Consider the following 72,089-nt stretch of genomic DNA (forward strand, 5'->3'; position numbering starts at 1 on the left):
TATTCTCTTTCTCTAAGGATACATCATATTTTTCTTTCCATAAGCTCTTTCTAATTTTCAAATCCATAAATCATATACTCACTTTTCAGCAAAAAGTCCATAACAGGATTCCAGTCACAAATAAATGTAGTTATTGTTTCTTCTCTAACCAAACAAGTTAATTTTGCCATCTCTACTGATTCTGTCATTTTCACCAACCTTGTACCTTGTCTATGCAGGTTTGGATAAATAACACTGCAAAAAACAGATAGAATTGTCCTCTCTATTTATTATATTGCTTGTCTTATACATTTTTTCATAGAAAAGGATCAGAAAAGGAAAAAGCATTACAAATAAATGATTAGCTTCCAAAATGGTATTAACAGGAGATATTTGTTTTGTAGGACCATGGCCTCAGTTAATTAGGTGATGTACTGTTGTCATAGCATTGTATCTCACAAGTACTAGTAAAAATGTGTTTGGCCAAACATGGTAAGTTGTCAGGAGGACATTAAACTTCAACTTGTGGTACTTGATAGTCAAATTCTTGAAATTATTATCTTAAAGACTTGCTATTATAGAATATATAAAAATATTGGAATAAAAGTCAGACAGAATTAATGGTTCATGGATTTCACAATCTTTGCCTATGTCTGCACTAAAGCTCAGAATATAAGAGCTTAAGTTCGTAATACAGGAAGGTAAATACGATTTATTAGGTATAATAAACAGGCTTGCTAATAATGGAGGTCTTGGTAGAATAACTCCCACAATTGGAATATAGCAATCAAATCTACAGTTTGAGCTACTCAACTGCATTTTGCTAAGAATCTATCTTCATATCCTGCTAGCTTTAACACAAAGATGCCCCACTAACTGTTTTTGGTAGCTTTGTCTATTTAAGTATTCCAGTTTTAAACTAGCATACAAAAGACTTGCTGTATGAATCATCTCTCAACTTGCTAATATTGGTGATAATGTGGACACATATTGCCCAGTGTTCAGAACTTTGGTCATTCTCACCATTTTTGACATCATTAACTATTGTAGGCTCACTTGTTCTCAACAATAATAGACGTAGTTCATGTTTAGTTACTACAACTGGGACCAGCAGCTCAGTTATTAAGAAAAGTGGTTGCTAAGCGAAACTGTGACAAAGAGTTATTTCCTTTCTTTACAGACCAGTGAAGGTCATAAATGTGAGGAAAATTTCTTTTTTATCACTGTCTGGATTTGGCAATATTATGTTTAGAAAGTAATGAGGGCTGGATGACATGAAAATGAAGAATAGATAAGGACTGTTTGACAATCACATTGAAGAAATGCTAATCAATGATATTGTATGAAACCAGAATGAAATATCAAGTGGGGTGCTAACAAAATCCAATCCAGAACCTCTACTTACATTATGTATTAATGATTTAGGGGAAGAGGTACAGGGCATTCTTATCATAAGTGCAAATGTTGCAAAACTGGATAAGATAGCTAATATTCTGGAAGAGCAAAGTGGAAATACCAAATGATCTTTATAAATCATTAGATCTATAGTAGAGTTTAATTACTCTAATGTCAATTAATTAACTGAAAACAGCAGCATGAAATTTAGAGGTCAGTGCAAATTTACACAGATATAAACTGGATTTTACTGGAAGGCCATTTGGGTCATCTGGTTGACTGCAATTGGATGAGTCATCAGTGAGATGCAAAAAAAGGAGGGGAAATGCCACACTAATAATTGCAAATGACATAAAACAAATGGCTTTAATACTTCATTTTTCTTTGGTTGGATCCCACTTCAGGTAATGTATCTATTTTTGAGCACTGCACTTCAGGAAGAATTTTAAAAACATTGAAACAGGGTTAGAAAAAGCAGTAAGGACCATCAGGCAATTAGAAATTAAGCTTCATGAAGAATGTCTATGTAGAGAGGTACATTTAAATTTGGCAATATTGAAGGATTTGTATCAGTTTTCGGATACCTAATAGAATATCAAACAGAAAAAAGTGTTCCCTTGTGTTCTAGAACACAGGAATTGCAATATTGGATTTAAGTTAGGCAGATTCTGAGTACTGTAATTCCTCATAGTAACAACAATTCGACAGTGGAACCAATTGCAGAGGCACCATTCAATGCATAATTTGCCCTTCCAAATTGAATTTGCTATGTTTGAGGAAACATCCTAACCTACCCACTCCTCCAGTTGGGCGACAGAAAGGATATTTAGGTTTATTTGCAGTATCCAAGCATGAGTCTCAATACACTAAATTTCCAATATACACTCACCCCCACCCCCCCACCCACAGTGGTGAAATCCAAATTTTTTTACTACCGGTTCTGTGGAAGTGGCTTGGTGGGCGTGGCTTGGTGGGCATGGCAGGGGAAGGATACTGCAAAATCTCCATTCCCATCCCACTCCGGGGAAGGATACTGCAAAATCTCCATTCCCATCCCACTCCAGGGGAAGGATACTGCAAAATCTCCATTCCCTCCCCAGTCCTGGGTGAAGGATATTGCAAAATCTCCATTCCCACCTTTAAAGGCCAAGAGTCAGAAGGGGGAAAAATGACGCGATGATTGGTGTTTCCTTAAAATTCTTGGGCCGAGCAGGAAAAACGATACTCATCTGTCCGCCCTATCCCTATCCCTATCCTGCGCCTGCGCCCCTTCCTTAGGGGTTTTCCAGGTAAAGAGTTCGACAAGTGCTCGTTGCCCAACCCCGTCCAAGCCTACGGGTCTTACTTTCAGGCTGCCTACCCACCCATCCATAGCCCTCGTTTAGCTTGCAGTACAGGCAATCATCACAAAATCAAGTCATTCTCCTCTCTAGTCTTTGAGGGTCAGGCAAAGAAACTCTCGCCGTCCTCATTCCCCTTCCTTGGCTGCCGCCTCCGCCTCCGCCTCCCTCTCCCTGGACAGAAGGGTCTTCAGAGGTGCGCGCAAGCGCGCTCCCGAGGCAGCCAGACTCCGTCAGTCAGTCAGACCGCCAAGCCACTCAGAAGGGATTCCTGGCTGAGTTCCAGGTCGGCGCACTAATACAAGCTGCTAGGCTCCCGCCTGACTGACGCCTCGCTCGCTCGCTCGATCCCTGGCTGGCTGGCTGGCTGGCTGCTTGCTGCTGCTCTCGCTCTGGCCTCTGCCGCCGCCGAGTTCCTGCAGCCGCGTCCCTTCGCACGTTAGAAGGAGGGGGAAGTGTGAGCCACTCGCTCCAAAGAAGTTGGCGCAGTCCCGGGAAGGCGACGGCTGGGCATCCGGCGGGAAGGGCAGGCGGCTGAGGCGTTCAACCTACGGGCAGGTACCAAGCTTTTGTTTGAACTCATTTATATGTTTATTTATTTTCCTCGGGCAAGAAATGTCAGTTCCACTCGGGAGACTTTTGCCGGGCTGCCCAGTTTGGGTTTTGTGTGCAGCTTGCCTCAGGGGTAGCCCTTCGCAAAGTTGTCTGCTTCTCTCGCTCCTCTCTCTTTCTCTCTCTGTTTACGTTGTCTGCACTGCAGGCGTCAATTTCCTCGACCAGCAGCTACGTGGTGCCCAGCCCTGCCCTTCGGCGGACAAGGCGCTCTTAAGCCTGAACTAGGCTCTCGAGGGGACTTTGGCAGCCGTCAGTTTCCTTTTGGCTGTTTTCATGTCCGGGCGTTTTCATTACTCTCCCCCCCCCCAAACAAGATCTTCGGTTATGATAGGTGTCTGTGAGTACGCGCGCGCGCGCACACGCACACAGTTTATTTTAGGAAATAGTCTTCACGCTGGTTAGCCTGTGACACTTGTGAGAAGTCTGTCTGTTTTATTCGAGAAGGAAACCTTTCCACAGAATGGCCTTTACTTTAGAGCGACCTGTGTGAAACTCCTGGGGTTAGGCGAGGCTGGCGGACTCCCAAAAACAAAAGAGTGGGGGTGGGGGTGGGGGCTCCTCCAAGCAATCGAGGTTATTCATTCATAAAAAGTAGAATGATAAAAGAGTTGACCGTGCAGTGACTTGCTCTTATTCTTAATGGTCGACATTGTTTTGGAAATATTTCCCCTCATAATCGAGGGCTTGTCCTCCTTTCGGTGTTCTTAGAAACGCGCCACATCCATGCAGAAAGGAAGGAATGGAGAGGGGGGGGTGGAAGGATTGATATAGGAGACAAACTGACGCCAGTATTGTGATCGGAAGGAGGGGCTCAACGCGAAACGTTTTTTATGGCTAGTTAACCGCTGTCAAGCGCTCTTCAGCCTCTATTTTGATTTCTTTCTCTGCTTTCTAAATTAAGAACGAAAGCGTAAGGGTTCGTGCCGGAAAATAATTCCTTAGGCTGCTCTTCAACTTCTAGAGGTTATCTGTCTATAAAATCAAGTCGTTAAGAGAGAAAAATTATATTTAGAAACAAACGTCAGGAGTCTTGAGTCACCATAAATGCTGATTTCTTTTATAATAGTATTAATAGGGCTAGAAGACCTTTTCCAGTTTGCTGTTAAAGACTTTGAATACTAAAGGTCCCAGAATTCGTCAATTCCATAAATAACGTCATCTGAACCAAAGTTTAACATCTTAGTTGTGATCATGGTTTCTAAGCCAAAGTCTGGGCATGGCCAGAAGGGAGATAAGGATCTGTCTGAAAAATAGAAAAAACAAATATTTTTAATTCTTAATAGAAACCACCAAACCTAAATTAAAATGCTGAAAATTAAGAAATGTGGGAGAAACTCAGACATGATTCTGGTTTAATGGAGCAACGGGCTTTGCATTGACAGTGAAAACTGTAGTGGGCTGAATGTATATTCAGAACCTCTCTTACAATTGGCTCCTCAAAGTTCTGGTTAAAAGACAAACTATATTCTGCAAAACTGAAATTATGGGAGTTTGTCATTGACACACGTGACTGGATGAAACCACAGAATTTCTTTGATTGTGGAAGACTTAGTAACAGATAAATTCTTAACCTCTGCAAAGTTTCAGGGTTTTTTCCCACACTCCTCATATGAAAGGAAGCAGGACATTTGGGCATTTCAGCATTTTGCGCTGATTCCCTTTACTGATATCTGAAACATTAGTCTTTATTTAAAAAAATTACTTGAACTGTTAAAGTTCTATGACTTTTGTGAGTAGAGAAGCAATGTATGAGTCTATCATCAGGTTGACATTTACATTCTGTAGACAAATTACATTGTCAGCTAAGAGAACAAATTACAAACCTGTAATTCTCTCTCTATGAATGAATTATCTTATGGCCCAGAGACATAGGAAATAATGTACAGGTTCTTGAAATGTAGCCAAGTTTGCAGTTGTCCAGGAAGGGCACTGCAGATAAGAAAATATTTGTTATTTTGTAACTAAGAATTATGAAAATAAGTGATTCAAAAGAGAGTTTTAGAGTTTAAAGGATATAGTAGAGCAATAATTTAGACATTAAGTTTTTAGTGAAGTGAAAAACAATGATTATAGTTCAAATAAATTGTAATTTAATCCATCCAGATTCATAAATTGCTGTGGCAACTCTTAAATACTAAACCGTTATTTATATTTGACTTTTAAAATGGAGTTGGTTTAAGTCAAATGACTGAGTGAATCAACTACAATAGTACCTATACGTAAATATTGCAAAAACCACCAAGTGAATGTATCTAAAAGCAATTTTAGATGCTAACTAATCTCATTCCTATTTAATCAAGACTTTGTATACAACCTACGTCTTGGTCATTTGGCATGATGATATTCCATATTACCACTACAACACAGACTATTTCATTATAATTAAAAACCATTTCAAAGCAGCAGCAATATATCTATTCTTTGTGGGATTAAATATATTGTACGATCATAAAACTGATACTAGTTTGAGTAACATGACATTGCAGTTTGCAGTGTTTCTCACAAACAAAGCATTACAAAGGATTCTCATCTTTATAGTTGAAATCTATCAATCTAGTGTAAAGAAAACTTCATTTCCCTATCGGAAGCAGGAGACCTTAATTCTAAAATGGATATATGGCGATAGGAATTTAAACTACTGTGACTGGGTTAACAAATAGAGTGAAGTGATTAATGTGATTTATTCGGCTTCACATGTTGTGTGAACTAGCCACTGTGGTTTATGCTTGCTCATGATATGAACCAGTTTTGTTCAATATTATTATTTTGTTCAATAAAACTATTACAATGATACTGGCTCTCAGCTATGTGTGATCATATCTTGCTTTTAGTCTAACCCATGGTGTCAAACTCATCATGTCATGCCGTCACGTGAAGTATTGTGACTTTTCCCCCCTTCACGGAGCTGAGGTGGGCGTGACCTGCGCTTGACGCATTTAGCCCATGGGTTGTCAGTTTGACATCCCTGGTCTAAACCAGGGGTGGGTTCTACTTACCTTTACTACCAGTTTGCAGCAGGGCTGCGCACGCTACCTTCGCTCACGTGTGCATGCTCTTCTGTGCATGCGCAGAAGCATTCTGATGATGTCAGGTTGGGTGGGAGGAGCCTCCCGCCGGTTTTACTTCTGGTTCTATAGAACCGGTCCAAACTGGGGGCAACCCACCACTTGTTCTAACCACTTTCTACTGGAAAACAGAGTTATGTAAATAAGACATAATGACTTGGAAATATTGTGAAATGTTACTATCTTACTACAGTGTGGTAAATTTTTAAAACTTTTACTGCACTGTAGGCTATTGGGAATAGAGTGCTATAACAAATGTGAAATAGTAATAATAAATAAATAATAATTGGACCAAAAAACAAGAAAACTGATGACTATTCATACGCATTACATCCCCATGATATTGATAGATCATACCTTCCCTTCAGAAATAGAAACAGATGTTTACTTCAGGTCAAACTGTTGAAGAAGAAAAATATGCATTGGCTATTATATAAAAGACAGTCAAGAGCAAGCATTGATGCAATTAAAAATTGGAACTTACTGAGTGTACAGGAAGCAAATTGTGAATATCAAAATTATATAATGAAAACAAAAAGAGAATACTGGCAAGGAAAACATTTCATGGTCATTTTTTTTACGAAAAAAGATTGAGGGGGAAGTGGATAAAGATAAAACCCTGAAATGATTTAGCACTGGAACATTAAAACATTAAAAAAAACCTGAAGACTGGGCACAAGGCCAAGTTATTCAAACTAATACAATCAAAGCCAGAATTGAAAAATCATCAGATGATGATGACAAAATTAGTAGACCAGAGAAATGGTGTGGATATAATACTTGGACTTAAATAAGGAATCTAATAAAATAGACCAGAACTTACTATGTGATAAGATAGAAAAATGTGGGCTAGACAGCATTCATAACTGGCTGACCAACCACGCTCAACACGTAATCTTCAATGCAATTACATCTACATGGAGGGAGGCATGCTGTGGGGTACCCCAAGGCTCTGTCTTGGGCCCAGTATTCTTCAATATTTTTATCAATGATTTAGAGAAGGGGATAGAAGGGAAACTCATCACATTTGCAGATGACAGCAAGCTGTCAGGATAGCCAATAGTCGAGAAGATAAGCTCAAGATAAAGAAGGATTTCTGCAGACTTGAACAACGAGGCTTATCTAACAAAATAAAATTCAATGTTTAGAAAAGTAAGGTTCTATATTTAGGCAAGAAAAACCAAATGCACAGATATAGAATAGGTGATATCTGGCTCGATAATAGTAACTGCAAGAGGGATCTTGGAGTCCTAGTGAACAATCACTTAAATATGAGCCAGCAGTGTGCTGCAGCTGCCAAAAAAGCCAATGCAGTCCTAGGCTGCATTGACAGAGAGATATAATCAAAATCACATAAAGTTTTAGTACCACTTTATAATGCCTTGGTAAGACCACACTTGCAATATTGTATCCAGTTTTGGTCAGCAAGAAATAAAAAAGACCTTCAGCCTCTAAAAAGAATGCCGAGAAGAGCAATAAAGATAATTAGGGAACTGGAGGCTAAACCATATTGAAGTCCCCTTGCAGTAATTGGGTATGTCTAGTTTAATAAAAACAAGGATAGGGGTAACATGATAGCAGTGTTCCAATATCTAAAGGGCTGTCACAAAGAAGTGGGGGTCAACCTATTCTCCAATGCACCTGAAGGGATGACAAGGAGCAATGGGTGGAAACTAATCAAGGAGAGAACCAATTTAGAACTAGGGAGAAATTTCCTGACAGTTAGAACAAATAATCAGTGGAACGGCTTGCCTCCAGAAGTTTTGGGTGCTCCAGCACTGGAGGTTTTTAAGAAGAGATTGGACAACCATTTGTCTGAAATATTTAGGGTTTCCTGCTTGAACAGGGGGTTGGATTAGAAGACCCTCCAAGGCCATTCCAACTCTTGTTATTCTATTATTATCATTATTCAAAGTTTAGATTGTGCAAAGAAATAGAAACAATAGAACATATACTCAGATCCTGCAAGAAAATCACAAAAACAGATTATAAATAATGACATAACACAATTGCTAAACTGATTCACTGGAACATCTGTCAAAATATTCCAGTAATGAAAAATTGGTGGGAACATATAGTTGAAGAAGTTGTTCAAAAGAGATATTGGTCTGTAGTTCTCTGGTTTTTTAGGACCAACTTGTTCCTTTGGTATCAAAGATATATAAGCAGTTGTCCAAGATGGGGGTATTCTACCCCCTTGTTGAATATTGCAAAATAAATCTCTAAGTTGTCCCACCATTTCAGCTTGTAAAGTTTTGTAATACACTGCAGTCAAACCATCCGTGCCAGGAGCTTTGGCTGTTTTTAGCTGCTTAATTGCTGCTATTATCTCCTCCTCTGTTATAGGATAATTCATTCTTTCCTTTTGTTGATCAGTAATTTTTGTAACTCTCTTATCCTTTAAATATTTTTCTATAAGTCCATTCTGCACCTCTTCTTTGGCATATAATTTAGTATAATAATCCACAAAAGCTTCTTTAATTAATTTTTGTTGAAAAATTTCTTTCCCTCCAATGTCAATACTATCAATAGTCCGTATACTTTGTTTTTTCCTCAGTGTGTAAGCCAACCATCTGCCCGGTTTGTTAGCGTTGCAAAATGTATTATGCTTCGCGTATTGTAAACTTGTTGCAACTTGTTCTGCCATAAGCATTTGAAATTGGTCTTTCAAAAGTTTTATAGCGCTTCGTATTCTTTCATCTGTTGGGTTTTTAATAAGTAACTGTTCTTTATTTTTTATTTCCATTTCCAACTCAGATCTTTTCTTTTGTCGGAACAGTCTATGTTTAGAATTCATGTAGATAAGTACCCCTCTCATATAAGCTTTACTTGCGTCCCAAACAATTTCAATTGGAGTACCTTTATTCAAATTTATTTCAAAAAATTCTTTCAAATGCTTTTTAAGTTCTATTGTATTTTTTTCATATCTAAACAAGTTCTCATTTAATCTCCAAGAACGTCTCTCAACCTTATCCATCTCGATTTCTATCCATACAGGGCTATGGTCCGTCAAAGTTCTTGGAAAAATCTTTGTTCTTTTTGTCTTAACAAGTAGATCATTTGACAACAGGATAAAATCAATCCTAGAAAAGGATCTATGTCTATCGGAAAAGAAAGTGTAATCCAATTCATTTGGATTATGTATTCTCCAAACATCTTTTAGTTCCATATCTTGTTTCATATCAAAAAAGGTCTGCGGTAGTCTAATTCTAGACTTTGCCAAGCTCTTTTTATCTAATTTAGAATCAATTACTCCATTCCAATCTCCCATAAGTAAAATAGATCTATAGTCCCATTGCAATATTTTAGTATGTAACATCTTGTAAAAATAATCCTGTTGTTGGTTGGGAGCATAAATTCCAATCAAAAGAATTTGACCATTTGCAGTGAGCAATTCAATTGCTACAAACCTACCATCTTGATCTACTTCTATAACTTTTGCTGTTAATTTTTTATTTACATAAATAACCACACCATTCTTTTTCTGCGAAGTTGAAGATATATAATGTGCTCCTAATTTTGAGTTTATCAAATATTTTTGATCTTGAGTTGTAATATGCGTTTCTTGTAAACATATTATATCATTATTAAATTGTTTCAAATATGTAAATAATTTCTTCCTTTTCTGTGCTGAATTCAACCCATTAACATTCCAAGATAGACACTTAAGAGTCATCAGCCTGTTTCTGGAGCGCAGAGCAAAATATTTGAAGTTCATCCAAGAGCTTCGATCTTGCTCCTCCCATAGCTCCACTCTCTTGTGGGGTACTCTTAGCTGCCTTCTTGTCTTGTCTTTCCTGTTGTTGTTGTTGCTTTTGTTTAAGTAACTTGGATTGAGCTCTAGTTATACGTTGATCTTTAACTTCAGTCAACTGAATCAAATCCAAAATTGGAGAAGAATCCAACAAGGGCTCACTCAGAAAACCTCCTTCTGCACCTTGCACTTCTAATTCCTGCTTAGACTGTTCTTCCAATTGCCTCTCTTCACTCTCCTTAATCTCCAAAACTGTAGATGTACGTGGAGATGGTGTTCTTTCCTTAAGAATAGTACTATAAAAATGTTGTGCCTTCTCCACGGTATTCAACCGATATCCTTCTCCCTTATATCTAAAAATTATCCCAGCTGGTGCATCCCACCGGAAGGGTATCTGTAAATCTTTCAATTCCTTAACAAGAAAACCAAATTCCTTTCTAGCTTTCAGCATTTTAGGAGGTAATTCTTTAAAAATTACAAGTCGTGAGCCCCCCACTTGTACAGAGGTGTGAAAAGATTTTTGGAGGATTTCATTTCTAATTTCTCTCTCAGTAAAGTATATGACCACATCTCTAGGCAGTTGTCTTTGTCTGGCCACCCAAGAGTTCACTCTGTAGATTTTATCTATTTTATGAAATACCAAATCAGGATTAACTTGTAAAATTTTAGCCAGGGCTTCAGAGCAAACTTGTCTCAAATCCTGTCTCTCCTCCTCTCGAATTCCCCGAAGCCGTATGGCAAATTCCATCGCCCGGAATTGTATCATGACAATCTCATCTTCAATTCTCTGCATTTTATTGTCAACTTCATCATTTTTATAGTCATTATCTTTCATCCTAACATTAACTTCTGATTTGAATTCTTCAAGTTTAAAATCAACTTTCCCAATAAAATTTGCCAGGCCAGACGCCACTTCTGATATTTTTTTGGTCACCATATTTTGATTCTGTTTCACCATGTCTTTAACTTCATTAATTTCCTGCAAAAATTCCTCATGTGATTTTTGAAGTTTACAATCTATTTCCTGTTGAGATTCTTGAAATTTATCATCCAAAGTTTTAGAAATAAATTCTTTTAAATCTCCCACATCAAATTCTTTTTTCTGAGTTTGTAGCTGTTGAGCAGGGGGAAGTTGCGTTTGATGTTTGTGTGTGGGGGATCCCCCCCCTGATGCCTTCCCTTCCTGCTTCTTTGAAGCCATCGTGCCACGTAAGCTAGTTTTTCTGAAGAGGGAAGTTCTTTTTCCTTTCCCTCTTCCACAGAAACTTCTAAAAAAGTCCCCCAGATTTAATCAAGTAAAACTGAATTTTATGCGAAGGTGTTAGCCAACAGGTTGATGCCAGTAATCCAAAAAGTGATTCATGAGGACCAAGCGGGATTTATTGAGGGCAGATACATGAAGGACAATGTAAGGCAAGTAATAGACTTATTGGAATATCTTGATAAGAATAAACAGATTTCTGCAGTGCTGGTTTTTTTGGATGCGGAGAAGGCCTTTGATAGAGTGGATTGGAATTTTCTACTAAAGACTTTAAAAAAGATGGGCTTTGGGGACCAATTTATACAGGCGATCTCAGCAATTTATCAAGAGCAAAAAGCACAGATTATTATTAATGGAAGTTTGACGACAGAGTTTAAAATTGAAAAAGGAACAAGACAGGGATGTCCGTTGTCCCCACTTTTATTTATTTTAACATTGGAAGTCTTGCTAAATACAATACGGGACTCAAAAATTCTGAAAGGCATAGTGATAAGGCAAGAGGATTATAGAATAAAGGCATTTGCAGATGATCTGGTTGTTACCCTATCACAACCAATGGAATCAACAATCCTGATGAACGACATTATACAAGACTATGGTAGAGTTTCAGGTTTTAGACTGAATTCAAAAAAGACTAAAATGATAGTTAAGAATATGACACAAGATCGTAAACATGAGCTTGAAAGGAGGGCAGGTTTTGAAATTGTACCTAAGGTAAAATATCTTGGAGTTCAGGTTGCAGAATCAAATATGAAATTGTTTCAAAATAATTATGAGGTGTTGTGGCGAGAGGTTCAGAAAGACATGGAGACTTGGAAAAAGCTGCAACTGTCTTTACTTGGAAGAATAGCAGCAGTTAAGATGAATATTTTGCCAAGATTTCTGTTTTTGTTTCAAATGATTCCGGTGCTTAAAAGTGATAAACAATTGTAAGTCTGGCAGTCTGGCGTGAATAAGTTTGTCTGGAACGAGAAAAAGCCGAGAGTGAAATTGAAAATTATGCAAGATGTTCCAGAAAGAGGAGGTCTTAAACTCCCAAACCTACAGTTATATTATGATGCAGCAGCTTTAACTTTAACAAGCGATTGGTTTGGAAATAAGAAGGCTGGAATATTGAATGCAGAAAGTTTTGATCTTGAATTTGGATGGCATGCTTACTTATTTCATGATGATAAAGTTGATAAAGTATTTAAAAGTCATATACTCAGAGATTCTTTGATGAGAGTTTGGAAGAAGCACCGACTCAAATGGGATTATAAAATACCGCTATGGCTGGATCTTGGTCATACCTTGTGGAATACAAATATAATGTCACTCGGGGGGTTTTTATACAAAGAGGTTCTTTTTACAGATGCGGGCAGATGGCAGCTGAAGACATTGCAGACACTGTTGGACGAAGGGATTAATTTAACCTGGTTACAATATAATCAATTACAATTGAGATGGAAAGAGGACCAAAAAACTGGTATTATATTGCATGAGGAAGAATTAGTTAGACATATAAGAGAGAAAGGTCCAATGCATATTAAAAGGCTTTATAATGTTTTGTTAGAAAGGGACTCAGAAACTGAATTAGTTAAAGATTGTATGATTAAGTGGGCACAAAATTTTGAAGAACCAGTGATGTTGGAAACATGGGAAAAAATTTGGGTTCAGAATGTTAAGTTCACACAGTCGCAGAATTTGAGGGAAAATTTTTATAAAATGTTTTATAGATGGCATTTGGATCCTAAAAAGTTGTCATGTATGTACCCTAATGTTCAGCCAAAATGTTGGAGATGCGAATGTTTGGATGCTACGTATTATCATGTATGGTGGACCTGTAGGAAAGTTAAGGCTTTTTGGATAAAAATTTGGTGGGTCATGCAGAATGTTTTGAAGAAAAAAATTCAATTTTCTCCACAATTGTTTTTATTGGGTATAGTTAAGGGTTTTACACGGGGTGAAATAAAACTAATATTGTATATGATAACAGCAGCAAGATTGTTGATAGGTAAATATTGGAAGAATGAAGCTTTGCCTACTATCGAGGAATGGACTTTGAAGATGGCTAGTTTTGCAGAGATGGCGAAGATTTCAGCGTATTTAAAAGATTGTTCACAAGAGACTTATGAATGGGAATGGAAAAGGTGGATAGAATATGTTCAGAACAAATACCAAACTAGAAAGTATCAAATAGCTTTTATTTGAAAATAATGTATTAGAAATATTTTAATGTAAAGAGACAAAGAGGAAAAATTATATAGGGGGAGGGATGGGTTCAGGTTTATATATTAGTGTTATTAGTTATGAGTATGTAATAGGGAAGTCTGGGGGGGGAGGGTTAGGGAGGGTTAGGGAGGATGGGAAGTTTGGGGAGGGAGGTGGGGGGGTGAAAAAAGGGGTGAAAATGTAATTGTAAAACTTTTGCAATAAAAAAAAAAAAAGAAGTAAAAATGAATAGGTTAAAATATAGGATTTCTGAATACAAACTAATAAAGATTTGGCTCATAACACAACAGGTTTAATTGTGGTTGAAAAGTAGAAACTGGATTGATGTGGCAATACCAGGAGATAGTAAATTATAAGACAAGAGTTGGAGAAGATTACAAAGTGTCAAGATCTGAAAATCAAAGTTGAAAGATTATGGCATAAAACGGCTGTGATGGTCCCAGTGTTTATCGGCATAATGGGTGTCATACCAAAAAATTTTGGATAGCCCTTACAAAATCTGTGCATTGATAAAATATTATTCTGTCAATCGCAAATGGCCACACTGAATCCATACTTATGCTACATCAATTACAAAATACTAGTTCCTTGGAAGAACGTGATGCATATAAATGCCAACACCAAGCCTAAGCTTATTATCTTTTTTGAACAGATGATGATGGTGATGATGATGATAATAATACCCATGAAGGGTATTGACATAATTTTGGGGGTTGTGTGCTCTGAGAAAGATGAGAGCTATACCAATCATATAGAACAGATTTCAATCTGAAAACCCAGACAGTGTATCCCCCATAAACAATATGGTGAGATGTAATTTACAGAAACCCATAAAGGATCAGTCATCACCTAGGTAAACAAGAAGCATGCTTAGGTATTGGAGTTCCTGGGCATTTGGTGACAATTTGGCTACAGAGCTCTGGACTGTTGGCTGAGCAACCAGGGCCGCTGGAAAAAAGTTGTTGATCTGTTGCAAATATATAAAGATTGAAAAAAAAAGATTATTTGTTACACAAATCAAGTCCAATGAAAAGAGGATATCTGAAAAAAAATGTACCAGTTCTGGAAAGAATAACATCCAGAATCTGAAATAATAGAACAGTGGTTAGCAGATCAACATGAATTTATAATATAAAATAAAATATTCACAGAAGCAGAATTAAAGAATTGCAAAATCTACCCAAGACAAAGAAATCTGAGCCTTGCCAGAAGTAATTCAGATGTAAAAGCAAACTAGGATGAATCAACAATCGAGGAAGTAAGCATAGTTATTGAGCTGTTTTTGTTCCTAAACCTGGCACCATCTCCTCTGCCTTCTGCTCAGAAAGAAAAATCTCTAACTAAAACAGAAGAATTGAAATAAACAATTTAGAAAACAAAAACAAAAAAATAAGAATAACAAAAACAAAGAATAAGGTTGCTTGCATTGAAGCTTCTTACAAAGAATCAGCTAGTACCAGTATTAAAAGATGCCAATATTGTAATATTATGGTTGCTGGTCTACATATTAAACTAAGAAAGTTTTATATCAATCTTTCAAGGATATTCACTCTCCCCACTACTCTTTGTCATTGCACTAATTAATCTGTCACCAATACTGAACAAGTCAGGCAATTGTTATTAAATATAAAAAACAAATGCCAGGCTATTCCACTTTATTTACATGGACTATCTGAACCTGTATGGAAAAACACCATCTGAAATAGAATGCTGATCAATACTGTCAAAAGTGCCACCTTTACCATCACTCAGGAAAAAATAGTAAAAACGGAAAGAATCAAGATGCCTTATGGAAATAATATCAAGAGTCTGGATGAAGAAGATTGCTACAAATACCTGGGCATCCTTCAAGCTGGCAACATCAGGTACACTGATATGAAAAAGAATGAATATGTCATGAGAGTGAAGAAGATCATTTAGGCAATTAATACCTATGCAATTCCAGTCATTAAATACATAGCTGGAATATTGGACTGGGCCTAAGCAGAGCTAAAAACCTTTGATAAGAAGACCAGAAAAATAATGACAATGAATCACATCCTTCATCAATGCAGCAATGTTGACAGACTCTACTAATGAAAGCATTGGAAGAATTATTTGAAAGTCAGGGAAGAGGATACACTGAAGTATGCCAGGAAGGCTTACTGAGTACCGGAGAGACCAGACTGGCCTACAAGAAAGACCAAATGAAAAAGAGAAAAGAGGCATGGGAAAGCAAAGCATTACATGGCCAGTACGTTAAAAAAATAAGCAAAGCAGAAAATAACAAGATGACTTAAAAGCAATGGTTCAATGTCTAAAAGCAAGAAAGTTAAAGTAAGAGACAGAGCTCAAGTAAGAGGCTATTTCTGGCTACACAAGATCAAGCCTTAAGAACAAATGCGTACAAAGGCAAAATTGAGAACAAAGCAGCAGAAAGAAAATGGTGCCTCTGCAAGGAAGCTGGACCAATGGACCACCTAGTTAGTTGCTGCAAGAAGATCACACAGACTGACAACAAATAAAGGCGTGACATTGTAGCAACTATGATACATTGGATTATCTGCAAGAAATAATATTTGTCTACAAGCAAGAACTGATAGAATCACAAACTAAACAAAGTGTTAGAAAATGAAGACGTTCAAGTTCTCTGGGACTTTACAGTTCAAATATACAAGCACCTGCCACTTAATACCCCAAATAAAGACAAAACGTTTGGATAATGGATGTTGCAATGCCTGGAGCCAGCAGAAGAAAACTGTCAAAAAATCACACAACACAAAGGCCTGCAAATAGAAGAAGAATGACTGTGGCAAAAATAGCAAAGATGGTACCAAAAGTAATAGGTTCCTTTGATGTAGTTCAAAAACATGGGAGAAACCAGTTGAACACTATCGGCATTGACGAAGTCACTATGGCAGTTGCAAAAGGCAGCTTTACTTTGAACATCTTAGTTTCTGTGACAGAATCTTTAATATTACTAAACAACAGATACCTATCCCAGGTCCTTGGGAAGGACTTAATAAGTAGAAAAAAATACTAAGTCCAGTCTAAACATCAGGCCGACTGTGCAACCAGCCATAATAATGGGTTGGGCTTCTTAAGACTGAAATAAATGAGTCACAGTTTTGCTTTAAGGAAGACAATTCTTACGTCTTAATTTAGATTTCCTCATATAATTCCCTCCAGATATATTAGTCTTGAGGTCTCAGGATTACCATAACACATGATGGCTGAGAATGCTAGAAGATGCAACCATGCACCATTTTAAGAATGTTGACATGGAAACAAGGTCATTTTTTTGAAATAAAGATGAAATGGAAGACTGGTAGTTTGCCTTGCAGCATGCCAACTCCTCATTTCATGTTATTTTAATCAAAATAATATACTAATATCTTAAAATATATAATAATTTTAAAAGTCAGATAAGAAAGGGCTCTGCAACTATTGGTTTCTACAAGCACTAGGTTGCCTACCCCTTTTGTAAAGCAAAGTTGTAACATTCAATAACTATTTTCTTTGTTTAACTTCTTCCATGTTTGCCATATTTTCTAATCACTTTTGTAACGTTAGAAAATTGCATAGAACTGTAGAAAGCGGTTGCAATTAAGAATTAGGATGAAAACAGTTAGGCTATCATTTTATCAATCTCCTTAGGCTTTTCCAAGTATATTTTATACTGTTCAATATTATTCAATAGGGAATTAGGCCAGTATGGTATTAATGAATAACATTCATCAATTCCTTTGACAGCTGTCTTCATTAGCACAATTTATTTATTTATTAAAATGTATGTTCCACCCAGTTTCCTAGATTTTGGGCACCTAGTTCCCCCCCCCTCAGATGCAGATTTATTACTGTGTTCAAACTTAAAGCAAAATCATTTAGTTAACTATATTTTTAATCAAGCCATTGTTGCCTGGATTGCAAATAGTAAAACTAAGCCAAGTGCTATAACCATGCATTAGAAACCATGGTGGATTGCTTCCCACATTCTGATAATCCAAAATCATTATTGCTTAGCACAATGGCTGAACCACTGTGGAAATCTATTCTGGTTTGCCCTGAAGAGTGAACACTCAAAAAAATTCATTTCTCAAATAGACAAGTTGTGTGTTCGGTTTTTCTCAAATAGACAAATTGTGCGTTCAGGGTTTTTTGGAAGAGGTAAAGGATTTAGCTGTCTTCAGGCAAAAAGATAATCTGCAGGTACTATGAATTATGTATAAAGTATTTTTTCTTCCTGACCAGTTTTATTACTGCAGACCCCATGATCTGGGTGGGAAATTATATACATGACATAAAATTTGCAGCTGTGAACAAACTTGTGTGGCTTGCATTGTATCTCATAGGGACTTAACAGTCTATCTGATACAGAGTGTTGGTCCTTCTAGTCCAGTGATGGCTAACCTTTTTGCCATCGCGTGCCAGGAGAAGGGGGGAGGGGGAGGGTCGCGCATGCACGTGCCCACGCGCATGCGTGCGTAAGCCCCTCCCCCCCAGTCCTGGCACATGATGGCCTGGTAGGCCCGTTTTTCTTTCTTACCTGGTTCCAGATCCTCTCTGTGTATCTGGGAAGGGAGAAAACAGCCTTTCCCACTCCCTTGGAGGCCCTACGAGGCTGAAAGTGCCCATTTCCCAACTCTCGCTGGGACAGGAAGTGACATTTTTTGCTGACCCCAGCCTCCAGAACCTCTCTAGGAGTCTGTAGGAGCCTCTCTAGGAGTCTCTGGAGGCTAGGGACAGGAAAAAAGTCACTTCCTGTCCCACCGGGATCGGGAAATGGGCCCTTTCAGCCTCCATAGGGCCTCCAAGGGGGTGGGAAAGGCTGTTTTTGCCCTTCCCAGATAAATAGAGAGGATCGGGAGCCAGGTAAGAAAGAAAAACGAGCCTTCCCCACCCCCCCAGGTCCTCCAGAGGCAGGAAACAGCCTGTTTCCCTACTTCTGGTGGGCCCAGAAGGCCCGAAAATCAGCTGGCTGGCACGCGCATGCGCCTCAGAGCTGAGCTGGAGTGCCCACTAATATGGCTCCACGTGCCACTTGTGGCACGCGTGCCATAGGTTCGCCATCACGGTTCTAGTCTAATACTTCTATACTGGTTGGCAGATTGTTTTGTAGTTACTTGGAAGTGCTGATTATTAAACAAGGAAATTGCTACATGCCAACTACATGTTTTGTCTTTGTAGTCTGCTTTCTACTCCCTGTCATTATCAAAGTATAAAGAAGCTAGCTGAAAAGATCCAGCTGAAAAGATTCTGGTCTTAAGGCACAAAGAAACCAAGCTATTGAAATTTTATCTTTCTTTTTCAATTAATGTTTCTTCCAAAAGAAAAGGTAGAGCTATCAAATGCTGAATATGGCTTTATATATATATATATTTGTGGGATTCTCCATTGATACTCTGATTCAAATAGTAATGTTTAGTTTTGGATATAAATAGTTGTGTAATTCATTTATTTGGTCTAGATGGAGATAAAGGTATTATAATGCAAGAAAACATTGCATTCATAGCAAGCTTAAATTATTTCTAGTCTTGTTATTTTGTGATTTAATCTCTTTTTTAAGTGGCAGGATTGAATTGTATTTAAAATATTCATAACCACTCTCCTTAAAATATGGAATTTTTGATAGGACAATGACTCCACCCCTTGTTTACATTGGTGTGTGAATCTATGTACCTTTTTCTTATAATGCCATTGAGCATAAAGCAGTGGGCGGGGATGCTGCCTGTCTGATGCAATGCAGTACTGAGGAAAAAAGTCTATTATATATTCTGCAAAGAGAAGACAGTGTGTTTTAGGAGTTCCATTTGTGCCAAAGCATTTCTTCAATATATGATAACAGTATTCGATAACAGAAATTCCACCAGCTGTCAAGGTCCAAAAAGGCACAGAATAAGTCCATTGCAAATAAGCCAGAATTGATGAATTACTTTTTTTTCATGCACATTTTTAAAAGCACCCTACAATTTTATTCCTACTTTCTACTTAGATCAATGAAGTCTATATATGTAAAACATTTCAGGGCTACACTAAAAGCCTTAATCAAGAAGACCAAGAATCAACACCATGCAGATTTTTAGTTCACAGCATTTTCAAATGGAGAAGGTACCCCACTATGTTTCTTGGCAGGATAATGATGCTCAGGGGAACTTTGAAAGCAGTTTGTAATACAATATTGGAAGACCATTGTGAAATTTTTAAAAGCTCCCTGGAAACCAGAATTCACATGAGCTTCCTTCTAAAAAGCTTTTTGGGTACATTGCCTAAATATATTTGATTCTCCAAGAAGATGTTTACTAGCAAATAAGTATTCAGATGATCTACAGGAGGAGTGACAAACTGGCGGCCTGTGGGCCAGATGCATCATGCAGAGGCCATGCCCACCCCAGTTCCGTGAAGGGGGAAAACATCACAATACCTCACGTGACAGCAACATGATGCCACAAGTTTGACACCCATGGTCTACAGCATTCCGGCATATGCTTTTTCTAGGTAAAATTTGATATGTGTATAATAATATTTTTTCAATACTTCTATTTATAATAAAAACAGCAAGGATGTATATTATCCACAAGAAGCAGGTAAGAGAGGACATTGAATATGAGGATTTTGTTCACTCACCGTAAGAAATCTCCAAAACGTGGAATGTTTTCTGCTCCTGGCAATATAGTTATACTAAAGTTGCTTATGTTTCATCCTTGCCAATTATTACACTGACAACTAGGAATGCCAGTTTTTAAAAACTCTATATTAATTAAAACAGAAGAGGCAATTGGGGCTCAAGGACATCATTTGCCAATATGGAAAACTTCTCTAAGTGTAGATTTCAAGCTCCAGAATTCTGGAAATGAAAATTCTGGAGATGAAATCCATACATCTGGAAATTGCCTAAGTTTCAAATCATTGCTTAAAGCTACTAAAGCTACACTTAATTCTTACATTCAGGTACCTCCAGGACCCTATTTCAAAATGTTTACATATGTAAAAATGTACATGAAAACTCTAGTGTAAATCTTCACATAACTAAAAAAACAAACTCCATCAAATCCCCATTAATGTCCCATTAGTATTACAGAAAAAAAATACTTGTATGCATAACATAATACCATCAACTTGGCATCAATGACCTGCTCAAAGAGGTGGCCCCCAACCTTTTGGGCATTAGGCACTGGTTCCATGGAGAAATGTTTTTCCACAGATCAGGGAGCAGCGTGGGTTTGCATGCTGCCTGCATCCCACTGATGGGGCTTCGCTTGTTTTTGCGGCCGGTTGCTGGCATGTCACAGACCAATGCCAATCCACAGACCGGGGTTGGGGACCCCAGCTTTAAAGGCATTAACAACAAAACAAATGTTGGTGTGGCACTTTTGAGAACAAGCAAATTTATTTCCTAGATGAGTGTTCTAAAAAAAATAAGTCCTTTACAGTTACTTACAATTTGTAACTTTATTTTTAGGATTAAATCTAATAAATACAAGTGATCTAATACAATTATAATAGAACTAGTGGTGTGGCAAGTAAGTCTAATATTTAATAATTAAAATTTTCTCAGGTATCTACGTTTCTTAATTATATGGAGGAATGTGAGTATAGTGTATGTTTTCCTCGAAACATTCTTTCATTTTATAACACTGGCTCTTTGAAAATCCTTATTTTTGTTTGGTTTTACTCTGTTTTTGTTAGCTTTTAGATATAAATAATTCTTACACAAACCAGAACTGAAGTCAAAGAAGCCAGTATTATGAAATGAAAGAATGGGAATAGTTCTATGGAGCTGGGCATCATCCTGTAAAATTCAATTGCTTAACGCATTGTAAGCTGCTCTGAGTCTCTGGAGAAGGGCGGCATATAAATTAAAAAGCAAAAAAAAAAAATCCTTAAATTTGGTTTTCCTAGGGACCAATCAGTTGAGGCAGTTTTATTTTTAGCATTTCTCTGTTACCTCAACTGGAGTATAGTGTTTAAATTCAGCATTAATTTTAAATGTTCAACAAATCATACAACAAAGATTTAATTGCTTGTTAATTGTGTTCTTAGGTCTCAAAACATTAAAAAGACTAAACTTCAGCATTAACTGAAGTTTCCCTGAAGGGCTTCTAAGAAGCACATAAAAATGATAACAGACTGAAAAGTGACCAGGTAGATTTCTCTGGAGAATGCAAATCCCACTGCAGAGTATTATTATCGAGAATAAATATTCTCTCTTAGACTCTCTCCTAGATTTTTCTGATAGAACTCAGCATGCATTTTTATTTGTTTTGTTTTACTGGACATATAATATATGGGGTTCTCTCTACTCTTCTATCATTGCATTTAGTCCAGGGATGAAATTCACTTACCTTCCCTAACGGTTCACAAATGTGCGTGCGCATTGTCTGCTCATGCACAAAGCCTTCTGAGCATGCGCAGAGGCTTAAAATCATCTCAAAAAGCAACATCATGATGTCAGCACGGGTGAGCAGAGCTTCCCACAGCCGCCACTACCGGTTTGCCTGGGCCAGATAGAACCAACTGAATTTCACCCCTGATTTAGTCTAGAATTCCATTACAACCCTTTTGCTTACTAGCTGGATTTCCTATCCCTTTATTTTTGCTACAGAACTTGTGCTTTTGAATGGACTGCCATAAAGCCTTTTATATTAAAATGTTGAGTTAAATGCAATAGTTTGAAACAATGAACACACACACTACTTTGTTATACTCATGAAACAGTGCTTTAGCAGTTCATTGGCTCAAGAAAGGAGAATATCATCTGCCATTTTACCATTCTGTACATAAGGTAAAGGTAAAGGTTCCCCTTGCACATATGTGCTAGTCGTTCCTGAATCTAGGGGGTGATGCTCACCTCTATTTCAAAGCTGAAGATCCAGCACTGTCCAAAGTCGTCTCTATGGTCATGTGGCTAGCATGACTAAACGCCAAAGGTGCACGGAACGCTGTTACCTTCCCACCAAAGGTGGTCCCTATTTTTCTACTTGCATTTTTTACATGCTTTCAAACAGGTTGAAAGGTTGGCAGAAGCTGGGACAAGTAATGAGAGCTCATCCCATTATGCGACACTAGGGATTCGAACTGCTGAACTACCGACCTTTTGATCGACAAGCTTAGTATCTTAGCCACTGAGCCACCGCGTCCCCTGTATCCTATGCATAGAAGCGTAAATATATACTATACTGTATACCAGGGGTGTCAAACACAAGGCCTGTGGGCTGGATCCGGCCCGCTATGTGATTGGATCCGGCCCACTGGGCCATCCTGGAAAATGTAAGAAGCGAACCCGCATGGCTTCGGCCTGGTTTATCCAGTGCAAAGGGGAAACATCGGGCCAGCATGGCTTCGGCCCAGTCTACCCAGTGCGAAGAGGAAATATGCCAGTAGTTTGGACAGTGGTGTCAAGCTGGTCACACCCACCCAGTCGGCCACACCCACCTGGGCCCCGAGGTAAATCACAGCCCTGATGCGGCCCTCAATGAAATTGAGTTTGACACCCCTGCTGTATACCAAGACAAACATTTGAGTAATTGATGCTAAATAACTCTTCCAATTTACCCACAAATTTGACTTAAATTTAGGAATGGATCTTGCTTATATATTGGGGACTTCCTGTATTTAAAAAGAGAAAAGATGAACCCATAAGTGTCAACATCTTTCTGTAGTATTAAACTAATAGAAATTAACTTGATATTAAAATGCATCCATAAGTTTTAGACTATCCCTGCTATTTTTATTTGTCAGTCTATTTTTTCTGTTCAGTTAAGTGGCCTAAGCATTTCAGAGACAATGCATTGTCAATAACTTTCAACAGAAAACCACATGTCCATTATTTTTTTGCAAACAAGGGGATATTAAGATGTATACCAAATTCAGTTGGACCACCAACTTTACTGGAGATGTAAGCAAACCGTGATATTCTAGATGTTGCTGAACTATAACTTCCAGAATATTTCACTGTTGGACATAGTGAGGGAACTGATAATAATTATATATCTGAGCAACGTCTGGAACACTAGTGATCACAATATAAAATAGGTGTAGGAATGTTTTTCCAATTCTGTCTGCATGGAAGCTTTCTGAAGTATTTAGGCACAGATTTAGAAAGGTGGGTAACATGGTTAAAAAGCATTTGCTATATTGGGGTTACTTTGTCTCAGAATTAGAAAGGCAGGCAGTACAGATCTAATTTAGTTATATTTTGAATTTCTTTGCGGTGCAGCACGGTGCTTGTAATAGAATTACAGAAGGATTGTTAGTGTGACCACACAGGCATTATTCTTTTTCAGTTTTTGAAATGATATAAATTGTCATCCTTTAGAATAAATATATAATAGAACTGCCACTGTAGAAGCCTTTTTTTTTTTAAATCTTCTAGCAGTACATAAGGTTTTAGTGTGACTTCTGTCTAGACAACTCTCTCGAGTCTTTAGATTGATTTTGGCACTTTCAGTAACACTAAAACCGATGACATAATCCAGAAGCCTCTTTAAATATTGGTATCAAGACCCTATATTGCACAGTTGCAAATCAAATGAAAAATAAATAAACAAAAGAGTATTCAATAAAGAAAAAAAAACCTTCTCTGGGCCTTAACAAAGGACTGAAGATTTTTAAAAATTATATTATGTTTCATGCAGCATCTAGACTGTATCTGTTATTAAATCCGTGATTGGGTGCACTCTTTCACAACACATTAATCATCAAATCATCAAAGCCATTGATGGTTGCTGCTACACTTATTCTTATCTCTCATGCTTGGTTTCATCACATATTTTGTTGTGTGTCATTATTATCTTTATAGTTTGATAGCTATAGGCAAGCAGAAATTAAATGCAGGTATGTACACTGAAATGCATAAAGTACATAAAATAATAAAAAATAATAAAATAATACCCACCCACCCACCCCCATCCTGGCACAACACATATTCATACAAGCCATTTAATGGGCTCCATCTCACTTTCGGTTCCCCATGCCCACTGGCAGAACCATGTCTTCAGCACCTTCCGGAAGGGTGTTAGAATGGGGACCAATCTAATCTCTGGGGGAACAATGTTCCAGAGAGAGGGAGCCACCATGGAGAAGGCCCTTCTTCAGGGTCCCGCCAGATTTATCTCCCTAGGGGATGGGACCCCCAATATTTCTTTCCTTCCAACTCTAGTAGGTCGGGTAGAAACTTTTACAACCTATCTTGCCACAGTTGTTAAGGGAATCAATGCAGTTGTTAAATGAGTGACATACTTGTTAAAATAATCTGGCTTCTGCATTGACTTTGCTTGCAGAAGATTGCAAAAGGCAATCACATGATTTTGGGACCCTCCAACCATCATAAATATGAGTCAATTGCCATGCATCTGAATTTTGATCATGTGACCATGGGGATGCTGCAACGGTTTTAAGTGTGAAAATAGCCATAGGTCACTATTTTGGGGGGTGTTGTAACTTCAAATGGTCACTAAATGAATTGTTGTTAAGTCTATGACTACTTGTAGATTATTTATTTTTTAAAAGTCTGTAGAGATTCTCAGTCATCCCGATCATGGTTGTCCCAAAGGTGGTTTTTCTGGAGGCAACTGGACTTTATTTTTTCTTGTTTTTTAGAACTACCGTAATTCAAGTATTACAGCAAACTATCATTGAATTGGAAGATGTCAGGTCCAGTCAGTGCAGAAATCCAAATTAAAGCCTCTCCACAAATGGCTGTCTACTTTCTGCTTAATTGCACCCAGTGAAGGGAAGCTCACAACCTCTCACTATCAAACTCATTACAATAATAGGCAGGGTTTTATTTTCTTACCACTTAATTGGAATCAGTTTCCTGTAATTTGAATTCATTATTGCATATCGTGCATTCTTGTATAGCAGGGAATAGCTGTAATGTCCTTTTCTGTTACTTGAAGAATGTCTCATATACTTACACAGTCATATTTTCCTAAGGCTAAACATACCCGGTTCATTCATTAACTCTTAATATGTCTTAATTTCTAGTCCTTTGTTCTTTTTCTGTGCCCAGAACTAGACATTGCACTAAAGATGGAGCCTGACCAAAGCATAATAAAGTGGAGGGATTAATTTTGTTAAAGCAGCCCAACATCACATGGGTGTGTAATTTGTTTTTTTTTATTGCAACCACCTTATATTGAAGTCCCATTGAATCCTTTTATTCTGTCCATCTGAGGAGTTCAGTCCATTGTTCCAAGTCTTTCCTTTCTGCCAGTCTTTAGTTTCTTTGCTCAAAGCCAAGAAACACAAAATTTAAGATGTAAAAGACTATACAACTATACAAGCATAGGATTCTCTATGAAGAAGAATTGAGGGTGTTTTGTTGTTGGCTTGTGAAACATTTCCTTTAAACATGTCCAAACATGCAAAGGGAGAGTTTTAAAAAATGCAGATGTAGAAGGGGAAAACAGAACAAACAAAAAACTTTCCAAAGACAGCAACCACAAACTGTAAAATTGTAAATCTGATTTTAATGTTAATTTTATGGATTATATTGCATACTACGCAGAGCCCCTCTCTGAGGTAGGGAGGTAGTTAAGAAATACAAAAAATAAACAAACAAAAATCTTCAATAGTTGTTGATTTGTTGAGTAAAATTTTAGGTTTCAAAGTGTATGCAGATTTTTTTTCAGAGATGAGGGTTTGAGAGATTAGAACATTTTAGCTTCCTAATTAGACCTAGTTATGACCCAGCATAATTTCATTTGTGGGAATTTGAGACCAGTAAAAGCCAGCTTCATAATAGTAGAGGCTAATTGTTGTCTTATTTAGTAGTGTGATGCCTTCACTCCCAATGTAATTTAGCTGTCCAACGAATCAGAAAATAACCTAGCAATTAGATCCACCTTCTTAATGAAGAGGGGAAGGGTGAAATTATTATGCATGTTATTAGAATAATGGTATTATATAAATAATAGCATTGTATTGACCATGACAATGAAACTGCATTTCTAGTGTCCAGAGTAACAAAATCTCCTGAGAAGTACCGAAGCTCTTAAAGAGCTCTGGAAAGTAACAAAGGTAACAAGCACAAAGAAAACAATCACTGTGTGGGCTGTAAGATATTGAACATCACAACTGTTCCAGAAGAGATGTTTGTAGAGCAAAGAAGAAGAAAAACAAGGACACATAGCAATAGAGGGGTTTTGCATAGATGGACCAGGTTCTGGTAAGTGTCAAGTTAGTTAGGTAGGTTAGATGAATGGGCTTGGAAGTTCTACTTCCCTTGTCTGTAATATGATCATGATTTATAATGGTTATCCCAGCTCTTGTTTTCACATGGGATTGAGTCTGGATGAGTACAGCAAAAACCAGTACAACAGAGGGCTTAATTCTGAGTGAGTAGCAAGTGATGGTATAAGACCCCTGAAACTTGGCCTCCAAAGGCCAGACTCACTCTGAAGGGTATAAAGCAGTGTTGGCAAACCTTTTTGCCATCAAGTGCCAAAAGGGGAGCGTGCACATGCATGTGCAGGGAAGCACCAGAAACTGGAAGAGCAGCTCCCTGGTGCACAAATGCGGGAGCGCTGGAAACCAGAATAGCAGCTCCTTGGCGTGTACACATGGGAGCGCTGAAAACTGGAAGAGCAGTTCAATAAAGCTGAGCTTCCAGTTTCTGGTGTCCGCGTGTGCACTGCTCACCTGGTCTTCCGGGTTGTGGCATGTATGTAAGCATGAAGACCAGCTGGTGGGGACTTCCGCTTGACTCCGCAAGCTTTGAAGACGCTCTTTTATGAGCGCCCGATCCCCGGTTCCGTAAAAGCCCCAGAACAGCCGAAAAACAGCTGTCTGGAGGCTTGGAACCCTCTCCCCGGGCAAAGGGGAGAGAGAAGAGTCGACAGGCGGAGGTAGAGCCCCCCCAAGTGCCCTAGGAGAAATCCTGGGACGCGAAGGGTGTGGGCTCCCTATTGAAGCCTGTCAAGCTGCTCCGGACCAGGGACGACTCCGCAAAAGCGGAGCTAGAAGCCGCAACCAAAATGTGCTGGGGGAAAAAATGAGGGGACTTTTAACATCTTTACCTTGATTGCAGACAGAGCAAACCAGGAGAAAAAAGAAAAAAAATTGCAAGTAACACTTTAACTCCGTTTTAAAATGCAGAAAATGGCGCCTGAGGGCGGGAGGAGGAAGCTACAAGGGAAAGTGCTTGTTATGCTTGTTAATGTTTGCAACATTGATACAGCTACTGGATTACACCTTAAGAGAAAGTTTTAAAGTGGAAGCGCCTAGGAAAAGAATTTGGTACTGAGGAAAAGAATTTGGTACTGAGGAAAAGAATTTGGTACTGAGGAAAAGAATTTGGTATTGACTTTAACTAAAATTTTGCTCTTATAGTGTGTGGAAAATAGTTGGAATTGTCGACCTAATAGCTGGATAAATACAAAGTGGCTGAAATATGGCTGACAGCAGGGCTGGTGAATCAGCAAATTCTCAAGCTGTAACTGTTAAAGCTTTTCAAGAACTTCTAGAATCCTTTAATTTTGCGCTTTTGGATATAATTGAAAGAGCTTTTTCAAAAAACAGCTTGGAAAATTATAAGGAGTCGTTAGATGGGCAGCAGGAAATTTTTCAGAAGAGTCTGCCCTTGGAAGATCGAAAGGCTGTTAGGACTGAAAGGCAGGCTGGCACAGCTGAAACAAAGAACTGGGTAGACGCTTCCATTCAACTGATAGAAAAGCAACAAATAGACTCTTTATTGCAAGCTGACAAACTTTATGGCAACAAATTTTGGCTATATGAACAAAGGAATGGATTGAAGGACTATACAAGCAAGAAGAGTCGAAATGGAGATCTCAAACTAGAAAAAGTGATTTCAAGAAGAGAGCGAGTATTTCAGAAACATCAACCTCAAATCAACATTTTAAAATTTTCAAAAATAAAATTGGGGGGAATGTTGAAAGAATTAATAAAAAAAGGACTGGAAAAATATAGAAAGAAGAGAAGAATAGAAGATTAAGTATTTGCTTTTTTTTTCTCTTTGGGGAAGGAAGATTCTAGTAATAAACTGAGAAGTTTAATTACATTGGTATTAAAGGCTATTTTAGGAATTGAAAATTTGAAAGATATCTTCCTGTAGATTTTGAAATCTGCATTTGGCAAATATGTGTTTCAATGGTATTAAGAGATTTTTAAAATGTTTAACATAAGATTATATTATTTTAAAAGATATACGAGTTAAATTGTGTAAGCTTTCAGGATGCCCAACTTTTTGAAGCAAAGAGGATTAATGTTAAATTCAGAATTTTATTAGGGAGTAATGTTCAAAAAGAATGATGTTCGAGGGTATGGAAATGAAATTTACTTATGATTTTTACTGTTTGTAATATTGCTAAAGTATTAGATTATACATCAAGAAAAAGTTTTTTTTATAATTAGGATGAATGAATTTAACGTAATTGGTCTTGAGGATTTATAAAAGGGAGGTTGATGAATTGGAGCAAGGGGAGTTAAAGATCGTGTGGGAGTTTTGAAATTTATAATTAGTTAGTTTATTTTAGCATATGTTACCCTGTTTTTGCTCTGGGAAGTCAGGGGGGGTGGGGAGGGTGGGATAAGGGTTGGGATGGGGAAAAAAAGTGGTGAATAGAGAAATGTTTTAACAGAAGAAAGTATCTACGATTAGAATAGGAGTTGCTCAGATACTAAAGGAGGAGAATATTTCACAGCAAAGAAGTTAGAAAGGAGAGAGGAGGAGTGGGTAGGAAGAGGAGAGGGAGGGAGAGGAATGGAAGAAGGAGAGGAGGAAGGGAAGGGGACAGGAGTAGGAGTGAAGGCGAAAAGGGGGAAAAGAAGAGAGAAGTGGGGGAAAGGAAAAGGAAGTAGGATGAGGTAGGAGAGGAGGAAGGAGACAGTAGGAGAGAAGAGGAGGGAGGGAAGGGAAAGAAAGGAGGTGGAGAAGAAGGTTTGTTGTGGAATGAGGGAAGAAAGAGAAGAAGAGCAACTCCGAATGCAATTAAAATGTCCTACTTTAATGCTTTCTTTAAGGGAAACATGCATTTATTATGTATAAGAAAATGTACACTTTCTATTATGTGGGGAGGGGGAAAGGGTGGGGGGAGAAAATTGTTTGTATTTCTTATAAAACTTTTCAATAAAAAAAAAAAGACCAGCTGGTGGGTGCGCATGTGAGCACTGGAAATTGGAAGCTCAACTTTCCGGCATGCGCATGCGTGCCAAGGAGCTGCTCTTCTGGTTTCCAGTACTCCTGCACATGCGAAGACCACCTGGCTGGGGTGCATGTGCATGCCAGAACTGGAAGAGCAACAGGCAATGGCTGGCGTGCCCGGAGAGATGGCTCTGCATGCCACTTCCAGCACGCGTGCCATAGGTTCACCATCACGGGTATAAAGGCTAGATCCTTTATACCCTTAGGAATTCAGGTTGAAATAATGTGTTTTTTTCCTGATTGAGTGATTCATGCAAATATTCTCTATAATAGAATAACAGAGTTGGAAGGAACCTTGGAGGTTTTCTAAGGATAATCCAACTCCCTGCTCAAGCAGGAAATCTTCTTAGTCATATAGAATATGGTGGCTGCTACTTTTTAGTTTTTGACATTCCTGATAGTTTTGTAAGATGATTCACTTAAACTCAAATCTTATCGACTCGCCTTATTTGATCATCGGGTCACTCCACATTGTAACTTCATATTTAATACTGCTTGTTACAACCTATGTTTCTTCATAAAGCCTGAACCAGTATATACAGTAGCACCAACTTTTTGGCATACAACCTGTACTGCAGTGCTTTATATGCTTATCAAAATGTCTTATCAAAATAGCTCTTTATCTAATCAGAATACTACCGTTCCTTAAGCATGTTTACAAATGCAGATTTAGCCTGCATATCTAACAACTATGTGTCTAATATAGATGATACATCAGACATATACATCTGTGCACAGTCTCGGAGTACAGATAACTGACTTTGTGTTCTACGCAGTGAATCAAATTTCTTTTTATCTGTGTAATAAATAATATTCGGTATCATGGTGGTGTCTGAATTCCAAGGCATGATGAAGCAAAACTATTTATTCTTCATTAGCAATAGTTTGCTAATTTTTCATTTGTTTGCCAAAATTTAATTCCCACTGGTGCTCTTATGTTGATAATATACTTTTTTTGCTCATTGTAATTGCACATTGCATCCTGGATGATAAGAAGCACTTTTATAATAGAGTTAAGACCTCGTTTTAATGCCAGTGGCTTCTCTTAATGATCTTCAGAATGTTTGCAGCTCTAAAACATTCTACATTACATTTAATAGATATTTCACTCTTTATATTACATAAGAAATGCAGGTTTGGTCATTTCAAAATAGAATAGCAAATCCACAGGGATATAAGGTAGACTACCAAATTGCATTATGTTACTTAAAAAAATTAATACTACCCAAATCTTTTTTTTTCTGTCCATACTACCACACGTTTTCATTTTTATTTATTATTTATTAACATGGGATGCCAACTTCCTTCCAAAGAAGCAATTTTATTTTAACAAGCTTTCAAGGTATATCTTTCCAACCTTGTTAGCTCCAGGATGTATTGGAACTGAAACTCTTCAGTATTTCCAGATTGTACCAGTTGCCAAGCTCTAGGTTGTAGAGAACTCTGCTGTAAAGCTGAAAAAGAAAGGGACTCTATTTATCCCCTTCGGTACATTTTGGAACCAAACATAGATTTGTATCTGGGAATGTCAGATCAAAATCAGCAATGCATAGAGCTGACTTTTACACTGTTAACATTTAGTATAAGAGAATCTTCTCCAGGAAATTGATTTTGACATTTCTGAGGTTTTTAATTGTTATGGTTTAGATTAGAAAGGGGCAGCATAAAATCCACCAAGCCACCACTAAAGGAGATGATGATGATACAATCAAACAATGCATAATGTACAGAACAATAATAAAAAGGGGTTATTTAAGGATTATAATATATAAAAGAAATGAAAGGATAGCTCCTAATGTGATTGGACTTGCAATTTAAAAACAGCTGAAGCCTCATATTCATCTATTTTAAATATTATCCAACCTTTTAAAATATTCCTTTTCTTTTTAAGATTAAGAAATGCAATTATCTTCAATTCCAACAGTATATACCGTGTTTCCCCGAAAATAAGACTCTGTCTTATATTTTTTTTGAACCCTGAAATAAGCGCTGAATTGTTCAACTTTATTGATAAATATTTCCTAACTTTCTTTAAAAAAAAAAACATGTTTTGTAATAAGATGCACATTTATAATTTATTGTAATTTATATAATGGACACATATACAATGTCATATAGCAATTATGATAATACTCTTGGTTTTTGACAATATTGCTTAGAAACTGAAGGCAAATAGAAATGACAATATTTCCCTTCTGTTGTAGAATTGTTCTCTACTTGAAGATACTGGGATTAAATATATCCAGCAAACCCAGAGTATGTGGAGAAAAGGCTGATTTTGAAGGAGTATCTCTTCAATAGTGAGATTCTTCATTAAAGAAAAAGAAGTTGAATAATTGAAATTATACCAGTATTCTCGGATTCTTATGCACTCCAGCACCCCTATAAGTTCTCTGTTCTCCTTCACCAGCCCAGCTGTAAAGAGGCTATTGGGCTGGAAGCAAGGAGATGAAGAGGAAAAGTGGGCAGAAAAAGCTGTTGACTCCTTGGTAAAGAAGCTGAAGAAAAAAAAAGGTGCCATGGAGGAACTGGAGAGGGCACTTAGCTGTCCTGGGCAGCCCAGTAAATGTGTGACAATCCCACGCTCTTTGGATGGAAGGCTGCAAGTATCTCATCGCAAAGGTTTGCCACATGTCATTTACTGCAGAGTGTGGCGCTGGCCTGATCTACAGTCTCATCATGAGTTAAAACCTCTGGAATGCTGTGAATTCCCATTTGGCTCAAAGCAGAAAGATGTCTGCATTAATCCTTACCATTATCGAAGAGTGGAAACCCCAGGTAAGTCAATTGTCTAAATGTTTAATGAAGGATAGCACTGCATTGATCGCATATTTCATAATTATTCTATCTGCAAAAAAAAGGGAAGCTGCATGCAAGCTGTGATTGGAAAAAGTGGTTAGATCAAAGTAGGTCGAAGAGATGCAAACATTTAGCTAGGATTATATTGGAAGATCAAGATCCTGAAAAGAAAACTTAAAGAGAATTCTGATGCTACATTTATTAATCTATTGGATGGAATGGCTGAAAATAGTGTAGCAATAATAGTAATAAGTGCATATATTAATAATGAAATTAGTGGCTCTTAGATAATGGATTATTTACATTTAATCAGGTAGTTTTAAAAAGTATTTTAAAATTGCAGATGATTTTTAATGATACAAACATAAGAATTTGTTCAACAAATGCAGTTTAGCCTAGCAAATTCTACCATCATATTTAATCTGATTGTTTAGTTATGTAAATCAGTTGTTAATAACTTCTGTACCAGTTATAAAACAAAACAAAACTTTCTGTGCTTTTTAAAAGCTATTATAATACTACACTCTCGACTATAGGTGAAATATCAAAACAGATGCTTTTCATTTGCTTTTTTTGAAAATATTTTAATTATGGGTACCTGGCATGTAACTTTCTGTGCGTCTTGTTCTTGTCCAAGGTGCTGAAGTTGTAAAGTTCTTTTAGCTTCTTACTTAGGACTACACTAAATGTTATTTATACAGGAAATGTATCATTGTTGCATACATTTTCATTGGAAACAACTAAGAACGAACTCTGTGTTAGATAAGAGTAGTAGCTGAGCACTGTTTGGTACTTAGATTTTGTGTGACTTCAAGTCATTCTTGGTTTCAGTGACAAGTCTCTTGAGATTCCTTTAAGTCTTTACCTTGTGAAAAACATCTTAGACATATAATATCACTGCAGGTCAAATGTGTATCTTATAAAAATACAGAGGAAAGGAAGGAACCTATTATACAGTTTTGCTGCAATCCTAGAGCAAGAGGGAGGGGAACATTTGACTCTCTGGATGGTGACAGATTGTCTTGCTAGATACCCAAAAATACCTTGAATTTTGCTCCATAGCAGTATGGCACCATAAAGTATCTTCAGTATATTGGTAGGTTATCTTTTAATTAATTAGCAATGGAATTTTGTACTTGGTGCAGTTTTTAGTCTTAAAGCTGTGCCACAAATCTCTAGACTTAAGGTTCCAAATAATTACTATTTCTGTTTACATGCTTGTGATCAAGCAGCTCAGAAAATAACCTAAAATGGATTATATTGTATAATGTTACAAATGTGCCAGATCTTGGTTTGTAACTTTAGCAAAGCTATAATTTAGAGCTAAAGCACCATATTCCAGTCTCTGTAAATTCCAGTCTATTTGAAAATTCTACAGGTGGGTAATGAGATACTTCTGCCTAAGACTTGGAAGAATTTTTATTTTCAAAACATCTGTTTTGTTCTTTTGTTGTAGTGTTACCTCCAGTGTTGGTTCCAAGACATAGTGAATTCAATCCACATCTTAGTCTCCTTGCCAAATTCCGGAACACGTCTCTTCACAGTGAGCCACTGATGCCTCATAATGCAACTTACCCTGATTCTTTCCAGCAGCCTCCCTGCACCCCTTTCCCAGCATCCCCCAATATGTACTCTCAGTCACCAAGCAGTATGAGCTACCCAGATTCCCCAGGAAATTCTTCTGCACCAGGAAGCCCTTATGAGCTCATAGGTATGCAAAATACTATTCCTGAACACTAGTTGAATGATGCTGAGTCTACAGTAACTTCTTTTTAGGAACCAGAGTTTTGAATCATTTGTTTTCTTTTTACAACCCTGTTATCCCTTAATTCCGGGTAGAGTTGAGGTGACTGAATGGAGCTGAGTGGTTACTGGCTGCATGCCCTTCCTGATGCCTACGTGGAGTTGGCAGGAGATAATTTTCTCTTTGCACCCTGAGGGAGCAACAAAATAGCCATTACCTAGGATTGAACTCTCAACCTGGCTGGGAGGCAAATGTCCTCACCACCACTAGGCCACCATGCTGCTCTAGATTTTGCAAAAAAATAAATAAATCAGCTTTCAATGGTACCTCGTTTTTACAAGTTCAAACAATTTTGGTAATAACAGCTGTATTCTGAGAATTTGAGTTGAAGGCTTATTTATTTATTTGTTTGTTTGTTTATCAGTTTTTATAATTCAACCAGCTCTAAAGACTCTAAAGGTTGCAACATATTAACATTATAAAAGCAACAACAGAAAAAAGATATGAAAACCGGCAGTAATAAGAAATAATTCTAGTAAAAATTACTAAAGATACCCAACATAGGGTAGTAGTCAAGGTCTTAAACTAGGAGCAAGGAAGCCTAGTTATTTTAGCCACAGAAACTCCCTGATTGACTTTGAGCCATTTACTCAGCCCAATTTATTTTACAAGATTTTGTGTTTGTGTGTATGTATGCGTGTGTGTGTGTGTGTGTGTGTTAGGAAAAAATAGTATGTATGCAATTCTGAGCGCTTGTTATAAAATGTTGTGATAAATTGAATATACACTGCTCAAAAAAATAAAGGGAACACAAGCAGAAGACATCCGAGATCTGAATGAATGAAATAGCCTTATTAAATACTTTGTTCGTTACATACAATAGTTTTGTGTTCCCTTTAGTTGTTTGAGCAGTATAAACTACTGTATGTAAAGAACAAAGTATTTAATAAGGCTATTCCATTCATTCAGATCTCGGATGTCTTCTGCTTGTGTTCCCTTTATTTTATTTTTTTTTGAGCAGTATGTTTATTCAGATAGTCAAGAGAAACACTAATATAGAGTTCCAAGTATTCTTGTAAGTTCTAACAGAGAACCTGGACTCTTTGTGATTTATTTGTGCATAAAATGAAATCATTTGTAAGCATCTGATCGAATGCAATAAAATGTGTGTGGTAAATATTTATGCTTCAGTCTCTGAAGCCTCATCTTTGTATTTATATAGGCAGGTCATGAAATACCAAACCCACCATTGTTTTCTTTTTCCTAGCGGATACACCTCCTCCACCTTATAATGCCAGAGAAACATCACGAAGCCACAATGGATGTCCTGTACATGCAGTTATAGAGAGTCCATTAGTGCTGTCACTGCCCAATGGAGGTAAATCTACTGATGGGGACCCTGGAAGTATGTAAATACTTGTATTTTTTTCCACAGTGGGAAGGACTTGGCCCAGACCTGATTGGTAGCCGAGGAACTGTTCAATCTTCATCCAAAGAGATCCGTAACCAAATACTTCCTCTTGGCAGACTCAAACCAGAATAGTCTATTGATTTGATTTGAATATTGGTGGTATTGTTGAAGATTTGAATGATTTTTCTCTGAGTTAGGGGGGGCAAAAACAGTTGTCATGGCAAAGAACAATTTAAGAAAGTAAAGACTAGTGATGCATGAGTTTATTTTAGTTTGTTTATGCAACTTTTATCCCTCCTTCAATCCATTTTACTCCTAAGAGATTGGAACAGGTTTACTCTTTAGTTCCTTACATAGTTAAAACATTTTTTGTAATTGTTTAAAAACTTTGCCCCCCCTCCCCCCTGTTTGTATCTACTTGCATGGATTCTCCTAATATGCAGATTTGATATGTACTTTTCCTCACAGAAAAAAAACTTTCACAAACATTTCCCCCATCTATTTTTCTTTTACATATATTAATTGAGCTATATTACAATTCACAATGCTGCAAGTATTGCGTAGTATGTTTTGGCTTACGTATAGATTTTGAAAATGCAAATTTAAAAACTCTCTATTAAAACTTAAATTTTATTATTTTTGTCCAATGTACCCTACTAGACAATACAAGGTATCATTTTTAAGCAGTTTCCATGTGGTGCACAATAATTAGGATACATACTTAAAATGGAAACAGAGAAAATAAGTTGCTAGATCAGTGTTTCTCCACCTTTCTCAATCTCAACCTGCATGTATGGCTTGCTGGAGAATTCTGGGAGTTGAACTCTTCTCATTCTCAACTTGCCAAGGTTGAGAAGGACAGTAGTAAAGGTCTCCTGAAAAAGGTATAAACAACTCCATTGAATCAAGTCAAGAATTTACAGACCCCTCACATCCTGGACATAAACTGTTTCAACTCCTATCCTCAAAACGACGCTATAGAGCACTGCACACCAGAACAACTAGACACAAGAACAGTTTTTTCCCGAATGCCATCACTCTGCTAAACAAATAATTCCCTCAACACTGTCAAACTATTTACTAAGTCTGCACTACTATTAAACTTCTCATTGTTCCCACCACCCATCTCCTTCCATTTATGACTGTATGACTGTAATTTTGTTGCTTGTATCCTTACAATTTATATTGATATTGTTTCCCGATTGCTTATTTGTACCCTATGACTATCATTAAGTGTTGTATCTTATGGTTCTTGATCATATCTTTTCTTTTGTGTACACTGAGAGCATATGCACCAGGACAAATTCCTTGTGTGTCCAATCACACTTGGCCAATAAAAAAATTCTAATTCTAATCATCATTGTTTCTGCAGCCAGTATGCAGCTATCTTCTCCATGGATTTGTTTGGTCGCTTTTTTAAACTTATCTACTCTTTCTGCCCTTGAACGTTACCCAGATTTGTGTGTGCCAGAGTGCTGTTTCATTCAATAACAACACATTCCATAGTTTAATTATTCCTTGTACAAAGAAACTAATCTGCCATTCGTTCCTGAATATCCCAGCATTTTATTTCAAGATATGACCCAGATTTTCTAATATTGTGAATGGATGAAAAACGATCCACATTTTGCACACCATCTATGATCATATATAATTTAATAATATTTTGCCCTTGCTTGCCTTATTTTTGAACTTAAAACTTGAGTTTTTGAACTAATCATCTTTCCTTGAAGAATAAACATGCAAGGCCACAATAGTGTTATTCTTTCCTCCACCTTTACTAGTTCAGTAATGTCTTTTTAGATGATACAGAGTTTAGTCCAGTGTTGGTGAACCTTATGTCAAAAATTCATAAATGCCTAATTTAACTGCTGGCATGTGTCTCACACACATACACGTCAAAGAAAAGAGGAACAATTCTGTACATACGTATTCATTTAAAATTAAGTGCACTCAATCACTGATAGTGCTCATTTTGGAGACTGTAATCACAGTTGTTTTCTGCACTTGTTTCTTGAAAATGAGCAAACAACTGTGCAATGGTTGGAAGACAACTGAACCATTCAACTGCTAAATTCCTATCATAGTTTGCAAGTTGCTGTCTCTTTCATGTCACTTCCAGTTACAAATATGAAGATAACATAATGTGGTGATATGGGTGGTAAGAATACATTTTAAGGTTTGAGTGGGACTGGAGAATAACTGTTGTTAGGTGTTGGTGAATGCTGGTTTGTCACCCAAAACATTATGGTGTGTCACTGGTTCACCATCACTGGTTTAGTAACACTTTTTAAATACGAAGCATTACATTAAAATGTATTTTAGTCCTTTTTCTAATGTTTACTATGATGAAATTCACTTCCATTCTTCCTTTTTTTTTTTTTTTGGAATTACTACAGTGAGTTAACGCTTTAATTGTGCTGTTTGTCTTTATATCTCCTTCCTGTTCTGTCAGTATATTTGAAGTTTGGATATATAATCATTTCATTGTTATTGTTATGCTTCTTTCTACATTTCTGTTGCATCTTCTTCATCTGTAAAATCTTCTTCCAGACTTCCGCCCTGTTTGCTATGAGGAACCACAGCACTGGTGTTCAGTTGCATACTATGAACTGAATAACAGAGTCGGGGAGACTTTTCAGGCCTCTTCTCGAAGTATACTAATAGATGGCTTTACAGATCCTTCAAACAATAAGAACAGATTCTGCCTTGGATTGCTATCTAACGTTAACAGGAACTCTACTATAGAAAACACCAGAAGGCACATAGGGAAAGGTAAGAGCACATTTCTTCTGCAGTCGTAAGAAACACTGCTTGGAAGCATTTGGGTTCAGAAAATTGTTGAGTTCAAAACTGTGTTTCTAAAATGTATATACTGGTAGTCCTCGACTTACAGCAAGAATGGAGCCCAAACTTCCTGTTGTTAAGTTGCCAAGTGCCAAGAATTGTGATCACGTGACCATGAGGATGCTACAACAGTTGTAAGTGTGAAAGTGGTCATAAGTCATTTTTTTCAATGCCATTGTAACTTTGAACAATCACTAAATGAAAGGTTGTAAGTCAAGGACTACCTGCATTATTACTTATATTTTAATTTACTACATAATTTACCATACTAATGAATGAAATGACTACTTATTTGTGACAATAATAGAAAATGAAGTATAAATATATAGTAGATATAGTTAAGTCTTTGAGATAAGTGTTGAAAATGTTTACAGAAAAATTAATTAATGCTTTCTTGTCTAGATTCTGCAGAAATTAGGAAAACATATAGGGGGCTGGGGGGGGAATCTAATTATTTAGAATATGTCACAATGAAAAAATACTCTTGTTACATTTAAACATAGGCACAGGTTAATTTAGTTGCAACGTACAGATGTATATAACCTGTAATTTGATGATTCCCTTTGCTTTGACTCCTGGTGTCTACAAGGACATATCTATATATAGTAAAAATCATAGTAATAACATAGGGTTGGCTTAAACTTGTCTCTTATAGGACTTATTATTTCCCAATTTAGTCTGCAGCCTGGAAATTTGCTGGTGGCCTCCTACCAAATACAAGCTAGGTCTGATCCTGCTTGTGTGGGGCATTAGCCAAGAATGACTAGGTGCTGCCAGCTGTTGTATATATAAGAAATTTAAGTTACAGACAGGATCATTAGCAAAATTCCAGAGTGGACCATTAAACTTTACTTACAACATAGAAAGCCCTTTCAAAAATTGTTACCTGATTATGTTTAATACAATTAAACAGGAAGATTAGGATACAGGCATATAATTATCACATTAGCTATACTTAACAATTAATGTAATTTAATTCAATTTACTCATCCCGATACCACTCTTTTCTGCACTACCCACTTTGTAGTATAGCATCTAATATCATCCAATTAATGCCTAAGTTTGGACTCCATTACAAAAAAAATGTAGCTCTTTAGGAAGGTCACTCTGAATGGATTACAACTTGATAAGAGGCTTTTTTGTAGACTGCAAAAAAATCAGTGAAATGTTTACTGTCATTTTGTTTTTTTACATAGGACATCACAATGCTAGCAAAGCAAGAACAGATTTATGGGAGGATGAGGTGTATGAGCAGGAAAAAAATTATTATAGTCACACTTAGGGAAGGGGACAGAGAGTGAAAGTGGTCTGGTCAGCAAGAGTTTTAACTAACCATAATTTTTATTAAGCCTCATTTTTGCATAAGGTTTCATAGCTAGAAATGGGTTCCATGTAAAAAACACACCAAATATAAGTGCTTTGCCATCCATAGAAGAAATTGCTAAAAAGGCCATCACACAGCTAAAACACCTTTTTTAGGATTCCATTTTAAGATAGCTCATCCTGCCAGTTTATGTATATACCAGGTGTCAGCAACCTGCGGCTCCAGAGCCGCATGCGACTCTTTGGGCCCTCTGCTGTGGCTCCCTGTTGGGTGATCCCACCACTAGCTGGCCACCCCTCCTCGCCCTCCCCTCCCAGTCACTCGTCGCCTGGCCTGAGAAGGTAAGGGCGATGGCGGGTGATGGAGAAGTGCCGGGGCAGAGTCAGAGAGATACAGAGAGGGGGGGGAGGGAGGGAGAGAGAGATGTCAAAAGGGTTTTGTGGTTCCCGGTGTTTTTTAACAACCGGTTCTCTGACTGGCTGGGTAGGCGTGGCTAGGGGGGGTCATGTGACTGGTGGGAGTGAGTGATGTCGAGTTGGCCACGCCCACCCAGGTTTTGTGGCTTCCGGTGTTTTCTGTGGGAAACAGGTCCAAATGGCTCTTTGAGTGCTTAAGGTTGCAGACCCCTGTTATATACAGTATACCAGTTATACAGATCGCAGACCCCTGGTATATACAGTACAGCAGTATATACAGTTCTATCCATCACATAACAATGCCATACTGTTAGCATATCATAAAACATGGATTTAAAAAAAAACGAGTTACAAGTCTGGCTTTAATCTATGTTGAAGATTAGATTAAATTTGGCTACCTCTTTTCTCTTAAAGGTGTTCATCTGTATTATGTTGGAGGAGAGGTATATGCAGAGTGTGTGAGCGACAGCAGCATTTTTGTACAGAGCCGCAACTGTAACTATCAGCATGGTTTCCACCCAGCCACTGTCTGCAAAATCCCCAGTGGATGCAGCTTGAAGATTTTCAACAACCAACTCTTCGCTCAGTTGCTTGCCCAGTCAGTTAACCATGGCTTTGAGGTGGTGTATGAGCTAACCAAGATGTGCACCATCCGGATGAGCTTTGTGAAAGTAAGAACTTTTTTTGATTTTGATTATGAATTTTAAAAGGTTTAATACACCTCTCTGTTGCAAGGACATTTTAAAAGACACAAAGTCTGGAATGAATTAATGGATGGGAGATGCTAAACTTCGTATTTTCATGATACTTCATCATACACAAGTAAGAAGTGAAAAATTATCATAACTATTTGTAATTTGTGACACTGTTTTATCATTAGGCGTTGTCTCTTCAATTAGGATTCATTTCTCACAAGAGGGAATGAAAAAGGATCACTAATTTATTCAAGCAAAAGATAATTGGAAATCTACTTGCATTGGGCTACTGTTCTGATACGTGTTCGGGTTTCATTAACAATTATCACCTGGTCCTTTGATTCAGAATCAGGCAAATCTGATTTTTGCCTTTCCCAAGCCGCCTTCTAGCTTCCTCATTTATGACCATGCTTCTTTGATTACATAACCAGGGTTTGAGTATATAGGGCCGTGATGGCGAACCTATGGCATGCATGCCGGAAGTGGCACGCAGAGCCATCTCTCCGGGCACACCAGCTGTCGCCCGTTGCTCTTTTGGGCTCCGACACACACATGCGCACTGGCCAGCTGATCTTCGCATGCACAGGAGTGCCGGAAACCAGAAGAGCCGCTCCCTGGCATGCATGCTCGTGCTGGGAAGCTGAGCTTCCAGTTTCTGGCATACACATGCACACCAGCCAGCTGGTCTTTGCATGCACGGGAGTGCCAGAAACCAGAAGAGCAGCTCCCTGGTGCGCATGTGCATGCTGGGAAGCTGAGCTTCCAGTTTCCGGTACACACATGCACACTGGCCAGCTGGTCTTCGCACATGCATGTGCGCCAGAACCTGGAAGACCAGGTGACTGGCATGCATGCGGAAACCGGAAGTTCAGCATCCCAGTGCACGCATCCATGCTGGGGAACTGTTCTTCCGGTTTCTGGCGCTTCTGTGTGTGTGCACCAGAGAGCTGCTTTTCCAGTTTCCAATGGTCCCCTACATGCGCACGCATGCTCCCCTTTTGGCGCTCGTTGCCAAAAGGATTAGCCAACATTGATACAGGGTCTTCTAACAGACCCAATGAAATATTACAAAATTATTGGGGTACTTTACTAAATTAGACTCTCTTGGTACAAAGATAAGGACAATTTTCTTTTTGCTTTACATGAATGACTCATTATTTCTTCCAGATTGTGTGCAAAATTAGAAAAGCCCCAAAACTAAAATCTATATATGTGATCCTCAGAATCTTTGGATCATGGGATTATCAGAACTGGAGCTGTGCTAAAATAATTTATAAAGGCTGCTATATATTCTTTCTTGGAAGTGAAGCCTGCTAAACACAGATTCCCCCCCCCCCAAATAATCAAGGTTAAAATACTCCTGATGATTTTGTTGTTGTTATAAATGAAAAGCAAATCCATCCTTTGGTGTTATTTCAGCTGACAATTTTTGTGTGTGTATTTATTCAATCTCAGTATTTATTTCAAAAAGAGAAGTGCTTCATTCTTTCAAAAATGTATTTTTAACAGAGACAATCACACATATTTTACATTTTACATATTTTATATTTGCTCTGACCCTTGCACTCACCAAAAATGTTACATGTATCACCCAGTCAAAGTTGTGCATTTTTGTGGTATCTGAAGGTTGGTGGTTGTTTTGTTTTGTTTTTTAGGATTGGCCTGCAAAATGCAATTAGGATATCCTTTAGCAGAGGCAAATTGATTTCTGCCTACTTAGTCTGAACTCTGCAAATTCTGGAAACACCATACATTTGCATCTTATGAATAAAACATTTTATACTTTGTAACCTGAAGCTGCTTTTTTGTTAGTAAACAAAAAGGGAAGGCAAGAGACCTCCTTAAGAATATATGCAATTAAACTTTGATTACATTTCTTCCAAAAACTGGATTTGTACATAATAGGTATGTTAATGCTAATTTCTTTGTGTTTGCCTTCTTAGTTTCAGCAGCATAATTTTCTGATAGAGAAAGAGCTATATTTCTTCTAACTAACTTTATATCTGTAGTGGAAGAGGAAGAGTTAATACAAAATTCTTTCCTTTGACTAAAGCAAATACAAGCCACTATTTCAGCCTCTTGAGACAGTAGTGTTCCTAAGACAAGGTTCAAAATCAGCAAGGTGGCAGATGAAGGGTGATTTTGATACACTGCTGATCTGAGAGATCTACAACTCTTGAGTCCAGATTTTATAAGGAGAAAATTGAGCTCAATCAGCTCACCCAAATTGAATTCTTAACTACTCCTGACAAAGACTGCTTCTGTGTTTTTCACAGTACCCTTTTCTTTCCATTTGATGGGAAGAGGGACTGGGGAAGACTGCTTTCAAAATGTTCTTTAAAAGAGAAGCAACACTGAGTGAAATAGGTGGGCTTTGGGAATTCTGGCACATTTTTTAATATTAGGTGGCAGGAGAATGTGGGTAAGCTTTCTGCTTCATATTGCAATCTTCTCTCCAGGGGTGTGCCCCCGACTGACTTCACATTTCATCTAAATCCAAAAGGGAGACATAATAAGAATCTTATTTCCCCAATCATTTTAGGTAAACAAAAGTGCAAAGTAATGAACATTTGATTACATGTAGAACTGTCATATTCTTCACATTAACAATAAATTAAGCTCAGATGTTTCCAAAATTCTAAAGAACCATCAGATTTTTTAAAACTCCCAGGTCATTTTCGTAGGAGTAGAAAACTTTTGGGAAACCACAGAAACAATTAGTTTTACTCAACAGCACATGTAGGCCTGCAGTCCTTCATATTTGCATATTTCTGGAAGCCCTCCCCTTTTTTTTACATTGTCATGTTGTTGCATAACAGCAAAGGAAATTATCAGTTGCTGTTACTATAATTTCTACAAAATAGCCTCGTGTTTGTAACTCAGAAAATCCATACATAAGTAGTTTTTTTATTACAAGTTTGCACATGCATCATATTTGTGGAAAACATGCTTTTTATTATTATTCTCCTGAGATGCTACTACTGAAGACAAATGAAAAAGCTTCTGCTGGATTATAGTAATTGTTGGGGTTTATTTTACGCCTTTTATCTGGTAAATATTTGAATTGCGTAAAAGAGATGCCAGTCCTGGAAGATTTATTATGAAAAAGATAGTCACATTTTTATATTAACTCTCTCATATCAGATTTGTAGTTTTCCTAACTCCCTGGAGGCCAAATCTAATAATACTATAGTGCACTTACTTGGACATACACAGGTATCTGGAAACAGGAGAAGAGATGAGTTTTCTGCTTTAGGGTGACTTTTGCATTCCACTATCTTGCCAATAAAAGTTAACCCTCTTCAGTGAAGGTGGATCTTTATACCTATTCTTATGCTTTAAATGGCTCCAACTTTCCTATTCCTGAGTTTTTTGTTTTCATGTCTGCTCACCTAAATGACTGCTCAACACCTTTTTTAAGAAACATATTAATGCACACCTATTCTTCCTTCATAAAGCAAAGGATGAGTCTTCATAGCTCTATTCATTGTCAGAATCATACAGCAAGCAGTGCATTAGGCTTTTCATTATTTATTGTATTCCTAATGCTGATATGTTAGAATAGAAATGTATATCCTTTTTGAGCAGTTAAGGACTGTATTAAATATTTGAATAGCATGCATAGGCCACACTATAAAGTGTGTAGAATCATAACAGAACAATAAGCAAGGCTATAAAACAATTTAAATTAGATTACATTACAGAGTTATTTGGAATTAAGATGGCTCCAAATCAAGTTGTTAATTTGATTTTGATGCCAGTTAATTAGTCATAATAATATTTTTTATTAACAAAAAACCAAACTTGTTGAATCAGTTTTGCATGGTTCCCTCAGTTTTAACCTGGAAATATAAGTTTACACTGAACTTAATTTCAGGAAGAAGTTGGCATATCTAATTAAAATGCCACAAGGGCAATTTACATCGGTCTCTCTATCATTAATGTCACTCACTCTCTTTAGATTTAAGTTTCACTTTGAACACATAATCAAAGTTTCAAACTTTTTGAGAGATTACATTATATAGACTTTACTTACAGTAATAATATTACATCTTCAAAAAGTGCCATAAGTGGCAGTACTGGGTGGCTTTGTATAGAAAAAGAGCTATTGCGACATCAACCTGAAATGATTGTCAAGCCTCCACCAGAGGGAGATGGAAAACCATTTAATGAACCAAGAGTTTTAACAGATGTAATTCCCTATTAAAGTTCGATCCATAACTCATATTTGCTGAAGGATGCAGTATAAATTGTTGAACTAATACTAATGCTGGGATTTGTTCCAAGTCCATATATTTTTATTTTTTTTATTTTCCCATTTACAAATAGAAGATAAAAGTTAAAACATTCCATCATAAATAATATCTAGACAATATAAAATAAGATAGTAATCTGCTTTTAAAATAGCAATAACAATTATCTCAAGTATTCATGTACATTTTCCCACATAGCCAAGGATATGTGATATTCTCTCATATGGACTTGATTTATTCACATACTGTGTGAATAGAATTAAAACTCATGGTTTTGTAGAAATTAGCTATCCACAATTGCATTATTTCTCATGATTTCCAAGCACAAGGTTTTTTGTTTTGTTTTTTTAGGAAACTTTGAGTAAAATCCTTTTAAGTAACAATTTATTTAATCATCCCACAAACAAATACAGTCTCCAAAAGATGTAAAAAAAAAAAAAGTTCAAACACATAAATACGCAGCCATTCTTTATATAGAAAATGATGAATGGTTAAAATGCAGCAGAATTTTTTCTGTGGATACAGCAGTCTTGTCTTGAGTAAAATGAAGAATAAAACAACCATCTCTTTGATCCTTTGCCATTTATTTGTCTTTTTTGTAGGGCTGGGGAGCAGAATACCATCGCCAGGATGTTACAAGTACTCCATGTTGGATTGAGATCCATCTTCATGGACCTTTGCAGTGGCTAGATAAGGTGCTGACACAAATGGGTTCCCCACATAATCCAATATCCTCTGTTTCGTAAGAATCCTCTCCACACACACATTAGGGGACAAATACTGCTTCTGGCCTTGGCTTGTAGAATTCTCCCTTCAATTTCTGTATATAGCTGTAAATATGATTGTAGATATATATAACACACTATTACTGTTTTTCATGCTGTATTACATGTTTTATTAGTTAATAAGATTGCAAAAAGTGCAGTACTTTGTCAATGTATTCTGTCTATTAATGAAGCCATAGAAATATGCCTAGCTGCCTATTTTTTCGTATGGAATGAGACCAGTATTGCTTGCACTTTGTAAAAAAATAATATTATATATCAAAGTTAAATTCTGAAAATAATAATGCTGATTTCAAATGGAGCAAGTGGTAGCTCTGTTCAGAGTGGCAGTTTATTGATAACATCAAGCAGGTGCTTCTGGAAACTTAGAATATTGTGATTATGGTTCTTCATTTTGTTCCTGACATGTGGATTTCAACATAAAACTATATTGTTTATAATTACAAAGGTTATATTTTGCACAATTGAGTAACAATTATAAGCCTGCAAATGCAACCTTCTCTAAATACCATCTCTATCATTGGTTTGAAAAGAAAGCTGAGACTGAATGAGGCTCTGGCTCTGTGATGTAAAAAACATTATCCAATTTATTTATTAGTTCAATTTATATGCTGCCTTTCTCCGGAGACTCAGGGCAGCTATTCCAAGAATTACTAAAATACATTATTTGGTGATGATGAGGGAGGGTGGGAAGAGGCAATATAAAGCTGCTATGGTTAATATTTTTTAATTCTATTCTTTGTAATACCCAGAATGATTTCTACCCAGCTAGCAGGGCACTGTAGTCCTTCACACATGTTACAACTGCAATGGAAAGGAAGAAGTATGCAATATATTAACCCCAAAACATTAATACTTGCCCATATGTTATGGGCCTTGATAGTAAAAATGTACAGTTGTCCAGTGGTAATTGCAATTTGCTTAATACAAAACAGGGTTCTCTCTTCAGATTCATATGTTGCCAAGCTTCACTCAGACGCCTCAAATTCTTCATTTACAGAATAAATACTGTATAGCATTTCAGTAAAAATACTACTTCTCTTCCTCCCAGATGTCTTAATTATTGATAAGCATAATAAATGAGAGCAATTATCAACAATGAACCTGAGTATAAGGTAATTAATATATTGTTAATATGTGCTAGTCTTTGCTTCAGTTTATATATTAATTATTTGATCAGTCACTTTGTACATAATATTGAATGATAAAAAAAATACACTGGAATAGCCCAAAAGTAGTAGCAAAAGGGATCAAGTTTAATAAGATCAAGTTTAATAACAAACCTGAAAATACATTTGCCAGAAGAGAAAAATAATCTGATAGCAGTTAAATATTTAAGTCTTAAGTACAACATCTGTCCAATTTTGCTTATCACAACATTAGTTTGGTTATGTTTCTTGCCCTTGAATGTACTATTACTAAATTATTTTTTTACAATTATTCTTGCTTTGGGCTACCCCTGTCCAAATCTGATCCTTTGACAGATAAATATCTCCCTTCCATTGTTAACATAGAAGCAAGTGATTTAGAGAAAAATAGGTTCATGACATCAGATTGTACAATCAAAACACCTGAAAGAATAAGAGTGGGATTTAGGTTTCCTGTATATGGATTTCTGCAGAATGTCTTTTGAAGAATTAAAGATTTGACCGGAGATAAGCTTTTGAAAATTGATAAAAGATTACTATCAGATATTTTATTATTCAATTGTATTGTTAAAATGCATTAAATATAATTGCATCAAAGGATAGCTTCATAGCACTGCCAAACCGGGATCCTATAATAATCTGGCAGGTAAATATAATTTGTGATCTCTGAACTATAATCAGTTTTATTAGATATATAATTTATTTATATATCCAGTTTTAGGTGCAGCTGGAAGAAAAATCTAAATTAAGACAATAATAAAATTACGAGAAAGCTACCAAGGGATGTTCTAGTTTGCAAGAAAAATAACAAGGGATCAGGTTCTGGATTGCCATTTAAAGTACAGGTTGAAAATGAAAAATATAGATACTATTGTTTTGAAGGAAATTCCAGTCAGGATTTTGAGAAAAATACTGATATCCTGAAGCAGAGAAAAATGTTATTCCGTTGGGATAGATTGGAAAGGGTGATGCTTACCTACTGTGAGCAAAGATTTAGGCTTAATTCCATAGAGAAAACTAAGGATTTATTGGTCAGATATAAGTTAATTCCAGATCCATGTGGAAAAGTAGGCATGGAAAAGAAGTTAGTGGTCGAGCAAGACCCCAAAAAAGTGGTTGAGCAAGACCCTAAAGTTGGCATTGAAGAAAAGTCGTGGCAGGGATACGAAGGAAGGAAGGAAGGAAGGAAGGAAGGAAGAAAAAGAAAGAAAGAAAGAAAGAAAGAAAGAAAGAAAGAAAGAAAGAAAGAAAGAAAGAAAGAAAGAAAGAAAGAAGATGCGGCCAAGGTAGTTGTACAGGAATCTACTATGGTGCTTAAAGATGGAGATTAAGTCTATCACGTGGAATATCAATGGAGCAAATGCTGCATCTAAGCCAGGGATGGTATTCACTTACCTTCACTAACGGTTTACAAATGTGAGCGTGTGTGCCTCCTCCATGCATGTGCAGAGCCTTCTGCACATATGCAGAGGGTCAAAAATGGGACGTGATGACATCCGGGGAGTGGGTGGAGCTTCCCGCAGCCGGCACTACCGGATCGTACGGTCTGGATAGAACCGGCTGAATTTCACCACTGATCTAAGCGTAAACAATTATTTCACTATTTGAGGAAACTTAATTTGGACATAGTCTGTCTTCAAGAAACACATATTAAGAAACAAGGCAAGAAATACCCTGTTTCCCCCAAAATAAGACGTCCCCTGATAATAAGCCCAATCGGGCTTTTGAGCGCATGGCAATAAAGCCAAGCACTTATTTCAGGGTTCAAAAAAATATAAGACAGGGTCTTATTTTCAGTATTTATAAACAATTAGGAGAAGAATTTATATCAGCTGGTGTAAAAAAGATTAATGGAATTGTTTTATATATAAAACCCCAATTCAAACCTAAATTACTTAAGCAGATGATCATGGTAGATTTATAGCAGTGGGAATAGAAATTAATGGGATTAAAACAATAGTGGTGGGAGTGTACAGGCCAGATGATGATAGAAGCAATTTTAAGATCAGTTGCTGCCTTTTTCGTATGGAAGGGATAAAACCGATTTAGAAAAAAGGGGGAAATATATTTGTCATAAGCTGCCTTTGCATGACATACTGAACCACAAACTAGCCAGTCATATTTAGCCTAATGAATAATGCAAACCTAGGCTACTTGCCCAATTTAGCTTAATGAATTATGTACATATAAGAAATTTGGTTGAGTAAACTGGGTAACTTTACCTCAGTGTTTTCTGTGAACACAGTCATAAACTAATCAGTGAGTAATATATATTAGGATATGCATTCATAGTAGTTCCTTAGTTTATACACTTGTGAACAATTTATAAACATATCAAACAGTGGTGTTTCGAATAAAAATCTCAGTGACATCTACTGCAGTGTGATATTTTCAACCAATGTGGGACAGTAGTTGTTTAAATCTTTATTAATATGTGATTATTGTGCCTATAAACACGCTTTGTTTTTCTGGAGTAGTAGAATATGAACTAATAAAATGGGGGGGGAGGGGGATAGCTAAAATATCAGAATACAGCCTATGTAAAAGAACTGTCCTAGGAATTTGTAAACCTAGAGCTCTCTCAGCCCTGAAACATGGGTAAATACAACACATACTGTACAGAAAAATATTGATTGCTAAATTGTATTTGAAAAAATAATCATGTGATTACTTTTCAGAATTCAGCTAAGACTGCCTGCATAAAAATGATCCCTTTAGATAGATTTTTCTGTGTCAAAATGTTTTTGTACAACTATTACAATTTTTAAATCTAAAGCTATTAAATGTGTCCATAAACATGCCATTCCTTGAAACAGTCTACTGAAAATTTAAGTCATTTGGCAGAAAAACCATTTATCAGCAAGAAAGTTTAGGGGGAAAACATTTCTTAAAAACTGTTATTCAAAACGCATTCACAACCTTCTAGGGAACAATCTGGAAGTAGTGAGAAACTGTATGATATTCAAGACTGCTTCATAGAAAACCAAATGGTCTGTTATTTATTATATGCAGGCCAACTATTTCCTTATTAAGAAATCTATAGGAAAAAAATTGACATCAGTTTTTATTGATTAAAAATTGAACCTTATTAATGATTCTGAGGCTTCTTTATAAACTGTTTATTCTCAGGCTTATTTTCCATTAGCTGCTGATGGAGGAAGTAAACCTATTATTCGTGAATGATCCAGATGGTGATATCAAAGAAGCTCTCAACATGAAGGAGCTATTTGGTGCATTGTGTATGGGAAAACAATCCAATATTACAGTTAAAAGAAATTGAATTTTATAAAAAGGCAGTTATAAATAAGGTAGTGGGTGCTCCAATATAGTAAATGAGCAATACTATTAAAGATTGAGATTGGATTAGTTTTATTTAAAACCAGATGAAAAGAAAGATATTTTTTCCACTTGCCTTATTTATTGGTGTGATTTCTTTCTGATTGGTTGCAGCAGAGCTGCATAAATTCCCCCCCACCCCATCGCCCACCCAGGGAACAATTCAGAAACATTAAAAAGCACATGAATCCTACAGATCTAAACCTTAACCCAATAATACTAGAACTTTAGCATTAAAGGAACTGTATGGTTTCTGCTGGAGCTATAAGCAAGGTACCAGGTTGTAATTCTACTTTTGATTTTTTGAAAGCGGCCTTCAGAGACTGAATGATGATTGCAATGCTATAGGATTGCAACCTAAAAATATCTGGGTAATATTACACTTTTTCTCTGATTTATTTAAGTCTGGATATGTGATAACTATCTACAGAACTATACATATGAGCTAACTCCAGGGGTGAAATGCTCCCGGATCGGACCGGATCACCCAGTCCGGTAGCAATCTTGGCCAGTGGTTCAGCGATCCGGTAGCGACGGTGGAGCAAAGCTCCGCCCACCTGCCCAGGTGTCATTACTGGTTTTAACCAGGAAGTAGTGTGTTTTTTACCTTTTGCGCATGTGCAGATTTTGCGCATGTGGTCTGCATGCACATATGACGCATGTGCAGCGTGTGCACTTCTGAACCGGTAAGGAAGGTAAATAGATTTCCCCCCTGGCTAACTCTATCAATAGGTTGGCCTATTGAAAGAATGGCTAGGACTGTCTTTGTATGTCCAAATAAAATGTGTTTGTAAAAGTAGGAAAGACCACAGACTCTCTTTTAAGACATTAAATTCTTAAAACAAAGATTTCAACCTAGATTCATAAATTGAAATTTGAAAAGAGGAATATGGGAAATTAATAGTGACATTTGTATCATCGTTACCTTTGAATGGATTGAATATTACATGTCATACTTTTCCCACAAAATTTCTAAGTACCAGGCATCTGATTATAGTGAGCAGTGGTCTGAATAATAGGTGGTTTTTCCAACACACATTCAAGGATCCATGTCATGCAAAACCACATCAAGGATTTTGTACATCTAGATACGTTTTTGCCTTGAGGTTGTTGCAATGTGGTCTGGTAGAGGAGGAAATTAGCATCAATCCATTGCTTTGGAGCCACAGGTCACTCGGTGATTGTTTCCAATCCGATGGCATCATCTGCTCCTTTGTGGGAGTTTATTCGATTGATGTGTGCACAACAACCGATGGGCCTAATGGGAATCGACAAGGAGCTTGGCATTTTTCACGTGGACCAGATGGATAGGTCAGGCATTAGATAGGGAGGACTTGGATTATATTGCCAATATGTGGCCTCTTCTAGTGCAGCAATCCTAGGATGTGCTGTGGATTGCTGCACTAGAGCAAGGGGATGAAGTACAAGAAAAGTTACGCCCTTATCTGGATCCTGAGGCCATGCACATGGTATCTCATGCCCTAGTCATATTTTGGTTGGATTACTGCAACATGCTCTACATGGGACTACCCTTGGAGAGTATTTGAAAGCTGCAGCTGGTGGGAGCCTAGAGCTGCATACCTTTAGGGCTGCATTGGTCACCAGTCTGCTTCTGGGTCCGATTCAAGGTGTTGGCCATTACCTTTAAAGCCATACATGGCCCTACATCCTCAGGATATCTGAGGAACCATCTCTCCCCAATGGGATAAGAAAATGGGGTAAATATTTGGGACACTCTCATGAAGATAAGGGCAATGAAACATTAATATTCCTCTATCCTTATTGCATCTGCTGACAGTTGCCCAGCAGCTCTCTTTAGGGTGTGACCTTGGTCCCTTTTTGCATCTATCTCAAGTACAGTTTTTGAGTTAATGGGAGTATTTCACGAAAATCTGAGACCAACCAGCTTTTTTATTTCCTCTTGTATTTTGGCTTCCTGGAAGCTCCTTTTTTGTAGCTTGCAGGTAGTCCTCAACTTACAACTGGTCACTTAGCAACTTTTCAAAGATACGACAGATCTCTCAGTGCTGCTTACTAGATTCCAAAGTTCCAATAGCTGCCTGCCCCCCATGGTCACATGACTCCATGTCAGGCACTTGGCAACCAGCCCATTTACAGCATCCCATGGTCACATGATCGCCTCTTACAATGGTTTTGCTGAAAACCAGCATTTACTCCTGGTTTTCAGCAAAACTGACTCATAGAGAACTATTGGTTTGCTCATTGACTGCAGTGGTCACTTTACAATCAAGGGGTTCACCGAGAAAAGGTAAAATCATGTTGGTCAAGTAGGTTGACCTATTTTATGACCATTATAAATGGCTGTGATGGGCAGACTCCATTACGATCATATGTCAAGGACTACCTGTACTGGCTTGGTCTTGTTTCTTAAGTAATTTCAACTGCATTGCGACCAGGCATTCTCACTTAATAAAGATGGTAAGCTAGTAGTGTAAGAGCAGCTTGTCTCACTCTATAGGCTTTGCTACACCAAAATATACTCCATTATGGGTCATATATAATGTTTACAGAAATGGACAATGAAACAATGTTGAATATAAACAGCAACTGGATTGTAACTATTATTTCAAACAGTATTGAAAAAAAATAACAATAGTTGGTTAAAACATTTAAAGGGAAATAAAAGGGAAATAAAAAATCCACACTTTAAATCTGTGTTTCTTGACACAATTTATTTTTTTTCATCCTGCATTTATTATTTATATAAGGCAGAGAATGTATCCAAACTCATTTCCTATTTTCTCCAAAACAGCAACACTGAGGTGAGTTGGGCTGAGAGAGAGTGAGTGACTGGCCCAAAGTCACCCACTAAGGTCTTTGCTGAGAAATACTAAGTAATGAGGATATGATAACGTAGAAGACAATACCAATTATACACGATGGCTTCGATTCAACTTATAGTTACAACAGAACCATGTAATGACTGAGCCCTTGGATTGGTTCATTTTATTGATCTTAACACTGGAGTAAACCTAATTTGTACAATTACAAAATCCTTAAAAAGTCTGATGTAAAAAAATTAACTTAAATGACATTTTACAAAAAGTTTTTTTAAAAAAACTGCATGTTCAGAAAGAGTTCAAAAATTACAAATATACAAAATGATGCTTTAAAATAGTCTTATATAAACTATGGGTGTTCCTTAGTACAAATAAGTCATTAAAATGCAACAATAATATAAATAAATTTAAATAAATGCCTCTTAATGAATCCTGGCAGTAATATACTGAAATACACTAAATAGTCAACCATGTGTACAAAATGTACATAACATTAATACAAACCTGGAACACATTATTTATAATGTAATATAAAATTATCAATTAGATTGCCTGGGAGACAAATCTAACAACAGTAATGGGACTGTGAGCCAAATCTTGCTACAGTCCTCGTTAGTAAAATAAACTCAGATGTGGCTTCCTGAACAAGAAGTTACTGGAGTGGCTCAAAGTTCACTGTTTAAAACTTCCATAGAAAGTAACTATTGTTTTCTTCAATGAATGTCATAAAATAATAACTTTATGCAAGTTTGCATAAAATAAAAAGCAGCTTATTGTTTTATCAGTTCACCTTTCCCAAAATCATCAATATAACTTCCAAAATGAATCAATGGAAGTTTGTAATTGAAGGGAGAAGCTGCAAAAAGCTCATAAAAATAATTTAAAACGTCAATTTCAAATAAAACCAAAGAAAAAAACAAAAGGGCAGTACAGAAAATGAAGCCAACTACAACAGTTACAGAAATTCAGTAGACCCCATTATAATAGTGTTTACTTCTGCTATGAAACTGTTGCTGTTACATTGTTGTTCCTGAAAACTGTTGTCTTTGTTCCAATGCTTGTTGACTTAGCAGTTGTTGTCGTTTTTGCAGAAATTGTACAACTTCAGGACTTCTCAGAAGTGACTAGATAGAAACAAAAATGTAAGTCCCCCTATTCTAATCCTGGAATTGCATTGAATACTGTACATACAGAATCACCACATGGCCACATTAGACATATTGTTTTCAGTAGGACAAATTAAATTAAAAAAATATTTATCCATTAATTAAGCTTTCTTTCTCATTTTAAATTGTTTGCCTTTATATAGTAGATCCTATATAGTTATGAATTTAAGGGCTTCTGGGACATACTATGATCTGTATTAGCTTTATTCTACAGTTCAAGAGTTAACTCTATCCCTCATCTCTTCCAAGATAGAAATAATAATTTAAGGCCCACAAAACTCTGGGACCTCTTTAGAAGCATAATCTCTACTGCCACTCTAATTTCCGTCTTCCTCCATTTCATTGCTGGGGATGGAGTTAGGGAATGGCAGTAACAGATTATGAATCTGTTCATAACTTCCCAAGCCAGATTTTCACTGGTGCCAATCCTGTTCACACCAGTGTCCTTGTTTTTGTTGGGGGGACAGGGGACGGCTAAGGATTATAAAAACAATGGGCAATAATCATAAGGCATGCATTGCTATTAGAGAAAAATTAGTCATTTTCATTAGGAAAGAGCTGACTGAGTCATTTGTGTTTTGTAAATGGTCAAAGCTCAGATGCTGTTACCTGCCCTGCTATTTCTTTGCTTTAGAAGTTTCACTTTCTCCAATTTGAAGAGAACACTTCCAGAATATATTGGGTTATTGACTGGCAGGAGTTGGGTATATATAGTTCAGCAATATTTGGAAACCTGCAACTTTCAGCAGCAACAACCTGCCTAGCCAACAGTAAGTAGCAAAGAAGGCTAAAATTACAGTGCAACAACATCCTGAAACTCAGGGTTTCTCAATGTTGGGCTAACAGCACATCACAAATATGTCTTGTTTTAAAAGTTCTTATAAAATAAATGTAATAGAACAGTTTTACCCTATTTTACTATTTTACATCTCATAAAGCAGCTTTTTAGAAATTAATCATAGCACTTACCAGTCTTTTCTGATTTAGCACCTGTTCCAAAAGTGTAGGTTTTGGAGGACGATCACCAATATTACCTGTTCTTTGCTTTGATACAGAAACGGAAGTTTCAGTGCAATCCTTAGCATATACACAAACACAAAAAAGAGGAAAAGTAAATTGTATTTGTTCCATCAGAAAAACATCTACATTACTTTAGAGGCAGCTAGTATAAGTGAACCACTCATTATTTGACTATTTCATTTCTCTCTATAGTAAAACATATTTTGAAAATAGAGCCTAATGATAAATTTTCTTTATCAAGCAAATAATGTACTTAACACAGAATAGTAGGTACATGGTGTAACTTTAGCTGTAGCCTAATTTCAGACTTTTAAAATAATATTAGAAACTAATGGTTAAATCTCTAGTAAAGATAAGTATCAAAGGATTCCGAGTCTTCCACGGAATATATTTCTTTTATACTTTAATCATGTGAAATCTATTTTAGTTTTAAAGTCAGAAATATTTCTGAGAAATTAGAAACATTCTAAATGTAAGAATCCTACAGAATTATTTTTGTAAATAGCTTCTGCTCTAGCAGTGTGGCTGTAACTGCACTGAGCTAGACATACTCCATTAAGAAACTTGATAGAAATTTGTTTTTAAAAAATCTTATACTGATATCCCTGGCCTACAACTTCACAAGTGGATGAAAGCTTTCCCAAGTGTTCAAAAATCATCCAGCAGCTTCATTTAAAAATTAATCTGAAAGCAATCAGAAACTGAAAGCTTCAGCCAGAGCTGTTTCCTTGTTCATCCAGATGAGTGCTAAATGTTTCATCATAGGCAACAGAATAATATTTGTAAACCACCCAGAGTAGCTTATGGCAAAATGGACAGCAAAAATGGCAGAATGGACAGCAATAAATTTAACAAATAAATAGTAACATATTAGTAAAATGGTTCTAAAGCAAATGAATGCCAGAAAGAGTGATGCAATTTTTAGATATAATAATTAAAGTAGCTATATTGTTGAAAGCTAACAGAGGCTATTCCACCAAAGTGGATTTGCATTATGTACCCTGAATAGCAGCAGCAACAACACAATCAACAAACCTAGTGGACTAGTTTGGACTCAGATGGTAAAGAAGTAAATGATATTGTAACAACAGCCTACAGGCTGCCATTTAGAAAAAGATGTACATGTTTTAAACCACGGGTCTCCAACCTTGGCAACTTTAAGCCTGGCGGACATCAATTCCCAGAATTCTGGGAGTTGATGTCCGCCAGGCTTAAAGTTGCCAAGGTTGGAGACCCCTGGTTTAAACTATAGAGGATTCCTTCAAGGAACTTCTGGATCATCACTATAGTGTTACATGGAAAAGACAGGAAGCGATATCTAAAAGGAGTTTTCCTTGCTGTAAACTGCTTTCAAAAATCATGCCTAAAAATATGGAATTATGGTTTACTGAACGAACCTACTTTCTGGTTTAGCCAGACCAGGTATTAAATTGGCCTAACACGGTAGGCTGCTTTATGCTGTTTATTCGTTTAAACCAGAGGTGAAATCCAGCAGGTTGTGGCCCCAAGAATGGAGTGGGAATAGATATTTTGCAGTATCCTTCCCCCAGGAGTGGGGTGGGAATGGAGATTTTGCAATATCCTTCCCCCAGGAGTGGGGTGGGAATGGTAATTTTGCAGTATTCTTCCCCCAGGAGTGGGGTGGGAATGGGGATTTTGCAGTATCCTTCCCCTGGAGTGAAGTGGGAATGGAGATTTTGCAGTATGCTTCCCCCAGTAGTGGGGTGCAAATGGGAATTTTGCAGTATCCTTCCCCCAGCAGTCAGGTGCAAATGGGGATTTTGCAGTATCCTTCCCCTGGAGTGGAGAGGGAATGGGGATTTTGCAGTATCCTTCCCCTGGAGTGAAGTGGGAATGGGGATTTTGCAGTATCCTTCCCCTGGAGTGAAGTGGGAATGGAGATTTTGCAGTATGCTTCCCCCAGTAGTGGGGTGCAAATGGGAATTTTGCAGTATCCTTCCCCCAGCAGTCAGGTGCAAATGGGGATTTTGCAGTATCCTTCCCCTGGAGTGGAGAGGGAATGGGGATTTTGCAGTATCCTTTCCCTTGCCCCGCCCACCAAGCTACACCACGCCCACAGAACCAGTAGTAAAAAAAAAAAAAAATTGAATTCCACCACTAGTTGAAACCCAAGAACTGCAACCCGTCGCTGCGACCGCTCCTTCGCCTTACCTCGATACGCCCACCGCTCCCCGAAAGGGCAGCTCCAGCCGCCGCCGCCGCCACAACCGCGGTAGCCGAGCAGGGGGCGTTCCCACCGCCGCCAGCAGCAGCAGCGCCTCCTCCTCCTCCTCCGCTTCCGAGGGCCTGGTCGCTCTTCTTGCGCTTGTACTTATCCTTGTACATCTTGTTGCGGTGCCTCTTGCACATCCACGGCTTGCGCTGCTTCGCCACTTGGGTGGTGGTCTCGTTGCAACCCTCGTAGGTGCAGTTTTTGCACCCGCCGCCGCCGCCTCCCCCGGATTGGGCGCCACTCTCATCCTCGTCGTCCAGGTCTTCCAGGCCGCCGGCAGGACTACACGCCCCGTCCGCGCCCGTGGCTCCGGCGCCGGCTTCGCTATCCCCTTCGGCGTCCCCCGCGGGGCCCAGCTCGTAGAAGAGCATCAGGCCGCCTTGGGCGGACGGCGCCTTGGAGACAGCCTGCGCGGGCTGCACCACCTGAGGCTGCAGCATGGCGCCCACCGCCTCTCCGTCCCCGCCGCAGGGCTGCATCACCAGCAAGGTGAGCGACTGCGGCGGGGATGGAGAAGGGGAGGAGGAGGAGGAGAAAGCGGCCGAGCTGCCGCTGGTGTTTCCCGGGGCCTCCGTCCTGCCCGAACGTTTCGCAGCCAGGCCACAAAGGCCACGGCTGCCACAGCAACGGCAAACTAAAGACGCGAGCGCCGTGACAGCTCGCCAGCTAATGCGCAGGCGCAAGAAGCGGCCGCGCGTCACCTCCGCTTCTCGAGACCGGAAATCGGAATGGTGGGTGTGGAGGGGGGTTGCGGCGCAAACTCAAAAGTTCGCGGTGGATTAAGTTCGCGTTGGTGACTTGGTTGATTGCGTGAGGCGCGCCAGATGCTTCATGTATGGCAGAAGTCCCCGAACTTGGCAGCTTTAAGATTTGTGGACTTCAACTCCCAGAATTCTCCAGCCAGCTATGCTGGCTGGAGAATTCTGGGCGTTGAAGTCCACAAGTCTTAAAGCTGCCAAGTTTGAAGATCTCTGATGTATGGGAAGCTCCAAGTGAAAGGGCGACGGAGGACCGCCTTCATATTGTTTCCAAGACTCTTTTCTTACATTTTTATCCATAAGGTGTAATAAATTTGGCGAAAAACTGCTGCTTAGACAGTCGGAGTGAGTAATGTGTGTCCCAGGTATGCGGTACAGTATTACACCTCAATGTCCAAATGTTCTTTTTTTTAAAAAAAAAAAAAAATCCAGGCTTTCAAGAGCTTTTAAATGTCATATGTGAAGTCCGGGGTCTATTTGGAAGGCATCAAACTGTTTGAAACAGATGTGTTGTCTGAAACTGGAATAGCGGAATATCCAATTAAAACTGTTTGATAACAGAGTTTTGGTACAAATAATCTAAAATTTTATGAATTGCTGTGCATATCGGACTAGTTTTTAGACTACTCTAAATCTAATCATTTTATAAACAATGAAAGAATGTTGGTAAGGAGGATATTTACAATAACACTGTAATGAAAAGTTGGATATTCTATAGCTAATGGGCATAAGAAACATATTAAGCAAGTTTCTTGGGATCCTAAAATGAGAGTATTAAATACAATGTTATCTATATTTACTAGAGATCTCAGAGAATATAAATTTGATAAATAAATAAAAATAATATATTTTAAAGGTCTGGCTAACAAGTTGATAGTATTGAAAGTAGAAATTGTGTGAGGGGACATTTACTGATACATTTTCTCTACTTTAAGATCTAGAGACACTTGTCAATATTTAATATAGTAATATTTATTTAATTATTTAATAGGCATCGAGTCAGGTGGCATACAAATTTAATAAATTATTATTAGTTATTGAATAGAATTGAATAGAATTTTTTATTGGCCAAGTGTGATTGGACACATAAGGAATTTGTCTTGGTGCATATGCTGTCAGTGTACATAAAAGAAAAGATACGTTCATCAAGAATCATAAGGTACAACACTTAATGATATAGTAGGGGACAAATGATGCAAGCAACAAAATTACAGTCATACAGTCATAAATGGAAGGAGATGGGTGGTGCGAACGATGAGAAGATTAATAGTAGTGCAGACTTAATAAATAGTTTGACAGTGTTGAGGGAATTATTTGTTTAGCAGAGTGATGGCATTAGGGAAAAAACATGTGCCTAGTAGTTCTGGTGTGCAGTGCTCTATAGAGTCATTTTGAGGGTAGGAGTTTAAACAGTTTATGTCCAGGATGTGAGGAGTTATTATGCTTATTCTGCAATATTCAATACAAATGACTTCCAGTAATTTACAAGATACCAAAGAGAAATAGAATAAAAACATAAAAGACAAATAAGAGCATTAGAAGCCACAAAGCAGTAAGTATACTGGTTGCTGTTCATTTCCCAAAGACCTCCCTGGAATTAAAAGTTTTTGGAAGACCAACAATGAGAGTGCCACTCTAATCTCAAGTGGGATGGTATTCTCAAAAGAGGGGCTACAACAGAAAAATGTAACAGTTACCAGCATTCATTCAGTGATAGTTCAAAGTTAAGAAGGTGTTGAACAAGAGGGACTTACAATTGCCTGCAAAGTTGTGGCCCGCTCAGTGTCTCCACAATCATTTAATGAATTGGGGGCTTGGCTACTGCTTACAATTACAATGGCTGCAGCATTCTACAGACACATAATTGTCATTTATGACCTTCCCTGCCAGTTTCTAACAAATATAATCAATAGAGATTGCAAGTCAGTCCTGGTTTCATTGCGGTTTTGCCCACACACCTACCAGCACTCCATAGTACTGCCTGCAGCACCTGCACATCCTCCATAGGAACTGCTCACAATGCCCACCCACTCACTGCTATCGGCTGTTTGTTTAGAATTCCTGCCTCTTCCCATGTTGTGGTCACTTGAGGTCCTCGGTTAACATGTTGTGCAGTCTTAAGGTTACATCGGTAACAGAATCTGCAAGGATTGCATCACTAAGTGACGCAGTTGCATGATATTGCCTTGAACTCATTGAGACTGTGTTGCCGTCATCGTGTCTTGCACCCACTGAAGTCAAATTGCCATTGTTGTGCCCTACACCCATTGAAGACAAGGTGCCCTTGTCATACCTTGAATCAGCTGGAGTTATGGTGCCTTTGTTGTGCCTTGAAGCCATCAAAGCCAAATTGCCTTCCCAATGCCTGGAGTACAGGGAGTTGTAGTTGCTTTTGTTGGGCTTGCAATTGGCAGTTGCTGTTATCCTGCTTGGAGTTCACTAATTCACCTTGCTGTCGTCCTGCCGGAAGTTCCTTGACCCTCCCTTGCCGTCGTCCTACCTGGAGTTCTTAGTTCACCTTACTGCCATTGCCCTTGGGCCTTAGTCATGGAAGAGAGTGCACCTTGTCTTGCACCCATTGCTTTTGTTACATCCGGTTAGTGTTTTTTGGAGAGATCATCGAAACTGAGTTTAAAGACGGCATGTGCAGAGTTGGGACTTGGGGAATGACTGGGATTGACTGTGTGAAATAAACATACTTAAACCTGCTCGTACTGTGTGTGTATGTATGTGTGGACTGGGACAGGACATCAACATTTATTGCTTGCTAATCACAATGAGCAAAGGAAAACATAACTGTTATAGATATTTAAGACTATAATCAAAATATTCAAAGGATGAACAGTTACTGTGAACAGAGAAGAACCCAAATAACCAAAGGCAGCAAAAAAAAAGTTAGAAAACAAGAAATTCTTAGAAATGAAAACATCTAACAAAATGGCAGGGCATTTAGCTAGAAATAGCAGCCAAATGTGAAGCAGGCTCACAGATTTGAATCAATCTGACCCTGGGTGTTGGGCAAGGTGTTGGGCAAATATAACTTAGTCTAACTGAGCTGCACAACACCATGGCACCCTACATGGCACCCTACATGGCAGCAAAGAGTTAGCATTTTCTATATTTATTTATTTATTTATTTATTTATTTATTTATTTATTTATTTATTTATTTATTTATTTATCATATTTCTATGCCGCCCAACTCCCTAGGGACTCTGGGTGGCTTACAGCAAAAAAACAATGCGAACAATATCCCGTAAAAAATTTTTAAAAGAACATTAAAAACCCATACACTCCATTCCATGGCCGGGTCTCGCAAGATCAGTATAGAGAGATCAACGGCTCCAGGCCTGCCGGAAAAGCCAGGTCTTCACCGCTTTCCGGAAGGCCAATAGGGTGGGGAGGGGTCTGGACCTCAGGAGGTAATTGGTTCCAGAGAACCGGGGCAGCCATAGAGAAGGCCCTCCCCTGCGGGCCCGCCAACTGATATTGTTTAGCTGACGGGACCTGGAGGAGATCAACTCTGTGGGATCTTACTGGTCGATGGGAGCTATGCGGTAGAAGGCGGTCTCGAAGATAACCTGGCCCTGAGCCATCTAGAGCTTTAAAGGTAATAACCAACACCTTGAATTGCGTCCAGAGACCGATAGGGAGCCAGTGCAGCTTGCGGAGAATTGGTGTAATGTGGTTGTATCTAGGTGCACCCACAATAGCTCACGTGGCTGCATTCTGGACCAACTGTAGTCTCCGAACACTTTTCAAGGGTAGCCCCATGTAGAACGCATTGCAATAATCCAACCGTGAGGTGACAAGGGCATGAGTGACTGTGAGGAGAGCCTCTGATCCAAGTATATACTAAACGGGAAGAGTAATGTGGATAACCTTTAAATTTGTTAAACTTCTCGACAATTTTATGAGAAGAGTCAGAATGTGTGGAATGATGTGGATAATTTCTTTATACTGAATCTACAAAAGTGGCTTGTGAAAGTTGCCAACGATTTATGAAAAGAGACAAACAAAAATAAAACAAATTTTGAAAACTGTCTAAGGGGGCTAAAGATTGTTATCAGAAAGGGGAACCATTGACTTCCAGTTGGCACCGCAGGCTCCGTGGGATGGTCATTTATGACCGCCAGCCCTGCGTCTCCGTAAAAGCCGTTTTGACAGCGTAAATCAGCTGTCAAACGGCTGAAAAAACTCTCCTTCGGGAAAAGAAGGAGAGGAGACACGGTGGGCGAGAGTAGAGCCCCCTGAAAGCTCTCTGGATCATTTTCAGAGGCTTGGAGGGTGCGAGCTCCTTAGGCAGCCCGCCAAGAAGCTCCGGAGCCAGGACGTCCCTGCAAAAGCAGGGCGAGAAGCCGCGATCTGATCCTGCTTTTAAAATGTGAGATTGACTGATCCCAAGCACAGGCAGAGCAGAAAACAAGAGAACAAGCCTTAAAAATACAGAGCTTAACTCCAAAGTTACTTTGTTTCGATCTGAATCCTGAGCTGAAGGCGGAAGATGGTGTCTTTGTCAGGGCTTTGAAAGTGAAAGCCTGAAACGAAAGTGTTTGAGAACTTTGCGCTGGGAGAGTGGATTAGCTGTCTATTAAATGCTGGGAACGGAGAGTGTGGAGGGAAGAGAACAAGGGGAAAAAACTACTTTGTCTGGCAACTCAGAGACTTTAATTTAACATTTTTAAAGACTTTGTCGCTTTTAAAGAAAAGGGGGGGGAGGAAAAAAAATGGCTTCTAAGCAAGTGAAACCAGGAGCTGCTAAAGGAGGGGGAGGCTCCCCAGTTGTGTCAGTGGTGACACAGAAAGCACAACTTCCAGCTGATTCACAGAGCCAGACCCAGAGTCAAGACGCAACACTTAATGATTTTAAGGAAGCTATGAAAGAAGCCATGAATAATCAAGCAATGGCAATGAGAGAAGCAATGAACAATTTAACTTTACTTGTTGAAGGGAAATTTAAGAAAATAGAGGAAGATATAGCTTTGATCAAGGGAGCAGTTGCAAAGGAGCATGATAAAATAAGAGATGACATTGTTTTTGCTGTATCAGGACTCTCAAATCTTATTATCCAGCTTGATGGGAAAGTTGAAGAAATTAATGAAGCCAATTTAAATCTGGAGAGCAAAATGGGTGATGTCATGACTAGAACAGAGAAAGTGGATGATGAATTGGTAATGTTACAATACAGATCTATGGAGTTTGCTCTGAGACTGAGAGGCCTGAAGGAAAATAGCAAAGAAAATTTAAAAGACATTTGTGCTGATGCTATGGCTGAAATAATTAAAAAAAAACCAGAAGATGTGGCAGTCCAAATTGACAAAATTTACAGGGTTAATTCCTGGTTGGCAAAACAAAGACAGCTGCCACGAGATGTGGTGATTTACTTCACAACTAGGAGGATCAGAAATGAAATTTTACAAGCTTCTTACAATAATAAAGTTCAGGTGGCTGGGCAGGAGGTGGTGGTTTTGAAAGAGATTCCTCCAAAGATGTTGAGGAGCAGGAAAGACTCTGGCTTTTTGGTAAATGAGCTGAGAAATCAACAGGTGGCATATAGATGGGATGTTCCAACTGGTCTAATAGTGACTTATAAAGGAGAAAGATACCGATTAAACACAATTCGGAAGCCAAAAGATTTTTATGTAAACGTGTTACAGGCTGGATACCCACCCTCACCAGGGCGGGGAAGGAAGAAAATGGAGATGATACAACAAGGAAAATATGGAAAACAGATACAAACCTACGCTGAAGCTGCAGCTGGAGGAATTACTATGGAAGAAGATTTGGATCTTGGGGGTTTACCCCCAACCTTGGAACCACCTAAGAATGGAGAGCCGAAAACACAACGACTGACCCAAGCAACTTATAAATTGCAACAACAACAACCAAAAGGGCAACAATCTCAAGATTCAGCTCAAGTAGTACAAAAAACAGAAGCAGTGGGGGGAGCTAGGCCGAAGAGTAAGGTGGAGGAGGAGCTTCAGCTGATGCTTACAAGGCTTCGAAAGGCTAAAGATGGCAACTAAATTCCTATCTTGGAATGTTAATGGCCTAAACTCACCACAAAAAAGAAAGAAAGTATTTCACTACTTGAAACAATTTAACAACGATGTTATTTGCTTACTAGAAACACATATTAGATTATCAGACCAAAAATATTTGATAAATTCAAGATTAGGTACAAACTTTGTGGCATCAGTGCCAGAGAAGAAAAAAGGACTAGTCATATATGTAAGGAAAGGACTATCAGCTAATTTAATTGAGGCAGATGATCAAGGAAGATATATTGCAATTGAGTTATTGACACAGTCTGGAAAAATGCTTCTTATCGGAATATATGCCCTTAACCAGCAACAAGACAAGTTTTATAAATTTTTACATACTAAAATAATACAGTGGGATTATAAATCTTTTATACTAATGGGTGACTGGAATGGAGTAATTGATACGCAGAAAGATAAAAAAAAGCTTATCAAAGACCTCAGCACGTGCAAAACTACCTAAATCTTTTTTTGATATGATGGAAGATATAGAATTGAGAAATATCTGGAGAGAACGTAACCTGGAGGAAAAGGATTTTACCTTTTTTTCTGATAGACATCAATACTTCTCCAGGATTGATTTTATACTAATCACAAATGATTTTATTTCCAGGGTGAAGAAGACGAAGATATTTCCAAGAACTTTAACTGATCATAGTCCAGTCTGGATTGAATTTGAACAGGAGAGGGGAGAAAGGAGGTCTTGGAGGTTGAATGAAAACTTATTTAGATATGAAGAAAATGTAAAGGAGCTTAAAAAACAGATGAGATAATTTTTTGTTATTAACATGAATAAGGGTACTCCTATGGAAATGGTTTGGGATGCTAGTAAAGCTTATATGAGGGGTATCTTAATACATATGAATAATAAATATAGATCAAAACAACAGAAGAAGCGTAAAGAGATAGAGGAAGAAATAAAAAAGAAAGAACAATTACTTATATCTAATCCAGGAGATAAGAAAGTAAAAGAAACAATAAACATACTACAAGGGCAATTCAATATGTTAATGGCTGATCAGGTGGCAACTAGTTTACAATATGCTAAACATAATACATTTTGCAATTCCAATAAACCAGGTAGGTGGTTGGCCTACATGTTGAGGAAAAAACAGAAAGCACGAGTCATTAGTAAAATAGAATATAGAGGTAAGGAAGTTTACCAACAGAATTTGATTAAAAAGGCTTTTTTGGAATTTTATACAAAGCTATATGCTAGTGACTCAATACAAGGTATAGATATAGATAGATATCTAAAGGAAGGGAATATTTTGGAACTAACGTTGGAACAGAGGGAAGGATTGAATCAACCAATAACTTCGGAGGAGATTGTTCCGGCAATTAAGCAGTTAAAAATAGGGAAAGCTCCAGGAACAGGTGGACTAACAGCTGTTTATTATAAGAACTTACAGCTTGAAATGGTAGAGCCACTTAAAACTCTATTTTGTAAAATTCAATCGGGGAGGAGTCCCACCCTCTTGGAGAACAGCTTTTGTTTCATTGATTCCAAAGGAAGATCAAAACTGTACCAAACCTGAAAATTTTAGGCCAATCTCACTTTTGAACATGGATTACAAAATTTTTGCTAAGATACTATCGAATAGACTAATGCCAGTTATGCAATAAATTATTCACAATGACCAATCAGGTTTTATAAAAGGGAGACAGATGAAATATAATGTTAGGCAAATCATAAACTTATTGGAATATTTGGAGAAAAATAATCAGGTCCCTGCAGCGTTTATATTCATGGATGCAGAGAAAGCATTTGATCGATTGAATTCGCAATTTTTGTTTAAAATAGTAGAAAAAATGTACTTTGGGGAGTATTTCATATACTCAATTAGAGCAATATATCAGGAACAAACAGCACAAATAATAATCAATGGAGGTTTAACAGAGGTGTTTAAAATTGAGAAAGGTACGAGGCAGGGTTGTCCATTGTCACCATTGTTGTTTATTTTAACTTTAGAAATCTTGCTGAATAAGATACGTGATTCTGACAAAATAAAAGGAATTATAATTAGACAGCAGGATTATAGATTAAGAGCATTTGCAGACGACCTGGTTCTTACTTTATCTCAACCTATAGAAGTGGCTCCCTATATGTTGGATATGGTAGCTGAATATGGTAAAGTATCTGGATTCAAAGTAAATTTACACAAGACAAAGATGATAACTAAGAATTTATCTATGACTCAAAGAGAAGAGTTAGGAGGATAACGGGGTTTGAAGTAGTTAAAAAGGTTAAGTATCTAGGAGTATATATTACAGCCTCAAATACGAAATTGTACAAAAACAATTATGAAATTCTTTGGCAAAAAGTACAGAAAGAAATGGAAAAAGTTACAACTATCACTACTGGGAAGGATAGCAGCAATAAAAATGAATGTATTACCTAGGTTTTTATTTTTGTTTCAAATGATACCAGTGCTTTAAAAAGATGGAAATCTGATGGAATGGCAGAAAGGGGTTAATACTTCTATTTGGGCTGGGAAGAAACCAAGAGTGAAACTGAAAATTATACAGGATATACGTGAGAGAGGAGGCCTTAAAATGCCTAATTTAAGATTGTATTATGAAGCTGCAGCTTTATCACAAATTAGTGACTGGTTCAATTTAACTGAAGAAAGAATGTTAAATATAGAAGGTTATGATTTGTTATATGGATGGCATGCTTATTTGTTATATGAAAAAAAAGTGGATAAAGTGTTTAAGGGTCATATACTTAGAAATGCATTGTTGAGGGTTTGGAAAAAGTACCAATATAAGCTGAACTACAAGATACCTATATAGGCAAACCCCAGACATGTAATAGAAAATATAAGTACAGAGCAAAGAATAGAGTTGATTACTTATAAAGAGCTTCTTCTTTTGGAAAGGGGCAAGTTGCAATTGAAATCTCTAGATGAATTAAAAGAAGAAGGGATAATTTTTACTTGGTTTCAGTATGGTCAGCTCCAAGCTAGATGGAGGGAGGATCAAAAAATTGGGGTTATGCAAAATGACGAAAATTTGGTGAAACAGATTATAGAGATCAAAGCCAGATGCATATTAAAAGGTTGTATAATACATTACTGGAAATAGACTCAGAAACTGAATTGGTTAAAGATTGTATGATTAAATGGGCACAAAACTTTCAGAAACCAGTGATGATGGAAACGTGGGAAAAGATTTGGGTCAGAAATGTTAAATTTACGCAAGCACAAAATTTGAGAGAGAATTTTTATAAAATGTTTTATAGATGGCACTTAGATCCTAAGAAATTATCATGTATGTACTCGAATTTGCAAGCTAAATGTTGGAGATGTGAATGTAATGATGCAACCTATTATCATATATGGTGGACTTGCAAGAAAATCAAGGCATTTTGGATAAAAATTTGGTGGGTGATGCAGAACATTTTGAAGGTTGAAATTTACTCCTCAATTGTTTCTACTGGGTATAACTACAGACTGTACAGTTTCAGAGACTAAATTGATTTTGAACTTAATATCAGCAGCTAGGCTGCTGGTAGCTCAATATTGGAAGAAAGACTCTTTGCCTACTATTGAAGAGTGGACATTGAAAGTAACAAACCTAGCAGAAATGGCAAAAATCTCGGCGTACTTGAAGGACCACACGCAAGAAAGATATGTATCGGAATGGAGAAGATGGATTGATTATATTCAAAATAAGTACCAGACAAGAAAATATCAAATAGCTTATGAATGACTGTTAGTATTAGAAGTATTTGGTTATCGATAGTGGAGTTAAGGTTTCAGAGGGGGAGGAAGTACTTTCAGGATAAGTAGATTAATCTAGTTTATGTTTGACTAAATGAAATACCTTGTATTTTGCTCTGGGAAGTCGGGGGGGAGGGTGGGATGAAGGAGGGTAAAGGGTGGGGGGAACGGGAGGGGGAAATTTTTTCTTTTTTGTAAAACTTTTCAATAAAAAAAAAAGGGGGAACCATTACAGAGTTGGTTTATTTGATCAAAATTGCTATTTCTGATAATGTGTAATCGGTTTATGTGATTTAGATTACTATGTTTTACAGATAGTCCTTGATTTATGACCATTTGTTCAGCAACTTTTCAAAATTATGACAGTACTTTAAAAAATGGACTTTTGACTTGTGCCCAAAGTTATGGCCATTGCAGCATCCCCATCGGTGGGTTTCAAAAAATTTTACTACTGTGGGTGTGGCTTGGTGGGCGTGGCATGGCTTAGTGGGTGTGGCTTGGTGGCTGTGGCAGGAGAAGGATACTGTAAAATCTCCATTCCCTCACCAATCCAGGGGAAGGTTACTGCAAAATCCCTATTTCCTCCCAATCAGCTGGGACTTGGGGGGCACAGAATAGATGGGGGTGGTGCCAGTCAGAATTTTTACTACCGGTTCTCCAAACTACTCAACATTTCCGCTACCGGTTCTCCAGAACTGGTCAGAACCTGCTGAAACCCACCTCTGATCCCCATGGTCACATGATCAAAACTTCTCACACAGAGAGCCACGTTTAGAGAAGCTGAGCTATCACCTTGATGATTTCCCTGAAGATAAAGTCCTAGAGAAAATAGGGAGAATTTGAATAATAGTAATAAATAGTGGTAAACTATAGGAGTAAATATTTTCTGTATCCATTTTCTGTGTTCATATATGATATGGAGAACACGTACAGAACACTGTTTTGATATATACAGTAGTCAGGGTAAAAGAGACCTCAAGGTACAGATTTTAAGTATCTATTTGTTATTGTCAATCAATACCAACTATCAATACCAATACCAATTCATAAAATATAAAATATATAAATGATCCTTTGTAAATATATGGTTCAGTGAATCATGGACAATCATAATATGCCTTAATTCAGACTAAATAGATATGCCCTCCAGACTTCTTCACTTCAGCTTCCTTAAGTGTTAGCTAAAACAGTCTAATCAGAAATAAGAGAAAACTGCAATCTGACATTATGTTACCCACCTCTGTTGCTGCTTCATATGAACTGGTTGAATCAATCTCCTCTTGGGCACCTCTCATTTAAAAATTAAAAATAATTCTATACAATTAGATGGGGAGAAAAGGCAGAAAACTAGCATTTGTGAGAAAATTGTTGATAATTATATACCAAGCCAGCAATTGTTATTAAAACTGCTTCCATCTGTTCCCTTCGGTGCTAACTATAAAACTAGAACTTTGAATAATGAATTATTTTCATTTTTAAGAAATAAAACATGCTGGTGGGCATACATGCACTAAAATTGGTACTATAATACTGGTCCAGTTAGACTAATGCTTTAACAACAGCCCATTCAGACTGATGAAATCTTCCCCATTTTTAGGATTTATTGGAAAATATGAGATGGTTAAAAGATGCTTCATAATATTTTACCTTGTACATTAGCTCATTTTTTTTAATATAAGAAAACAATACATACTACTGACTTCATTGGCTGAATTTCTCTTTTCTCTGTTTATATTTTCCATTTGTTTAAAGACAAGTTATCTGTACATTTTTAGAAGTTTAATATGAAGCTATATGCAAATGTTTAACTTGTGGTGAAATTGTTTCTTCAGAATCTACTTTATTGTCAAATTTTATCTTCAGTTGAGGAAAGTATGTCTATGTGTGTCTGTCGTGTGTGTGTGTGTGTGTGTGTGTGTAATTTGACTATGGTAACATCACATGCACATTCCTAATATGGTTCTATTCACCATACCTAGGAATCCATATAAAGGATTTTCAGGGTCTCATAGCTTTCTTAGGACTGTGAAAGATGCACAATCACAAACTATCTTTTTATAGTTCTATATACATTGTGATTTTTTTTAAAAAAAATTGAAATTCAGAAAGTTGTGAATAAATCTAACTCAATCCAGCCATACGTATCACCAAATAAACATGAAAAGCTCTGATAATGAAACTCAAGGAACACAGTAAAAACAAAACAAAAAAATAAATCCAATGACAAGAGGGACAGCAACCATCCTCAGAACTGACAATGAAGACCTTGATGTGATAGATAGATTATGCTTTTTAGGATTGACTATCCATAGTAAAGGAACTGATAACCAAGAATACACCAGAGATTAGCACTTGATAGGAAAGCAATGAAAGCCATGGAAAAGATATTGAGATGCCATGATGTGTCTATGCTTACAAAGATCAGAATCAGTCAGAAAATGGTTTTTCCTGTGGTGCTCTATGAAAGCAAAATTTGGTTTTTGAAAGAAGATACAGAATCGATGCTTTTAAACTATGGTGTTATAGATAACTGCTGGGAATATGGATAGCCAAGACAACAAACAAATGAATTATATCACTCCAAAATTCTCAGTCAAAATTCTCTCAAATGTCTCAAATTATCATATTTTGGATACATTATGTTAAGATCCTGTTCCCTTCTGAAGACCATAACGCTGGAAAAGCAAGAGAAGAACATGACCAGCAGGATGGTGAGTGTACTTAGTCACAACAGTGATGGGTCCATTATTGGCAGACCTGAAAGGTCTAATTAGAGAAAGATCCTCCTGGAGAAATCTGTCTCAAGGAGTTGCTAAAAGTCTAGACTGGCTTTATAGTCCATAAGCAGTCAAACATAAAGAGAAGATCAGACAGCACACTCGTGGTTAGAAATTCCAGTTATGATTATGTTCTGCTCTGGGATGTTTATTCTCAAATTTATGTTTTGTGATTAGGTCCTTATATGTAAGGAGTTCTGGAATGCAGCTGCCACCAACAGAGGATGTTCTTATGAATATTTCAATGATTGCTGATCTACAATGGTAGATCATAACCATTCACTCTTAGCTTTTCTTTTAAGTACCTCAGTATGATATGATATGATTCTGCTGAGATTATTTGTAATATCATGGAAAATTAAAATTGTCCCCTTAAATATTAATCTCACTCACAGACTCTTGTTTCATAGGCAAGGAAGTGCTTCTAAGCCAATGAAATACTTATCCCTCAGAGGACTTGTTTTCTTCCAAAATCCTTTGCTGGATAAAACATTTGATTATCAAAAGCAGTCTGTTTCACTGCCATTGAACATCCCAAGATTCTGAACTAATGTTACAGTTGAATCAAGACAAATTAGTTGCGGATTGGACACAGGTTGATAAATAGAGACTTAAAGAGCCTTGGTAGTACAGTGGTCTAAGGCACCCTGTTATTAAGCTGGTTATTAAGACCAGCTGCCTGCAATTACTTCAGGTTCAAATCTCGCCAAGACTCAAGGTTGTCTCAGCCTTCCATCCTTTCTAAGATAGGTAAATTGAGGACCCAGTTGTGAGGGCAATAAGCTGACTTTGTATAAATATACAAAAGGATGAAGGCTATTGCTGAGCACATTGTAAGCTGCCCTGAGTCTCCGGAGAAGGGCGGCATATAAATCAAAATTAAAAAAAAAAAAGGATTAGCTCAGGTATTGTTTTTATTCTAGCGATTCAGAGATAAATGAGCTACTATAGGTGGCATGTAGCCACCTACTTATAGGTGGCATGTAGCAAGTTACCATCTAAATACAGGGAGAAGAAAGTAGCAGCTATTAATTTTTAAGTAGTAGCACT

The 72,089-nt window shown here is 37.6% G+C and overlaps 2 protein-coding genes across 2 annotated transcripts; one reads left to right on the forward strand and one right to left on the reverse strand.

The window, feature by feature from the left end:
- Positions 1-3,162: 3,162 nt before the first annotated feature.
- On the forward strand, positions 3,163-46,336 carry SMAD9 (SMAD family member 9). Its single transcript, XM_070943844.1, has 7 exons — positions 3,163-3,272; positions 31,966-32,539; positions 34,017-34,271; positions 35,572-35,682; positions 38,269-38,490; positions 40,717-40,973; positions 45,853-46,336. The coding sequence occupies exons 2-7, from the start codon at positions 32,128-32,130 to the stop codon at positions 45,994-45,996; spliced, it is 1,401 nt and encodes a 466-aa protein (XP_070799945.1). The 5' UTR covers positions 3,163-3,272; positions 31,966-32,127; the 3' UTR covers positions 45,997-46,336.
- Positions 46,337-53,191: 6,855 nt separating this feature from the next.
- On the reverse strand, positions 53,192-58,376 carry RFXAP (regulatory factor X associated protein). Its single transcript, XM_070943845.1, has 3 exons — positions 57,679-58,376; positions 55,456-55,563; positions 53,192-54,444 (listed from the first exon to the last, which is right to left on the reverse strand). The coding sequence occupies exons 1-3, from the start codon at positions 58,216-58,218 to the stop codon at positions 54,337-54,339; spliced, it is 756 nt and encodes a 251-aa protein (XP_070799946.1). The 5' UTR covers positions 58,219-58,376; the 3' UTR covers positions 53,192-54,336.
- Positions 58,377-72,089: the final 13,713 nt, after the last annotated feature.

Source organism: Pituophis catenifer, unplaced genomic scaffold (genome assembly GCF_029215685.1).
Source record: "Pituophis catenifer annectens isolate HBS135680 unplaced genomic scaffold, rPitCat1.0.hap2 SCAF_4, whole genome shotgun sequence".
NCBI lineage: Eukaryota > Metazoa > Chordata > Lepidosauria > Squamata > Colubridae > Pituophis > Pituophis catenifer.

Coding starts and splice junctions, on each gene's coding strand:
- SMAD9 (XM_070943844.1), top strand. CDS start 32,128: ATGCACTCCAGCACCCCTATAAGTTCTCTGTTCTCCTTCACCAGCCCA. Junction 32,540..34,016: donor TCGAAGAGTGGAAACCCCAG/GTAAGTCAATTG, acceptor CTTTTGTTGTAG/TGTTACCTCCAGTGTTGGTT. Junction 38,491..40,716: donor CAGAAGGCACATAGGGAAAG/GTAAGAGCACAT, acceptor TTTCTCTTAAAG/GTGTTCATCTGTATTATGTT.
- RFXAP (XM_070943845.1), bottom strand. CDS start 58,218: ATGCAGCCCTGCGGCGGGGACGGAGAGGCGGTGGGCGCCATGCTGCAG. Junction 55,564..57,678: donor GGAGCGGTGGGCGTATCGAG/GTAAGGCGAAGG, acceptor GTATATGCTAAG/GATTGCACTGAAACTTCCGT. Junction 54,445..55,455: donor TGCTAAATCAGAAAAGACTG/GTAAGTGCTATG, acceptor GTTTCTATCTAG/TCACTTCTGAGAAGTCCTGA.